Source organism: Pinus tabuliformis, chromosome J (genome assembly GCF_031772625.1).
Source record: "Pinus tabuliformis cultivar Carrire ecotype Pingquan chromosome J, CPIR1, whole genome shotgun sequence".
Classification (NCBI taxonomy): Eukaryota; Viridiplantae; Streptophyta; class Pinopsida; order Pinales; family Pinaceae; genus Pinus; species Pinus tabuliformis.
In genome coordinates, this window is record NC_142295.1 from 1,205,777,731 (window position 1) to 1,205,849,819 (window position 72,089).

The 72,089-nt window shown below is 40.7% G+C and overlaps 1 protein-coding gene across 1 annotated transcript; it reads right to left on the reverse strand.

Moving 5' to 3' along the window:
- Positions 1 to 41,134: 41,134 nt before the first annotated feature.
- On the reverse strand, positions 41,135 to 47,996 carry LOC149231463 (putative beta-D-xylosidase 7). Its single transcript, XM_089379198.1, has 8 exons — positions 47,728 to 47,996; positions 47,242 to 47,634; positions 46,762 to 47,076; positions 45,850 to 46,019; positions 45,668 to 45,765; positions 44,595 to 44,945; positions 44,008 to 44,424; positions 41,135 to 42,000 (listed from the first exon to the last, which is right to left on the reverse strand). The coding sequence occupies exons 2-8, from the start codon at positions 47,629 to 47,631 to the stop codon at positions 41,399 to 41,401; spliced, it is 2,343 nt and encodes a 780-aa protein (XP_089235324.1). The 5' UTR covers positions 47,632 to 47,634; positions 47,728 to 47,996; the 3' UTR covers positions 41,135 to 41,398.
- Between the last annotated feature and the right edge of the window lie 24,093 nt (positions 47,997 to 72,089).

A 72,089-nucleotide genomic window follows, 5' to 3' on the forward strand; every position in this document is an offset into this window, starting at 1 on the left:
GCTACAAATGGCTCTCCAGAGCAGGAAGATTGACTTTAATCAAATCTGTGTTACTAGCCATGCCAGTCTATTGGGTAGCATTAACATGGGTCCCAAAAGGGATTCTGGATAAGATAAGAAGAATTTGCAGCAGATTTCTCTGGGCGGGCTCAAAGGAGGACTCAGTACTTCCATGGGTAGCCTGGGAAAAAGTGGCAAGACCTAAAGAATGGGGAGGATGGGGGATAAAAAATCTCATTAATTTCAGTATCTCTTTGGCAGCAAAATCAGGATGGAGAATCATCAAAATGGAAAATTTATGGACAAGAGTGGTGAAGAGGAAATACATAGACCCTGTACCTTTAGAAGAATGGATCAAGAACCCAATCAAGTAGGGGAAAAATGCTTCGGTGGTTTGGAAAGCCACAGTGGAGGCTTTCAAGGTGATTGAACAAGGTCTGGCCTGGCAGATTGGTAATGGGGAAAAACTGAGGATAGGAAAAGACCCCTGGGTTGGATGCAATGAAAAATTCGCCCTTTCCCCTGGACTAATCAGACATCTAGAATCTAAAGGCATATTTTCCCTAATCCAGGTCGAGAAAATTGGCTTCTCTTCTATATGGGGGCAAGCTTGGAAATTCGGAGAAGAACTAGGTCTACGGCATGTCTGGTGGAATGAGTGGAAAGTATATACCGAAGAGCTAACTAGATCAAATGTAAGGATAAAAGACAGACAGGATCAGCTGGTTTGGGCACATACGGAAAATGGATCTTACTCCCCAAAATATGGGTACAAATTCCTAATGTCAAAAAAAGGCTGGGGAGATCCGGAATGGTGGGCCAAACTGATATGGAAACTCAAATGCCCAGCAAAAGCTAAACTATTCTTTTGGTGTATTCTAAAAAGGAAAATTCCTACATGGGATATTCTTCAAGCTAGGTATAAACAAGGTCCGGGGAGATGTCCATTATGCAAATCAGAATTTGAAACCATTAGACATTTGTTTCTAGTTTGTCCATCTGTTAAAAAAGTATGGGCGGAGGCCGGGAAACTCATTAATAAACAGGTTGTTTGGGAGGGGGAAAACTTTCATGAGGTATGGGACAAATGGTGGTGTCAATATCCTGAGGGGAAGATGCGGAATCTACCTCCCATCATCTGTTGGGGGGTTTGGATCGCAAGGAATAAGAGTATATTTTTGGATAAGGAAACCTCAGCTGAATCAATAGCGATTCAATGCTCTTCTATCCTTTCAAATATTCCTGAATCAGAGGAGGAAAGAACTCCCAGGCAGATAAGGGAGGAACAAATCAAAGAAGGAGTCCCATGGGCCTACTTTGACGGGGCTTCTCAAAACAACAAAGCAAGAGCGGGGATGATCATCCACCTAAATGAAAATCAGACCTTAAAAGCTTCAGTGGGTCTAGGCATGGGGACAAATAACTTTGCAAAACTATCAGCTCTAAAACTTCTTCTATGCTGGCTCATTCACAGGAACATCCTCACGGTTCAGAACTTCGGAGCTTCTTTAATTGTCACAAAATGGGTCAATGGTCAAAGTAGTTGTCAAAATTATATCCTGAGACTTTTATTAGAAGAAATAAGTTTTTAAAACTCTCTTTTAATGTGTTTTCAATATGCCATATATACAGGGAGTGAAATGTTGAAGCAGGCAAACTTTCTAAGGAAGGTTTGCAACAGGTTATGGGCAGCTGGAAAGTAGCAGAAGAGACTCATGGACAGATCAGTGTGTCGGATCAGCCTCCTCACACCTAGTGTTTTTTCTTTATCAATGTAGTATTAAAAACGTTTCTGAAATTCTCAATGCTTGCTATCATACTGGTATTATTGATATATATTGGAAACTAAGTTTCCATAGTTTTGACTAGTTTCTATTTTCGTTTTGGGTTGTTTTCCTCCTATGAGGAGACCCAGGAAATAGACAGAGAACTGACATCTCTTGATGGATAATGATTTTTGGACTGGTTACAATGTCTGTATGCTGAAAACATAAACTGTGTTTGAAGTTTACGTCATTAGAGGATACATTAGTCAGCTTTTTGTGCAGAAAAGACTGTCTTTTTTTGGCAGTAGCTTTATGAGATCATCATACAGCAAAAGGAATGCCCAGGCATATACTTGTAACTCTTTATTCTGCTTAATAAAAAGTTCGCTTTTTTCTTTGGAAAAAAAATAATATATACAAAATCGTTTTCAAAACATAGGAATTAACAACAAAGTTTTTGAACAAAATCAAAATTGTAATGCTGAGAATTATTTCGTTGTACACATAAAGGGTGTGCGAAAAAAACATAATTAATTAACTAACATGCATATGCATAATTAAACCGAATTTTAAAATCTCTAGAAGACATTATCATAAATTCGATATAGATTCAGATTGAGTAACGATAATTGTATCTGGATTCAAATGAAAATCAACATATAGATATAACGTAGATATATATCAGATCATATTCAAAACATAAGCATAAAAAACAAACTTCTTGTACATAATCAAAACTGTAATACCAAGATTATTTCATTATATGTAGAAAGGATGTGTGGAAAACATAATTCAACTAATAGTAATATGCATAATTAAACTGGGCTTTGATTGTGTGGAATACACTAGTGCAAACAAACTACAATGAAATATATTTCTGGACTTATGTATTCTGTATAATGAAATTTATTTAACCAACAATACAATATTACATATAATTCAAAGGCTCAAATCATATGTTCATAAACTTATAAAAAACATTATCATAAAATTAATACAGATTAAAATTCAGTAATAACTATATCAGAATTCAAATGATAATCTCCATAGCGATAATTCATATTTATACAAGGTCATATTCAAAAATTAGTCATAAAAAAACAACATTGCTAAGCAGAATCAAATCTGTATCATCAAGGATTGAAAATATTGAAACAAAAATGTAAAACTAAGTGCGCATGTTAGATTAGGAATTGGGATTTGGTTCCCATAAACCATAACGTGAAAATTTCATCTGCAACAAAAAACAAGGATTTGTACAAAATAATTAGCTAAGGTCATCATATCATAATCAAGAAAGAAAAATTATTTAATATTAGTTAATAGAAAATCAAATGTCCAAGAATTTGAGAACACCTATAGTATGCAAAAGCGTTCACCGTCACTGTATTTCTGTTCTCAGGTTCATGACTTCTTGAATAAATTTGTTCATCATAGATTTAATGAAATCTCTGTCAAGAGCAACTATAATTTCCATTTTGACATTCTTCTTGAATATCTCCTTTTCAATTTTTCTAGCTTCTCCTTGCAACTGCACAACCAAGACAAAGTTCTCCTTATTGACTTTAACAAAAGTAACTAGCCATCTAGTAACTTCGTACGTAGTAAAATTCGTTATGCCATCAAACTCCATTTCCCTTTTCTATTTTAGCTTGTCCAATTCAACTTTTAGTGTGTCCCTTAAAATTAATCCAGATTTGTGTAGAATGCATGGACGGTTTAGGCGCACTACAATTTCTACCATTGCCAGTTAAGCATCACCTCTTTTCTTACTTGGATTCTCACATTAAGAAATGATTTTCTCTAGTGTACTAATTCTCTCCATCCACCCAGCTTCCAGTTGCTTTATTCAATTAGCATCTGGAAGTCCTTTGTTTTTTTTCTCTATATCATTCAGTAATGCAAGCCTCTACTAAGAGTAAGTAACTCATTGTTAATGAATTTTCTATCTACATTAAGATTACTATGAACCATACTCACAAATGTGTTAATTTCCTCTTGCAAACATGTTAAATAGAAAACAACTTGCCATGCATGATCAATAGTTTCTAATCTTTGGCACATGGCATTAATGATATGTGTTTTGACTGCATTAAGAAAACTGACAACTTTATTAGATGCTTGTGGTGTTGTAGTGGAAGTGACTGACAATGATGGTGTTTGTGTTTCCAACTGGGTCATTAATAGAGGACCCATATTTAGACTCTCTTCGAGTTCTTTAAATATTTTCTTCACTCTCAAATTTTATGTAGTCAGTTCATGAATAGACTGTGTAACTGCATTACTAATAGATTGATGTAATACCATAAGCCTCTCCGCTCCAATGTCAGATAGATCAATATTTATTTGTTCTTCAGCAATAATATTTCTATTTTCAAGTTTTACCTTCTCAATTCTCAATGTTTGGTTGCCCTTGTCATATTTTCATTTTACAGTGTAGCAGGACATTCATAAAAAATAATGGTGTCTTCTATAAATTTCTCCATTATTTTCTCATCATCTGCTAAATAAGAAATAACCTAGTATGGTGGTACATGGTTGTCACTTTCCATGTCTATAACTTCTTGAATGTTTTCTCTATTTGCAGAAATTTTCGATTTCGATGTTTGAACCATGTGAAGTGTGACCAAAAAGAATTTCTAAAGAGATTATTCGTTATCTCAATGAGCTGATACATCACCATAGTCGAGATTTCCAGTGCCATAAGCTTTTCTCTTTCCTAGATTAGAGGATGACATTGTTATCATAGATGGAGATTGTTGTGTAGTATTGATGCCTCTTTGCTTTTGTTTTTCTTCCCTGTTAATGTTGGTTTCTTGAACATTTTTTTCAGCATCCATTACCAATATTTGATTTTCGACCCTCTGTATGCCTTGTAAATGATTTGTTGTGTTAATAATTTTTGAACTAGAAAGAGATTTAAACAAAATATTTTCTTACACATTATGCTATGCAAAAAATTATTGTAACAACCCTGGTCAAAATTCCATGTAAAAATATATATAAGGCCACATTGATGGGACATGTATTACAAGCTGAATGGTGGGAGAAACATCCTAGTGGGTGTTTTTTAGTTTATTATGGCTAAGGAAATTAGCAAAGGAAATGACAAAGGCCTTGGAAAGGCATGAGGAATATTTTGGCATTTTATTTATGAAAATAATGGAAATTAGTAGAAAAGGAAGGTGAACACACAACACCACACTTAATCCTTTATTCAATAAAATGTAAATTACAAAGTCTTGGCCCTCTCGACCCAATTACAACGGTTTCCTGGCCTCTGTTCTATCTCAAACCCTATCTTTGTCACTCAAAACTCTTGCTTACACATTCTGTTCTCAGTCATCTAATCCTTGTCATTACATTCTTTTTCTCTTTTATGAATCGAATCCTATCCTGACTGCATTAACAACTCGTTCCCTATTTTAACCAATCTAACAATTAAATCTCTATTCTCAAGCTCTGTTACACACCTATACTAACAACTTATCTCTTAGTCTAAAAATAATACAATATTCCAATTATTACAATAATGAAGTAAAGATCATTTTCGAGAGGTCCAACCCTCTCTACTAAAATTGACTTTGACCACTCAGTTCATTGGAATTCATCTCATTGTAGCTACAACATTTGAACATATAATCACATTGCTGGCTAAGTCCGGATGCTCCTACATCACTATGCTTACAAATAAAATGGAAATAAGATAGCTTGGGCGATTGTAGCTTAGCTCTGAGAAGAGATGTGGCATATACATGCCTTTGGACTATGTTACAATGAGGCTCAAGGGCCTATTTATTATTGGAAAAGATGATAAAACCCTAAACAACCAAAACCCTAACCCCAGGAGATGTAACACCAAGAGTTTGTAGGCCTCAATGGGGTTAGGTGGGTAGCCAACTTGCTGGGGTTGTAACTTGGTCATATTATCTTCGTTTGACGCGTACGATACCTTTTCTGAAATGTCCCTTTGAGTACTATAGGTTTCACCGCATGCCCTTGCCAATGGCTACGGGCCTACCGCGGACCCCAAAACATCACCATTTAGGGGGTCAAAACTGATTCGAAAGTTCATGACCCAAAAACTACTAAAACTAGTAAATGATAAAAAGAGAAAGGAAATCGATGAAACTGACAGGGGGTCTAGGTGGAATAGGCAGGTGGCCACCAATATCCACCTGGATCAATTCTTGCAGAGGAATGATTGCTTATGTAGGAGAATGGCATGGAGAGGTTCTCAGTTTATGAGGAATCAAGTGGAAGAGTAGTCATGCAAAACATATGAGGTCGGTATCATGTGGTTCTGAGTTGATATTATGTAATTATATTATGTCTATGTTATGGATAGGCTATATCGAGGGATACATTAGTGAAATGAAAGCAGTGTGGTCTGTGGCATGTTGGGACAAGCATGAATAAGACACTGGAAGCAAGGTTTCTTGGTAGAGGTAGTGTGGTTTCGAATGTGTGGTATTATTGTTGCGCATATGTCGTACATGTTGTACATGTTTCATCTATGATGATTGTGCACATGCAGTATTGTGCATATGTAGTGTGTGTACATGTTGTTTATGCAATATTATGTACAGGGTGTTAGTACAGATAGTGTTATATGAATGTTGCATATTTAGTGCTGGGTATTGCTCTGCGCATGTTGGATATACGGTGTTGTGTACATATTGTATTGTGTGCATGAGGGATATGTGGTGATGTGTACATATGGTGCTCTGAGCATGTTGGATATGCGATGTTGTGTACAGATGATGCTATGTGCATGTTAGATATGCAATGCTATGTACATGTTGTGTTGCATGCAATTTGTACATGTGGTGCTCTGTACATATTGTGTTGTGTGCATGATTGTACAATTCATGTTGTATCAATGTGGTGTTGTGTACATATTGTACAAGCGGCACTGTGTGAAGGTGGTGTTGTGTACATGACGTGCATGTGGCATTGTGTACAGGTGGTGTCGTGTATGTGGTACTATGTACATGTGGTATTGTGTACACATTCTACATGTGGTGCAATGTACATGTGGCGTTGTATACACGTTGTGCAGGTGGCTTCCTCAATTAGTGGAGCTCGGTTGTCCAACTAAAAGTAAACTGCTGTAAACTGTTGTTCCTGTAGAATCCGTTGGTTGCCTTTAAGCTCGGTGGGGATAGCTGTTGAAGCTCGGAGTTAGGGTGGAGATCATGAGGGAGGTCATTCAAGGCTGTAGACAACCTCCCTATAAACCTGCAATGCCACCTTTGTTGTCTCCTTGTCTCCTTCTGCATGGTCTTTGTTCCCTTTAATGCCAAAAAAACCTAAAATCATCATGTATTAGCCACATAGATATAATGCATGCCCTTCTTCCTACAAATAACACGAATATACTAAGAAATGAATGCATTAGTGATAAAAGATGACGGGTTGAGCAAGGTAAGTAGGCCAAATGAGCCCAAATTATTACCAAAAATTAGGGCTCATCATCACCCCCCAGCTAAAATATTTGCTCATCCTTGAGCAATTTTGCTCCAGCTCCTTGTCCTTGGCCGAGAACTAGGCTCCGGAATACGCTCTTTCTTTCCTACCTTTGGTGGCTCTGCCTGTTCTGCCCTTGGTGGTGATGAGGGTGTCGTTCCTTCCCTTTTCTCTGTTTTCTTGACCTTGGGCTGGGCTTTTGAAGCCGATTGGTCTAACCTTCCTTTCCAAGTAGTTGTTTTTGGGCTCCCCCTCTCGTAGGTGACCGATATCTTCGAGGGGGACTTCTCACTGGGTGAAGTAGGGGCATCCCCTGTAGTGATTTGGCTGCTGGATGGAGGCTGTGGCTTGCCCGTCTTTATTCTGTCACTTCTTCGAGCTTTAAAGTATAGAGGGGTCTCCCTCTTTCTCTTCTCTTTTGGCTTAGGTGGCGTGCTGAGGGCGGCCAGCACAGCTGCTGCCTCCCTTGCTAGAATGTCCGCCTTCTTCTCCTTGGGTTTCACTTTTTCAGGGCTTCCTGTAGAAGACCCTGTTTTAGTCAATTTCGGGCTTCCTGTAGAAGACCCTTTTTCTGTTTTCGGGCTTCCTGTAGAAGCCTGTTTCTGCTTTCCTGTAGACACAGGTGTCACCACCTTGGCTTGCTTTGCTGACTGGGTTTTGCTTTTTGGCTTGGCTGCGGGTGCTAATGCGGTACTTTTGCTGATGTGGACCTTCTCAGCTTTGTCCGTTCTGCTCTGCAACCTTTTCTCTCTTGCTGACAAGATGGGTGTGTCATCTTTCTCCTCAGCATCCTTTTTCTTTTGTTTCTTCTCTTGCTTTTTCTTCTGCTCCGTGTTCGGGGTCTTCTGGCCTGCTTCTTTCTTTCCTGTGGCCACTGATTCTTTTTCCTCACTACTAGAGGAACCACTTTCTTCAGTCAACATCCTGATGTCTCCATCTCTTGTCAAATTTCTGAATGCTTCCCATGAGAGGGGAACCTTGTATGAATGAAGTGCATCCTCCACAAGAAGTTTGATCAATCCATGGTGGGCTACCTGATCTGGTATGCCTTCTTTTAACTTTGTGGCACACTCAATTAGAGACTGTAGCAGGAAATAAGGGATGCTCAGTTTATTTTCTACAGGAAGATCAATCTGGTGCCTTAGTTCAGTGAGCAACCGAAAGTGATACCCGTACACAATGCTAAAACGACCTTCACAGGTTATATACTTCATGATCTGCAGGCTAACTTCATTCCATGGTGGCAGCAAACTGGTTCTACGCACCCCATTTTTGTCCTCCGAGAATTCCTCCTCAGGTGGAAAGAATTCTTTCTTGGCCTGCTGGCTCAACTTCCTTTCTTCCTTATCCCATGGCAAACCCATTGGAAGTTCAGTAATTCGACTGATATATTGCGGGGTGAGCTTGAGGCTTAGGCCCCTGAAGTTCACGGTGGCCAATGTTTTGGATTTCGGCCTCAAAGCTTGTAAAAATTCTTCTGCCACTTCGTCGTCATAACCCTGCAACTTGTCACAAAAGGATATCCATTGCACCCGTGTGAAGAGCTCCACCACCTCCTGGTTTTCCCTTAACTTTGATGAATCAGTGGGTTCCCGTCTAATAAACCCACCCAGCATGATAAAAATTGTTGCTTTAATTAGAGGTGGCAAATGCAGAAGAAATTTGGTCTACTGAGACAGAGCGTAGAATTACGCTTCTGTCATGCACATAATCCACGAAACTTATCCCTGAGGACCTTAACACAGTTTAATTACACTGACATCCTGTAGAACGACAGTCTATGCACAGCAGACAACACTTGCAACAACTTTCTACGACCAGACTGTAGACGACGATTCTGCCACCTTTAAAAACCAATTGCATGGAGAGTTCAGGGTTACCTTTTTAATCTGCCACCTTTTGACGTGAGGAACCCGCCTTCCTGTAGAAACATCTTTCCTGTAGGAGCAGCGCGTGATTTCTGGGAAAGACTGTAGTTGGTCTGCGCTCTCGGTGTTGCTTCACAGGCGTTCTGATGGCAAAAGGCTCGGAGTTTCGAACTGCAGAGGGATCCGGATGTTCACTCGAGTTTCAAACGGTGAATGATAAATGCATGCGGGCAATCTAGCCGATTAGATTTGAATCGGAGGAATCTGTGGCGCGGGGGTGAGTTGTCCCCACCGGACCGTTGGATGACGTCGTTCCATCATTTGTCAGCGAGTTCACTTACTGCCCCATCATCCCTCCGCAGATCCGCTGCCGTCTCTTCTGCTGAATACGTTTTTCCCGACGGGGATTGCTCTCACGTGTGTGCTGCCCATTCCTTTTGTCACGGCCGCCACCCAAACATCCAACTGGACCATTAACCAGTCGACGTGGCCAGTCAACTGGCCATACAGCCGCTCAACCCATTCACTTCACACTTTGCAAACAATTCAAAGTAAAATTCATGCAATCTGACGGAAGAAAGGGTCGAGACACTTACCTGCGCGGCTGCAACACGATTTTTCGGTTTTTGGACGATGATGAGTGGATCTATCTGCCGCTGATGAATTTGCACAGGCCCGGAGGTTCATGTTTACAGGCTGCCGACGATGGATTGGATGCTTTGGCTGCATGCGTCCGCGTTTTCATTGCATATGGCCAGCGCTGTGAATAGTGTACACTCTAGCGGGCTTAACTGTTACAGGACTCCCGCGGGATGTCTTGTAACAGTTCTTCCTCCTTGGGTGCATGCTGCACGACGAAGGATCTGGCCTCACGATCACGCTCCCAGAGCTTCTGGATGACTGGGATGGATATGGTATGAGATCTCAACATTTTTTTTCCATTTAAAAAATTGCTTTTTCTTGATAACTCAACGATCTGCTTTGCTGGTGCAGGTAACTTCATTGCATGTCGGCAAGGATGGTAGGACGAGGTGACAACAGTGTGCAAGAGTGACAACAACAGCTTGCATGCGTCCAAACCGATCCTTAGTCGTTAGATCTCTTCATAAAATGGATTCTGGGCCGTCCTGAACTTCTACAGGAAGTTTCCTGTAGAAATACAGAGCTTCCTGTAGAAAGTTTGCGTTTCCTGTAGAAAGTCTGCACCTTCCTGTAGAAAATCTGCATCTTCCTGTAGAAAACTCAAGCCGTGATAAAATGGTGCACATACCTTGGAGAAAAGGAGTATTCTTGGAGGAGGTGCTGGTGAGGTCTCCTGACAACATGATAAGGATCCTTAGCTTTGAGTTGAGAGGCTTCCTCTCCTCTATAGAACACCTGCAACCTGCATGCACTTTCACATGATGAACTTGTTGTCCTTGTCTTTTTTTTTTTTGCTTATTGTTTTTTTTCTTTTTTCTTTTTTTTCTCTTTTTTTTTTAAAGATAACAGGGGCGCCTCAATGAGGTTTTCACCCTTGTCATCTGCCTTAAGCGCCTCAGAGAGGTTTTCACTCAAGGATCTTTTTCAAATCTCTTTTTTTTTTTTTTTTTTTTGAAAGACAATAGGGGCGCCTCAATGAGGTTTTCACCCCTACCACCTGCCTTGGGCGCCTCAGAAAGGTTTTCACCCAAGGATCTTTATTATTTATTTATTTTTTTTATTTTTTTTTTATTTTTTAGATCTTTCAGGGTATGCCCAAAGGAGAGGCAGAACCCTTCTCTATGACCAACACTGATTTCTCCATAGTTTTGATGAACTCTTGTCTTGAGAGAGGTTTCCTGTAGATCTTCAATCGATGCCCATTGACAAGCATGGGGATGGCTTCCTCATCAATGGTCCGAATAAGGACAAATCCATTGTCATGACATTTTTCCACTGCATATGGTCCCAGCCATCTGGTTCTCAGCTTTCCCTTGAAATCTTTGTATCTGGAGTCATACAACAGTGCCCAATCTCCTGGCTGGAATTGCTTGTCATTGAGGTGTTGGTCATACCACTCCTTTCTCTGAAGTTGAACCACTTCCGAGTGAAGGAGGGCCTGCATTCGGTGCTCGTCCAGTCCATTCAGCTGCAATAGCCTTTCTTGTTGTGCACGGCTGAGATCTAGGTCCAGCTGAGCTGCCATCCTCAAAGTGTTGTATTCAAATTCAATGGACAGCAAAGCTTTCTTCCCATAGACCAGCTCATAAGGTGTGAAGCTGGTGGTGGTCTTCCAGGTGGTGTTGTAAGCCCATGTGGCCTCAACCAGACGATCTGCCCAGTCCTTTCTGCTGTTGCTCACCACCTTAGTCAAGATCCCTTCTAATGCTCTATTGGTGACTTCCACCTGCCCATTTGCTTGAGGGTGATAGGGGGTGGAAGTCCTATGCTTGATCTTGTGATGAACTAGTAAGTCTTCAACTAGGTTGGATGTGAACTGGCTTCCTTGATCGGTGACTAGCTCTCTTGGGTAGCCAAACTTGTAGAAGATGTTTTCTCTTAAGAACTCGGCCACCTTTTCTTCTGTTGCTGCTTTGATTGCTTTAGTCTCTGCCCACTTTGTCAGGTAGTCAGTACACACAATGATGTAAGACCTCTGCCTCGAAGGAGGGTTGATTGGACCCACAAAGTCCATACCCCACTTCTCAAATGGCTCGAGATTCACTTGAGGTTGGAGAGGCATTTCATCCCTTTGAGTCGGTTTCCCCATTCTTTGGCATTGGTCACATTGGCTGATATATCTTCTGACATCTTGATGAAGTGTGGGCCAATAGTAGCCTGCCTGCAGGATTTTGAAGGGAGTTCTCTTTGCTGCAAAATGTCCTCCACAAGGCCCATCATGACAGGTGAGGAGGATATCAAAGACTTCCTCCTCCCTTACACAACGCCTTAAGATCTGATCGGGGCCAAGCTTGAACAGATTGCCCCCGATCCAAGTAAATGAAGCACTTTTTCTGATGATTCTGCTCTTCTCTCTTGAAGATAGGTGCGGAGGGAACTGTGCTGAAACAAGGTAGTTTGCTATATCAGCAAACCATGGAGAGAGTGCTGAGATAGCAAACAGATGTTCATCGGGCATCTGATCATCCACTGTTCCATCCTCATCTGCAGACAAATCCAATCTAGATAAAAAGTCAGCAACAACATTTTCTTTACCTGGTTTGTCAACAATGGTCAAATCAAACTGCTGCAACAAAAGTAACCATCTAATAATACGAGCATTCACATCTGGTTTATTCATTAAATATCTAATTGCAGCATGGTTTGTATGTACAAATGTTTGATAGCCAGTGATATAATGTCGGAACTTGTTTAGTGCATTGACCACAGCCAAAAACTCTTTCTCAGTTACAGTGTAGTTTAGTTCAGCTTTGGACAAGTTTTTACTAACAAAGTAAATGGCATATGGAAGTTTTTGTTCAACTTGTCCTAAAGCTGCACCTATGGCTTTGTTCGAGGCATCCGTGTGGATGTGGAAAGGTAGGGCCCAGTTTGGACCTCTCAAGATTGGGGCTGACACCAACTTGTCCTTTAATTCATTCAAAGCCCTCTGACAATCGTCAGTCCATTTAAACTCCACATCTTTTTCCAAGAGGCCAAACAATGGTGAGGCTAGCTTGGTGAAGTCTTTAATGAATCTCCTGTAATACCCTGCTAATCCTAAGAAACTCCTAACATCCCTTACCTTTTGAGGAGGTGGAACCTTCTTGATGAGAGCAATTTTGTTAGGATCCACCTGTAACCCTTGGCAAGAAATAGTATGGCCTAGTACGGTCCCTTCAGTCATCAGGAATTCACATTTTTCGGGACTGAGGGACAGGTTCATTTCAATGCATTTGGTTAGGACTTTTCCCAGATTGGACAATGCTTCCTGGAAGTTGGCCCCATAAGGAGTGAAGTCATCCATATAGATTTCCACTGCATCATGGACCAGCTCCGAGAAGATGCTCAAGACAGCTCTCTAGAAGGTAGCAGGAGCATTGCATAGCCCAAAGGGAAGAACTCGGTAGGTAAAGGTACCCCAAGGACAAGTGAAGGTGGTCTTATCTTGGTCTTCCGGGCTGATTTGGATCTGGTTGTACCCGCTAAACCCATCCAGGAAAGAGAAGAACTTCTTTCCTGCCAATCCATCCAACACTTGATCTATGAAAGGTAGAGGGAAATGGTCTTTCTTGGTAGCTTTGTTCAGTTCTCCACACAGATTCTCCACTTCCCATTTTTCTTGGGAACCAACACCAGAGGGGACACTCATTCACTATCTGAGATGGGGTAAATGAATCCGGCATCCAACAGTTTTTGCAACTCTTCCTTGACAATGTCCTTAAGGGCTAGATTCATTCTCCTCTGAGGTTGTCTAACCGGTTTGCAATCCTCTTTGATGTATATGTGATGAGTACAAACCGAAGGATGGACTCCTTTCATCTCCTTATAGCTCCAAGAAAAAGCATCTAGATGGTTGGCCAACAGGCTACACAGCTCCTTTTCCTGGGAAGGAGATAGGGAGGAGCTGATCTTTAACGTTCTTTCAGGGCCGAACTCCACATTCTTGACTCTGGGAGTGACAGGGTCGGTGGTACAAAGACCCACTAAGGTGCTGGCTTGGGCATCCTCCACCAATTTCTCTAGGGATAGTGCACTGGAAGGTGGATTCTGGATCAAGGTCTCAATCAATTCATCCTTGGTTGGGGGGTCTCTTCTAGTGGTATCTAGGGTGCACAAAGGTGCTGAGTACACCTCATCCTCTTCTCATTCCTCCAACCAAAGTGGTAAGTCATGCTCTAAGGAAGGTTGGGCAGGAGGGTATAGGACTAGCTGTTTGGACATAGGACCATTTTTTATGGTCATATTTCTTGCACGACAACTTATGTAAGCATCGGCAGTGGCTAACCAAGGCCTTCCCAAAATAAGAGGATATCCAGTAAGCTTTGCCTTGGGTTGCAGAACCAAGAAGTCTGTAGGGTATTCCCAAGAGTCGACAGAGACCAAGACATCCTCCACAATCCCTTTGGGAGTCATAGTGGAGCGATCTGCAAGTTGCAGAACTGTCGAGGTCTTCCTCAAGGAACCCTGAAGATTGAGTTTGAGCATGGTATCCCTGGTCATCACATTAATGGCAGCCCCCAAATCAATCAAGGTGTGAGGTATGATGGTGCCATTGATGTGGACATCTACTACAGGACTCCCAGGATCTAGATATTTTGGGTAGATGACTTGTCCTAACATAAGGTCAGACAGTTGTCCTAAGACATTGATGGTTGAAGCATCTCTCTTTCGCCTGCCTGGGTGTTTGAAACACTTTTCCTTAACCAGTTTGTTGTATATTGGCACATCCTTGATGGCTTGGAGAAGTGGTATTTTCACACACAACTGGTTGAGCTCACCCAGAAGCTCATCCTCCTCTGGGTTGGGTTGTGTGGTTGCTGTTAGTCTCTCAGGAAAGGGTGGAATAGCCTTTGGTTCACTTTCCTGTTTATCTTCCTCATCCTCTAGGGGAGGAGGTTGGCGATCCGGAAGAGTCTTTCCAGATCGAAGATTGATCTCCTGGATCTCCACACCATAAGTAGGGCATGATGTTTCCCCAGTGTATACCTGCTGGGCCTGTCTATTATTGGGGTTTGGGTTCGGTTGAGCAGGTATTTGAGGTTGCCTTGGAGGAGCAGGAGGTAATGGTTGAGGTTGAACTGGTGGTGGAGGAAAAATGGCGGGAGGAGTGTTGTACTGGGGCCTCCACCCCGACTGAGGTGCATTCCACTGAGGCTGTGACTGGGCATGTGAGTGATATGAATGAGTAGTGGGTTGAGTAGGGTACTGAGGTGGGTAAGACCATGGAGGAGGCATGGACCAAGAAGGATGAGCAGGGGGACCCCAGGAAGGCATAGGAGTCGATTGGTTGGGGTTGTAATAAGCTTGGGGTGCCCCTTGCATCCCCTGCTGGTAAGGTCTAGGTCCTTGTGGCCTTCTTTGGTTGAGGAAATAGAGAGGTTCAGTGGGAGCTTCTGTCCCTTGGTACATGGCTTTAAATCCAGGTAAGGTTGGACATTGGCTTGTGGGATGGTCCTCCTCACAAACGAAACACACTTCAACCGAATGCAATGGACATTCGTTCTTAGGGTGTCTCCTTGTACATCTAGGGCAGAAGATAGCCAAGGCTCTCTCAGCTTCTTCCTTCTTCTGCTGGATCCTGAATGTGTCCAGCTGCATGGCAATGGTCTGTCTCACCTCACTCTTAAGATCTTCTAATTGATTTGCAAACTCATGTTTGGAGAAAGGGACACCAGCTGAGAGGAGGTTTCCTCTACCTCGTTTCCGAGCTGCCCTAGAGTGGTTTCTAAACACAGTCTTGATGTCCTCATAAGGCAGTTGGTAAATATCCCCCCCAGCTAACATGTGAAGGGTATCTAAGAGGTCTTCAGGGACTCCTCGGAGCAGGACCAACTTGAGGGATTCAGGGTCAAGTGTGCACCTGGCCCGCTTATAGCTAAGTTGGAACCTCTCCTCATAATCCTCTAAGGACTCATCATTTCCCATGGTCATCCGAAAGATTTCTCCCTTGGTTTCCTTGGACCTACAGTAATCCCGGTACTTGGTATTGAAAGCTTGCTGCATCTGAGCCCAAGTAGTGATAGTATTCCCAGGTAAGCCCATGAACCAGCGTAATGCTGCATCCTTAAGAGTGGAAGGGAAGAGTTTCAGCTTCTGCTCATCTTCAGTATAGTCATAGGTTCTACAAAGGACAGCAAACTCAAACATGAAGGTATCAGGATCTTCAGTAGTCAGTCCATGGAAGTGAGGTAGGGCGGAGGGACTAATGTTTTTCATTTTCATGTCCCCATTGGTCTCTCGGATGGGGAAGGCACCTTCTATTCTCTCATCTTCTCCTCTATTGTCAGCCATAGCTTCAGATGGGATGGTCTCTAATTCTTCTTCTGCTATAGGATCTTCGTATATCTCAAGAGGTTCACCTATAGGTTCTTCGGGATCACTGTCACCGAAGAAGAGAGAAGGGTGACTCAGCGATGTGGTGGGGGTGTTGGGTAAGAATTTGCCTGTTTTATCTCGATTCCTACGAGGCATGAAATGGAAAGACTTTTTTGATTGCTTTTGTTTTTTTCTTTGGTACTTGCAAAACTGAAACAGATTGATCTACAACTAACTATCTTACTGAAATAAAGATGCAGAGCTGAATTGAAAGCAGGAAAGAACTAATCTACTTTGCTCAAATGAAATTGCAGGAATGGAAATGCTAGTCTACGCTTGCAGAATTGAAAATACTATTCTACGCTTGCAAAATTGAAATACTAATCTACGCTTGCAAAATTGAAATTGCGGAATTGAAAGGCTAATCTATGAAAGCAGGAAATGTCTATGCTACTTTTGCAGAATGAAAATGAAATAAACTACTTAGCAGAAAGAAAGAGGAGGAAAGTAGAAGAAAAGAAACAATTACTAATACTCTGACGCTTCCCCAGCAACGGCGCCAAAAAGATGGCAGGCTCCAGTATTATAGCAATAATGCTACAACTCCTGGAGCTTCCTTCTCTAATTTTATCAACCCGGTTGTTCGTAACAAACTTGGAAGCGACGGTGCTGTATGCACAAGTACTAGCTCTTGTCGCAGCTGTCACTTGGTCAGCTGGCACAAGTCCGCTAGGGCTCAAGCCAACTTCTATATGTTCTCAGAAGAAGCTTTCTAAATGATGAACGAAGACTATCTCAAAGGAAATTAACCTACTTTGCAAGAATGAACTGAAAGCCAACCAAACATGGAAACCCTAGTAAACCCTAATCTGACTAGCTTAATCCTTACAATGCAACGATGGGAATGTAACTCCTAAAAATGATGCCATTACTTCTAGTGATATGAGATGCATGAATTTAAACTACTTCCATTGAAGAGAACATTGTTTTTATATTTTTGCTTAAGTGGTTGGAGTTATTATGATTTTGTTTCTTATTAGGTTTTGATTGTGCAGGGGTAGTGCGAAGGGAAGGAAAGCTTGGGAAAGGTCAGGAGGGCTAGGAGAGGTTCCAGGGGGTCCCTAACATCATTCCACAGAAGTCCACAACTTTCAGGTGCTCAGCAACCGAGTTTGCAGGCTTCTACAAGATGTCTGCAGGGGATCCTACAAGAAGCTCGGGATTTCTACAGGAAGTCTGCTAACTTCTACAGGATGTTCTGCAAGTGGAGTTTTGGGTGATGGAGGAGTGGAAGAGTTGTATGGGTGGATAGGTAGGATGGAAAGGAAGGTTGTGATGGTTCAGGGACAGAGAGATGAGATGGAGAGAGAGTGCATGCAGTTGGTTGGTGGATGGAAGGTTGGAAGCAATGGAAAGTCAAAAAGATGGAGCTACGTGAACAGTAGAAGTGTTGGAAGGCAAACGAGCTGAACAGAGGTTGGGTAGGTGACTTGGGCGCGGTTGAGAAGAAGAAGAAGATAACAGAGTGATGCAACGCAGTGTAAAGGAAACAAATCTGCACAAAACCGAGAATTCATCAACCTATCCTAACTGTGTTATTAAACCAACGAACAACAATGTGAATCTTGGAGAGAAAACGTGCATGGTGTTGGAACGAAAAAGTATTGCTTAAGATCAGAATGCATGGATGGATCTACAATTGAAATGACTGTGTTGCAGCTTGCATGAAAGTATAAGACTGCGTTTTTTTTGGTGGTTGGTACGGTCTACACCCCCAATCTCTAAACAGAGATGGCAGTGAGTGCACTGTCAACCTTTTCTTGGAGCTCTAATGAATGCTAATCCTCCTACTCTAATCTAAGCAACTGAAAGCACTTGAACCATAAACTAATCCTACTCAATCACATAAAAGAAATTAAATCAGCAGACTGTGTTTTCCAAATGCATGACAAAACAGAGAAACGAAGTGCTGAAAGGAAAGACAAATAACAATACAAGGAAAAGGAGGTCTATTGCTCTCAGGTTGGGCCCTAACCTGAGAGCTATAGCTCCTCTTAAGAACTCAGGATTAGATCCAAATCTGCCTGCCTTTATTAAATAATCATGAGTCTAACAACATGCCAAAACTGGCTTACAAAAAGCAAAAACCGAGCTGTAGCTCGTGCTTAGAAATTGCAACAGTAGTTCAAAGGTTCAAAAAGCTTCTGTCAAAGGCTATGGCCTCAATATTTATACATGATGAGGATCAAGCTGGCTTCCTCAATTAGTGGAGCTCGGCTGTCCAACTAAAAGTAAACTGTTGTTCCTGTAGAATTCGTTGGCTGCCTTTAAGCTCGGTGGGGATAGCTGTTGAAGCTCGGAGTTAGGGTGGAGATCACGAGGGAGGTCATTCAAGGCTGTAGACAACCTCCCTATAAACCTGCAATGCCACCTTTGTTGTCTCCTTCTGCGTGGTCTTTGTTCCCTTTAATGCCAAAAAAAACTGAAATCATCATGTATTAGCCACATAGATATAATGTCTGCCCTTCTTCTTACAAATAACACGAATATACTAAGAAATGAATGCATTAGTGATAAAAGATGACGGGTTGAGCAAGGTAAGTAGGCCAAATGAGCCCAAATTGTTACCAAAAATTGGGGCTCATCAATTTTCTCTAACCAAGGCTCCACAACTAGTAACTCAACCCACAGCTTATATTGGGATCCAGAGCGTTTGTCCAACCAAGGCTCCATGACTAGTAACTCCTACCCCTATAGGGCCTTCAAAGCATTTTTCCAACCAAGGCTATAGGGCTAGTAACTCAACCCAAGTTGTTACAGGGCTCTAGAGCGTTTGTCCAACCAAGGCTCCAGGAACTAGTAACTCAACCCAAGCTGAAGAAACATGAGAACCAATCAAAACAAAACAAGGAAATAAACCCACAATCTCCATGGCTATCTAGAAAATCGAAAGGCTGGGCAAATCCACTATCAATCCAGGCAATCCTCCATACTAATGATAGATCATGACCAATAAACCACTTGCATATGCCATGCATGCCAAAACTAGTGAAGAAAACGTACATGCAACTCAGTACATACAAGAAAAACTCGTTATAGTTGTTGATCCCAGTGTCCTCTTGCGCTTTCTTGCTCTTCCTTTACCTTCTTGCTCCAAATTTCCAAGTATGCCACACCCTCCAAGAGTACTCCAATAAATTTTTAAGTGAGAGAGAGAGAGAATAATGAGAGATATCCAAAATTGCACTAACAAAAGGTTACCAACTGATCCTTATAAGCTTTTTTATCAATTAGACCTCTATTTTCTTCATTTTCCATTATTTTCCTTCAATTTCCTCCTCACATGCAATCTGTGACCTTTCACCTCCCTTTTCTCCTAATTTCCATTATTTTCATAAATAAATATGCCAAAAATGTCATTTGTCTTTCCAAAGCCTTAGTCATTGCCTTTGTCAATTTCCTTAAGGATTAATAAACCAATGAACACCCACCAAGATGTTTTTTTCCCACCATTGAGCTTGGAATAAGTGCCCCATCAATTGTGGTTATTATTTTAACTTTATTAACTTTTATTACATGGAATTTTCACCAGGGTTGTTACACCCTTATTTCATGGGTGCCCGAGACCTCTATTTAGATCAGTGGAACCCAACTTTTAAACTAGAATGTGATGTTCATTCAACAATTATATTATGGGTTAAACTCCTCTTCCTTCCTTTGCATTGTTGGAACAATGCCTGTTACACAGTAATTTGTCACTGCCTTCCTGTCAGTCACCCTGCTGTGTCAATCACTAAGCTTCATGCCTTCTGAACTAGCCTTAAACCCCCTTTTTCCAAAGTTTTATGCATCAGCGCGTCTGTTATAAAAATACCCGCGATGACTGGCGCTCCATAGTGTATTCCGCGCGCTGCCAGCGCGGAAGAACATCCCTTTCCCGCGCTGGTGAACATCGCAGCTTTCCCGTGTGCTTCCGCGCTGACAAGACTGTCCCAGTTATTGAGATGCGCCGACAGCGCGACAGTTTCCTCATTATCCGCGCTGATCCAGTTTGGGCGAATTCGTTCAAACAACCAGCCTTCTAGATAACTCCAGGCTTGGTTGTTAGCTTTGTGAATATCGACTCCCTTCTATGGCATGATTGTTCGACCTTTTGCAACCATTTCCCTCAAAGATAAGCTCATCCTTCCACCCTTTTAGGAGACTCCTTCTCCTATATAAACTTCCACCATTACCATGAGCAGCTAGTTAGACTTAGCTTGGAATAGCTTGGATTGTGCAGAGCTTGTAGTGCTCAGATTGCTGCTATAGGTGTGGTGTGCTAAGTGTGGAAGTGATTGATTGCTTAGGGAAGGTTGTTTCATGTTATTTGTGTGATAGAGAGAGTTGTTTGACTTGGGAGAATCATCCTCAAAGGTGAATGCTTGAGATACATGCTGACTGGCCCCTCCTGAGAAGGTTACCGACGTCAGAACATTTGGTTGTACTCTTCTCTATTCTGATTAATAATAGATGACTGCTATTATTGTTCCATTCTCATTTGTCTATGCAATGGTTAAATGTGAATTACATCTTTTCTGACTGATGTATGGTTGCTTTTACTAGATTTTACGCTTGTGTTTGCTTCCCTTTCGTGTGTGCAGGTATCCATTCGCGGAGATTGCGGAGGATTGTGACCAGCCGAAGCGGAGGAGCGAAGGCAACATCTCTTCGCCAAACGACAAGCGCAGGAATCCAAGTAGGTGCTCTTTACCTCTTGTTTAATTGTAACTAGGAACATGCGTAGCAGCATTGTGTGATTGTTGCTAGACCCTTGCTGGGCTAGTAGGGATCGCCTCTATCCGTAGAGGGGATTTACCTCTCCAACAATTTGGCGACTCCGCTGGGGACCAGCCTTTTTGTCTCTTGAGTCCACTTTTGTGTTTGGCTTTGATTGATCTCTTTTCGAGTTTTTGGGATTGTCTTTTTGCTTATGAACTTTCTGGGCGTTTCTGGGAAGCATCTTTATTGTTAAGAAGCTCTTGATTTGGTTTGGGAAGTTTTTAGTTTGGCCTTGCTTGTTTTTTGCACTCAGCGCGTTTTAATTCCAAACAGTCGCGCTGACATCGCGTTCCTGTCCTTTGGTTTTCTTTCCATCGCGCCTGTACGTCTAACAGTCGCGCTAACCTCGTTTTCAGAGACAGCGCGCTTTATTCGTGTCCTTCCGCGCTGGCATCGCGCCCCCTCTTCTTTGTGATTTCGGTCATCGCGTCTGTGTGCTTTATATCCGCGCTGACCTCGTTTTTTTGAGACAGCGCGCTTTTTCCCTGTCTTTCCGCGCTGACGTCGCAAAGTTGCTGAAGGTCTCCCCCTGTCAGCGCCGAGTTGCTGAAGGCTACCCGCGCTGAGCCTGAAAAACTCATTTTTGACCAAATCGGCCTCCTGAACCTCTTGCTGTGACTTTCCCTTCTTCTCTCCACCTGTCTAATGACTTGTTTTTCACTGTCTGAACTTTGAACTGTTTGATTACGAAGCTTAGCCTCATAGGGTTTCGTTTTGCTCGGTTTTGAGTTTGCAAATACCTTCCCTTTTTGCTTTCGCTGCTTGGTTCGTGTTCCCACCATCACTTTTGCGATTGCTGGATTGTGTTGTGTCTTTAGTTGACTGGTTGTGACTTTCGTCCTTCGGGTGTTTGCCTTTTTCTATTGATTTCGCGCTCTAACTCTAGGACATCTAGAGGTTGCGTGTGTGTCAAGCCTACCGTAGGGAGTTTGTTTGTTTGTTCGACCAGCCAAGTTCAGATCTGTTCAAGCACTTGTTCAGTGATTGTTGGAGTGCTTTGGATCGTGTTTCCAAGTGTTTTCTTTTCGCTTCCTCCTCGCTTGCAATCCTTGCTTGTCTTACAGAGCTTAGATTACATAGCTCGTGCAGACCTTTGTTTTCCTTTGATTTGGAAGCCTTGGTTGAATGTTTTGGGAACTTTGTGTGCTTTCATTAAGTAGTTTACTTGGTGTTCCGGTTCCTCCAAATTATTTTAGATGCTTTGTGTCACTGAAAGAAAATCAAACTGGTAGCTTTGCTTTTGAAAATTGAAAAGGAAAAGAACATTTCATTGATTTGCATCTTCAAAAGAAAAGTTTCCTTTCCTCCCTTTAGCTGCATTAAGTTGCTTGTTTGCTTGTACTTGTTTTGTTTGATAGAAAATTTCTTGCCCTCTCGTAGCTAGAATTCATCGAATAAAACGGAATTCTTTGGCATATAGATTGCATCTAGGTAATTGTGAGCGAACATACGATAGAGCTTGAAATCGAAACTTAATCTCAAGATCAACTATAAAATGAACCAAATGAATCTAAAAACGCATTGGAACTAAACGCATATATCTAGAGGTCTAGGTTAGAGACGTGTTCCGGCGTCTTTAAACATAGTCACTGTTGTTTCACATTAGGTTGGGTGATTCCTCCTTCTGTGACTCGATAGTGGTCTAACACGGACTGCGCTCCCACGTACCGTCGCGTATATAGGGAGACCCCACTAGGCTTTTATCCTTTATCCATAGGAAGCCGAGTCAGCCGCCCTACGATTCGCAATGCAGTGAACACAGCATTCACGAAGATTGACCACCCGTACCCTAAAAAGTATTCTGTGGTTTTGCGAAAAGTTTGGCACACCCTCTACCTAGAATTCCAGAGCAGTCACTTTTGATCCTTTTCGGACTCCCTGAACGAAAAGGTGCCTGTGAGCGTCTTGTCACTTCGTGCTCATAAAACATTCGAAGGAGACTGGAGTCATCTTTTCGTCCTTTTCTCGACTCCTGAAATATGAAAAGGTCAAGTTTGGTTCTTGTGTCTTAAAATTAATTTGGCCACGATAACATCACCCATTTTAGGTCTTGTGTGCGATAGTTTTTGAGTAGAGTTTTATCGTTAGTTTCCTTTAGGTTTTCTAAGGGGTCTGGTCATCCTGGCTGACCCATCAACTCCCAGTCCAAGCGATCAAGGTTCTCCGTCCTCTGTTGCTCCAGAGGTACCAGTTGTAAGCGGTACTCTTCCCATTGTTCCGAGTATCCGGCCTATCAACGTACGTGCCCCAGGCGACGAAGATTACATAGAGGATTGGAATCCTATTTGGGAACCCGATTATACCCCCCGTACCCCTCGTACCCCTCTCGGTATGTCGTCTCCAATGTCTTCTTCCCACATGGATGAGGCAGCTTCTAGCACCGGTGAGACGCCCGTGGTCACAGACATCGAGACCCCGATCCCGGCTTCCTCTCCCCTCCCTCCGCGATACCAATCAGTGAGGGATAGGTACGCCGCTAGAACGACTTCTACGACTATATGGGATCCTAGTCTCGCTGCTTCCACTGGGCCTTTTGTTTCGCAGCCCCTTAGTACACCCCTTACATCAGGGCTTAACACGCCCGTCACCTCAGTTCCCACTCAACCTACTGTCTGTGTAGCACGTTCGACTCCGGTCGTCAGTGCTGTACCGGTTTCCTCGTCTGGAATCCCTCAAGTTGGTTCCTTTGTTGGCGGAATTCCAGGATCAGGGCCATATGATGCTTATGGAGAACCCATAACGGACCCGGATTACGAAGGTCCCTTCTTTTTCTATGATGAAAATGGTGAGTTCCTTGAAAGCATCTCGGGCCTCCCTCATCGCCCTTTCGAAGAAAACGAGGAACCCTTGAATATCACGTACGATTACGCTACTCATATGTTCAAAGGGAACCGGGATCCTCCCAGGCAGCCCATAGGACCACCCAATCAAGGCCAGCCGTTCTACGGGCAAACCCCCCAGGGGCAACCACTTTACGGCCTGCCTGACCCAGGACAATCTGGGGGCCCACAAGGTCAACCTTACCAGGAACAACCCATGGGCATTGGAGGTCCGCCGTATGCATATCAAAATCAACCCACTGGACAACCAGAGCAACCTTTTCAACAAGGCCAACTCGGTTTCCAGCAAGGGTACCCCTCTGGACAAACTGGCTCAGTTTACAATCCTCCAAATCAACCAGCGGTCCAGCAAGGGTATCCTCTTGGGCAGGGTGGACAACCCTATGTACAACAGGGCCAACCTACCGCCCAGTCTGGTCAATTCCCTGGGCAGGGTGGACAACCCTATGTTCAACAGGGCCAACCCACCCCTCAAATCCCAAATCTTTCTGGGCAAGGGGGGCAACCTGCTATACAGCAAGGCCAACCCTCTGCTCAGCCCTTACACCAAGGAGGGCAGCCTGCCATGCAGCAAGCCCAGCCCTCTTCTCAATTTGGTCATACTGGGGGACAAACGGGCCAACCGTCTATACAGCCAAATCAACCCGGTGTCCACCCTTATCGTCAAACTGGACAAGCTGGCCAACCTCGGCGTCAACCAGCTATCCAGCCAATTCGACCATCCGTTCCGCAAAGACAACCCTTGGCGGCACATGGACAACCTGGCGCCCAGCAAGGCTACCCTGCTGGCCAACCAGGTCCATCTCGAATCCGACCAAGTCAACCTTCGGGACATATGGTTCAACCCCAGCCGGTTCAAGGACATTACTCTGGGCCTCAAACTCAAACAGGTTATCAACCTCCATACCAAACGCAGCCTGCCTACCAGGCTCCGTATGGGACCCAGCAGTCATCTGGCTACCAGCTACCCCAGGGGCAAAATCAGTATGCTCCTTATCAAAATTATCAGCAACCACAGGCTACTCCTTATCAAAATTATCAATACGGTCAACCTGTCGGGCAAGCTGCTAACACTTGGGGAGCTGGGGGGCAGACACAGGGACAGCCGTCCGCATATGGCCAAAATCCATACGGACAAAACTCCTACGGACAAACTCCCTATGTGCCAGGCCCTTTTGGACCAGGTCCGTCGGGACAAAATTCCTACGCGTCAGGTCCTTTTGGGCCGGGCCCGTCTGGACAAAGTTCGTGGGGGCAACCCCAATCTGGGTGGAACCCTAATGTCGCCTCGAATCCGCAGCCACAGATGTCTTTTAACCCGCAGCTACCATTTCTGGCAACGTTGGAACTACCTGATGTGTCCAAGTTAACAAACGATCCTATTTTGCATAATCCATATTGGCCACCGGTTCCAACCAAGATACCAGGTGACTGTCCAAAGTTCGACGGCAAAGCCGGAGAGGATCCTCAGGCCCATGTAATGACTTATCACCTTTGGTGCTCATCTAACTCATGGCTTGATGATTCTATCCGACTTCGCCTCTTCCAAAGGACCCTCACTGGTTCAGCTGCTAAATGGTACATCGAACTCAATCGCGGCATGTTTTCCGATTTTAACTCGTTGGCTATGGCCTTTTTAACTCATTTTCAGTTACCCATTCGGTACGAGACTGGGACCCATCTTCTCACGTCTCTAAAACAGGACACGGCAACACACATCTCCGATCATATACATGAATGGAGAAGGCGTCGTCGTTTGATTAAATTTTGGATCCCTGATCAACTCCTGACCGACTGGTTTACCACGTTCTTTGTCCCTAAAATTGCCAAAGATATCGCAATGGGGGCGTGTGTAACTGAGGAGCAAGCAATCGCGCGAGCTCAGTACCTGGATTTAGTGTATTCTCAGTCAGGTACCTTGTATGAGTATTTGCCGGATGCCCCGAGACACGGACAACCCAAAGCTCCACCAAAGCCTTCTGTTGATGGAGTTATCGGTTCCGTAAATTCACCATCTAAGAAATCGGCCGCGAATTCTGGGAAGCAGAAACCAAATGCATCTAGCGAGAATGCTTCTCAGAGCCAATCCATTCCTGGGAATACCTCCGAGGTAAATGCCGTTCAGTCCACCGCGGCAGACAAATCCTCGAAAGGAAAAAAGAAAGGGAAGGCCAAAGATAAATCTGGACAGCCTAAGCAGAACCCTCCTAAACCTCCCTCCGAGGAAGGAGCCAAACGAAAGCCTAAGTATCCTTGTCTCATTTGCGAAGAGGATCACTACACCAAAGATTGCCCCAGGCGGTCCGAGGTTAGTCGGCTTTTGAAAGGTGCTCCAGGGTCCCCTGCTGTGCTTAAAGAGCCTTTCCCGTCCCAGCAGACGCATCAGGTGGCAGATCCTTCTCAATCCTCTTCCTCGTTCGGTTCTCAGGTGTTCATGGCTGGAACCATCCCCATCCATGTTACAACTCGAGCGAAAGATTATCCATCTTCAGCCGGGAAGGAGCCGGAAGTCCCCTCCAGCGCTCCTCCGTCTAGTTCTGGTCCCCTTCACATCGAAAGGCCCAGCACTGAGACGATCCCCCGACCCCCTCCCAAAGGTGTACTCAGGAAGTCATCTTATAATCCCAATGCTCGTGCTGCACAGCATTATAGCATTGTCGAGGACTTAGCGCAGGCTCCGTCTGCTATGTCCGCATTAGAAGTCCTCCAGAGCTGCCCCTCTCAGAGGAAGTCCCTGCTATCAGCAATTGGTGGCATAGACCCGGCAGATTCGGATTTAATCTCTTTTGATCTCGAAGGTTTCACGCCGAGATTGCCTCACCAGGTGGCCTTCCTTATACAGGTTCTCATCAACGGCAAAACGATTCATCGTACGGTCATTGATGAAGGTGCCTCAACCTGCATTATGTCGGTTGCTTGTTGGAAAGCTATTGGTTCTCCTGCTCTGAGCCAGTCTCCAACCACCCTAGAGGCTTTCGACGGAAGAGAATCTCGTCCATATGGTATCCTCCCGCGATTGCCTATCTCTTTAGAAGGGAAAACGGTAGAGGTCGAGGTTGAAGTCGTTGACGCTAATCTCACTTACAACCTCCTCCTTGGACGAAGTTGGACGTATGCCATGCAGGCCGTGGCTTCCTCTTTGTTCCGTGTCGTTCGCTTTCCTCACCAAGGAAAAATCGTCACTGTGGACCAGCTGTCCTTTTTCGCTTCCTCTTCTGAAGGGAATGTACCATTCGTAGAGCATACCTCTAAATCGCTAGTGAGTGTGGGTGCTGGATTATTTAAATATCCCTCTCTAATGGGAGTCTTTCCCCTCCCACCTCCGAATCTCGCCTCCGTTAACATGATCACGGTACGTTCCGATCCATGGGTTCTCCCTCCCTTGAATCAGGAAGACTCTTGGGGCGAGATGATGCCGTTGAGTCCCGCCGAGCTCAACTACATCGAGATAGTCGCTGCATCGGCTCCACCTCCTGAACCTGCTTCTTCAAGCAGCGTTCCCGATTCATATGACCACTTCCCTTGGATGGGAGGAGAGGCCACTTCGGATCCCCTGAAGGAATCATTTCCCTCCGACGAGGCTATCATTGAGACAATGTCTCCCGAGGAGCTCCCTTGGTCAGATTACCACCATCGCTCTTCGTTTCTCCCTCCTCATTCAGAAATGGCCGCATGTCTCGAGCAGTTTGCCTCACATGTCCCATCTATCCCTCTCCAAACACCTGTTCAGTTGTATCAAGTGTCTTCGGAGGGAAACATGGGTAACATTACGCAAACTCTGGCTATCGACATCTCTGTCAAAACGGGGGTGGTCGAAAATATTCATATTGGAGTCACATGCACTCCTGAGGAAATTCAACTTTACACTGATTTATTTCGTGAATTTCGTGACGTTTTCGCATGGTCTTACGAGGAAATGCCCGGCATTGACCCCAGTATCGTGGAGCACGAAATCCCTACTTATCCCGGCGCTAAGCCTGTTCGTCAGCGTTTACGCCCAGTGCACCCTCGAAAGGCTGCAGCCATCAAGGCCGAAGTTGAAAAGCTTCTTCGAGCTGGTTTCATCTATGCCATTCCTCTCACGGAATGGGTCTCGAACATAGTCCCTGTGAATAAAAAACAGGGTACTATTCGGGTTTGTGTTGATTATCGCGACATCAATCGCGCTTGTCCAAAAGATAACTTTCCTACGCCTTTTATTGATCAGCTTATCGACGATTGCGCAGGAAGCGAAATTTATTCATTTATGGACGGCTTCTCTGGTTACAACCAGATCAACATAGCCCCCGCAGACCAGCACAAGACTGCTTTCATTTGTCCTTGGGGCACCTTCGCTTACAAGAAGCTACCTTTCGGTCTCAAAAATGCCGGTGCCACTTTCCAGCGTGCGATGTCGTATGCTTTTCATGATATCCGACACATCGTACAGCCTTACCTGGATGACCTACCAGCTCATTCAGCTAAACGTCAAGACCATCCATCTCATTTACGCGAAATCTTTCTCCGCTGTCGACACTACCGTATTCGACTTAATCCGCATAAGTGTGTCTTCTGCGTAGAATCTGGCCGACTGCTCGGGTTTATCGTCTCCCGGGAAGGCATCCGCTTGGATCCCCTTAAAGTCGAGGCCATTTTGAATCTTCCTCCCCCTGCCTCCCTACAGCAGTTACAGAGCTTGTAGGGGAAAGCCAATTTTCTCAGACGATTCATCCCAAATTATGCCGAGGTGGCTAAGGGTTTCACGCGATTATTGAAGCGAGACACGCCCTTTGACTGGGACGCTATCGCTCAGCAATCTTTTGAGCGTCTTAAAGACCTTCTGGTCTCAGCTCCGCTCCTAAGACCTCCAAATTACCACCGTGACTACACCCTTTACTTGGCCGCCGCCGATACCACCATCGGCATGGTTTTAGTGCAAGACGACGATGATGGCACCGAGCATGTTGTATATTATCTTAGCCGCAACCTTATGGATACGGAAACTCGCTATGCATACGTCGAGAAGTTGGCATTGGCAGCTGTCTGTGCCGTCCAACATTTCCGTCATTACATCCTGTTGCGCACGACGACCGTGATCTCTGATTGCAACCCCATGACCTATATTCTGTCACGTCAGTTGCTGGGGGGCAAATACTCAAAGTGGATCGTAATCCTCCAAGAGTTCGACTTGGAGTTCACTGCAGCCAAGTCCAAGAAATCACTGGTCTTCGCCGAACTACTCTGCTCCTTACCATCTCAGTCTACACCATCTCGTTCAGAGGAACATATTCCGGATGAAACGCTATTTCTCATCAGCACTCTCGACCCATGGTACGGGGACATTATCGTATATTTACAAACGTCCTCATTTCGTCCCAATACATCGAAAGAGGCTCGACGACGGATTCGTCACCAAGCTCAACCATACCGCATTTTGGGCGATACCCTGTACCGCCTCGGCGTCGATTCTGTTCTTCGCCGATGCTTAACCCTCGAGGAGGCTAAGCGAGTTTTGAATGACTGCCACTCCGGCGCTTGTGGCGGCCATATGTCCGGATATGCTACCGCTCAGAAGATCCTCCGCGCTGGTTATTTCTGGCCTTCTATCTTCAAGGATTACATCCTTGCTGTACGTGCATGTCACGAATGCCAGGTTTACCACCGGAAGATGCGTGCACCTGCTGCACCACTGCACCCAGTCGTAACCGTAGGTCCATTTGCAAAATGGGGCATCGATTATACGTCCTGTAACCCTCATTCGGCCGGGGGGCATGGGTACATTATCGTTGCTGTGGACTATTTCACCAAGTGGGCCGAAGCAATGCCTACATTAAACGAAGACGGTTACACCGCGGCGCAGTTTTTATTCAATCATATTATCACTCGTTTCGGAGTCCCTCAGGCTATTGTTACAGATCATGGAAAGCATTTCCGAAATCATATGATGACGGAGCTGACAACCCAACTAGGCTTGCGCCAAGATAGTTCGACACCGTACTATCCGCAATCCAACGGTCAAGTCGAGGCCGTGAACAAAGTTTTGATCACCATGCTTCAACGCACCGTCAATACACACAAGTCTAATTGGCACCTTATGCTTTTCCCAGCCTTGTGGGCCTACCGGACTTCGGTGAAGGATGCCACCGGTTTTACCCCATTTCAGTTAGTTTACGGACTGGAGGCTACCCTTCCCGTCGAATGCGAAATTCCTTCATTAAAATTAGCTGTCGAGTTGCTCCCCAACACCACTCCGGTGGAGGAACGGCTTCTTTACTTAGAACGGTTAGACGAGACTCGTCGTTTGGCTTCTCTGGCTATCGAAGCACAGAAGAAGAGAGTCAAAGCTCACTTCGATCAGAATATTCATCCTCGTTCCTTTGTTGAAGGAGATTTAGTACTGCTCTACGATCAAGCTAAGGATAAGCTGGGGGCAGGAAAACTCGAATCCATGTGGTTAGGTCCCTACATCGTGAAAAGAGTTTTACAAAAGGGCGCATATGAGTTGATTGATTATGAAGGAAACCCTCTGGACAAGCCCCGCAACGGGCTGTATCTGAAGAAATATTATGCATAACTTCGCGCATTCACTTTGTATATACGTGTGTTTTGTGTGTTGTGCATGTTTTCGTTTTTGCCTTGGTGTGAAAGCGTGTTTGCCTCTTATTGTGTTTTCTTCTTCTTGTGCAGATGTCTAGTGCACCTTATGTCGGTTTCGCTGATGGCGCCTGCCGTAGTACTTGCAATTTGTCATCTGCGGCGTGGGTGATCTACGATCCTCACGGAGAATTGGTAGACCTTCAGGGTGTCTGCCTAGGTCGTACCACTAACAACGTTGCCGAATACAGCGCTGTAATTGAATTACTTGCCGAAGCAGTTGACCTCGGCATCCGAGAATTGGTAGTGAACCTGGACTCCCAGTTGGTCGTCCATCAACTTAACGGGCGATATTCCGTCAGAGACCAACGCATACTAAGGTTGTACCTACGTGCAAGATTGTTGGAACGGAATTTCGATTATATTACATATCAGCATATTCCGAGACGACTAAACACGTTGACTGATGCATTGGCAAATCATGTGTTAGATAGACATTTGCGGAACAGATAACATCATACAAGAAGACATAGGAAGCATAATAAAGTAAAGCATATGTAAATAAATCATTTCAAGCATAGTTGGCATATGGGTGCTTTCAAGCTTGCATTAAAAAACATAAAAATCATGGGTCATGTGTCATGCAAATTCATACATAAGATCACAATTGTACTGAACAATTGCATAACATAAACAAAACACTATCACATGTAACAATGATCCATCCAAAACCGGTATGTATATATATATATATCGTGTGGCGCACTAAGGCGCTCAAAAATAAGTGTATATGTCCAAAAATCAGTATGTCTGAGTCATGAGTCTCAAAATGACAGTGGAAATAAAGCCTAGGCGACTAGTCAGCTGGATGGTGCTCTCTGTAGTACACAGCTGCTCGTGCCACCCGCCTCAGAAGGCGGTGCACTCTAGGTTCCACCCCCACTGTGTGAATCTGATGCTCCACGGGGACCTCCTCGACCCCCTGGTAGTCTGGCACCCCCTCCAGCAACCCCTCAAGGTTGCGAGCCACAGTCTCCGATGTGTTGGCCCCTGGAGGGGCTAAGGCCAAAGCTCCGGCTCCCGGGCCCTCTCTCCGTGCCGTGGCAGCCAGGCCAATCGGTCTAGTAGGCCCCACATCTGCATGACAAGACATTTATTAAGACATGTACATGAAAATTAAAAAACAATACAAAACTCAAAAAGACAAAAAATGTCATACCTGCATCGTCCCACTGTTCACCCGGAGGCAGTACCAAATCAGGATCATTGCGGAAATCCATCCCCGCATATGGCCAATCCTGCACGAAGATCTCCTGCTGATCCAGCCAGTCTCTGAAAAATGCCCCCCAGCTATGTGGCCGGCCGCCACCCCCACGTGGCATGATACGAGCCCATCGTGAGGCCCTCGTCTCTCGAGGATCCCTGGGGGCATCCACAGCCATAGACTGCAGCCGCATGGCTGGTACTCGCTCCAGAATGAGCGGGACCAGGATCGATCCATAGCCGAACTGCTTCGTCTCCCCACGACGGCAGTTGCTCAATTGCCTCTTCATGTTGTTGGCCACTGCCGTGCACCAATCAAACACGGTAGGCTCAAGGCACTCGAGAGCTAGTAGGAGATGGGTCTTGGACGCCTCGTGATTCGCCATGCTACCTGCCGCCCGGGTCACCATGAACAGGATGGTGCGCAGCACTATGTCTCTCACTGTGGGGATCGAGCACTTCCCACTCCGCGTTTTCACCGCCCCCGGGCAAACCTCAGCCATCAGGTCATCCAGAGTACCGCCGCTAGGTCGCTGCCCCTCCAAGATGGGCCTCGCACCTCGGCGCGACAACCCAGTCAAGAAAAAGATGTCCATGTGGTCAAACTCAATGTCGTGACCACGGATGGTGAATTTCTGGTCTACAGGGTTCCATGCTCTGATCAGCAGCTCCAGAAGATCATGTTGGGCCCTCAAACGCGGCGTAAGGAAGAATTTCATGAATCCGCAAGCCCGCATGGCGTTGCAGCAATTCACATCTCCCCAAGCAGCTACATCTTCTACATCGTGAACTCTCTCTTGCCATTGAAAGGCCATGATGCCCTGCACAAACCATAAGAACAAATTAGAAGTGCTTCCATGTAAAAATTCACGTTCATTTTCAAAAACAAAAATTTTTCCGCGCCAGCGCGGCTGTTTTAGAAACAGCCGCGCTGACAATGGCAGCTCTTTGTAAAAAATTCGAGGTCAGCGCGGAAGAACACGGCTTTTCCGCGCTGACCCGAAGTTGGCTACGTTTGTTATTTTTCGGTCAGCGCGACCCCGTGGGCGATATCCGCGCTGACCGAGGGCGCATCCATGCAAATAAAAAATGCCCAATTGGGCCAATTCGACCGTTAAAAACCTACTAAAATGAACCAGAATGCAGGGCAAGGGAACGAGAACCTACCTGGAAGGAGCAGATCTGAAAATGGTCTCCGTACGGGCTGGAAATCACTCCGTCAACTTTTTGGCTCCTCCACGTTCCAGAATAGTGAAATGGTACAGGTGTAGCAGCTTGGTCATGCCGGTCCACCATTTATGTGATCCCTAAAAAGTGTCGTCTCTAAGCTCTTTCCCGACGTTAAACAAGAGAAGATAGCCGAGCTTCCCTTCGGCTCGTTAAAAGGAATGAAAGGCGGTCGTTTTTAAGCTCTTTTTCCGGCCGTTGAACCAAAAAAGATTGCCGGGCGTTTGTCGTTTCGCGCTCGATATCGGCTCTAAAACGACGTGTTTTCGACCGCTTTTTTACTTTTTCAGGTCGGAGACACTATTCACGAAAAGTACTCCTCGGTCTTAATGACCGGGCGGTTCTTTCGGGCATAGTTTTATACTTTTTCGGGCTCGAGAGACACAACTGTACGAAAAAGGACCCCCCTGGAGTCTTCTTTTTGCTGTCTTTTCAGGCTCCCTAAACAAGAAAAGACGCCGAGTTTTTTCCTTTGTCAGGCTCGTTAAACGTTTGATGACATCGGGTATTGTCGAAATGACACTCCTCAAGCATATGCTATCCCCGTCAAGCTTGTCATCCAAAAATAATCGGGGTACCTGCCAGAAATGGTGGGGAAAATGGAACTGTAACCGTAGTCGTGTCGGCAGTATGTCGCTCTTGAACATGGCACTCTTTTGCTTCGTGTCTGGGTGGGACCATCTCATCTTATCTTTCACTGGCCTCCGTGGGTTTGGGTTATCCTATTTGACCTCTCATCTGCTTATTGCCCTGTCACCATGACCCTTACTCATTTGATGTCAAATACTGCCAAGCCCGCCACAGTGCCGCCGATATGTTCAAGAGAAGTTGACTTCTGTAATAATACAACCTCATCTGCTATCTCACACAAATCATTTTTTCCTCTGTCTCGCGTCGATGATGTGGGAAACATTATGGCCCACCTTCGATCAAGGTCACTTCCTGTCGACTTCAGCTCATTATCCGGGAAGGCGACTTAGAGACTCCCTTCAGGTGCCTTAGAGCCTGCATGCCTCAATGGCAGGTTCTTCGTGTTCGACGAGAGGTTTTCATCATTGGCCTCCGATCGGATGATTCCGTGGATGTTCGACACCAGCTCATTGATTCACATACCGCGGATTGTACCTATAGTACCTTGAGGGCCATTGTCATTATTGGTGGTACCTCTCGCGTCTGTTAATAGTTTTCATCATTGACTGGTAATCAGACGATGTTCATGCATGTTCGACTTCAACCCATGTATTCACATGCTTGAACTTGTACTTTGTTCGGATCGGGACGGAGCACAAGACCCTGGATCCCTGTCTGTTATGGTCCAGGTTGCGATTTTGTGGATAATCATTACATGACTCATTGATGGATGGCTGCGCCCATACCTGAGTCTTTATGGATGGCTGCGACCATACCTTATCATCATTCTGGTCTCTTTAGCTGGGTGGCTGCGTCCATACCATAGACCATTCTCGCATGTCTTTTGGATGGCTGCGCCCATGCCTAGACTGCATGTATTTGATTGTCAGAGATTGTCGGTACTTCCTGGTGGTGTTCCAGTTCGGCGTGTGTTATAAAGCATTTCACCCCTCCCACTCTCTCGGACTTCATGCTTTAGGGGGCATCTGTTACACAGTAATTTGTCACTGCCTTCCTGTCAGTCACCCTGCTGTGTCAATCACTAAGCTTCATGCCTTCTGAACTAGCCTTAAACCCCCTTTTTCCAAAGTTTTATGCATCAGCGCGTCTGTTATAAAAATACCCGCGATGACTGGCGCTCCATAGTGTATTCCGCGCGCTGCCAGCGCGGAAGAACATCCCTTTCCCGCGCTGGTGAACATCGCAGCTTTCCCGTGTGCTTCCGCGCTGACAAGACTGTCCCAGTTATTGAGATGCGCCGACAGCGCGACAGTTTCCTCATTATCCGCGCTGATCCAGTTTGGGCGAATTCGTTCAAACAACCAGCCTTCCAGATAACTCCAGGCTTGGTTGTTAGCTTTGTGAATATCGACTCCCTTCTATGGCATGACTGTTCGACCTTTTGCAACCATTTCCCTCAAAGATAAGCTCATCCTTCCACCCTTTTAGGAGACTCCTTCTCCTATATAAACTTCCACCATTACCATGAGCAGCTAGTTAGACTTAGCTTGGAATAGCTTGGATTGTGCAGAGCTTGTAGTGCTCAGATTGCTGCTATAGGTGTGGTGTGCTAGGTGTGGAAGTGATTGATTGCTTAGGGAAGGTTGTTTCATGTTATTTGTGTGATAGAGAGAGTTGTTTGACTTGGGAGAATCATCCTCAAAGGTGAATGCTTGAGATACATGCTGACTGGCCCCTCCTGAGAAGGTTACCGACGTCAGAACATTTGGTTGTACTCTTCTCTATTCTGATTAATAATAGATGACTGCTATTATTGTTCCATTCTCATTTGTCTATGCAATGGTTAAATGTGAATTACATCTTTTCTGACTGATGTATGGTTGCTTTTACTAGATTTTACGCTTGTGTTTGCTTCCCTTTCGTGTGTGCAGGTATCCATTCGCGGAGATTGCGGAGGATTGTGACCAGCCGAAGCGGAGGAGCGAAGGCAACATCTCTTCGCCAAACGACAAGCGCAGGAATCCAAGTAGGTGCTCTTTACCTCTTGTTTAATTGTAACTAGGAACATGCATAGCAGCATTGTGTGATTGTTGCTAGACCCTTGCTGGGCTAGTAGGGATCGCCTCTATCCGTAGAGGGGATTTACCTCTCCAACAATGCCCCTTTTAAAAGTATTGGAAATGCCTTGGGTAAGTATATTGATTTTGTCAAGTCACAAGAGGGTTTGTCTTCCTGTGCCATGATCTGCGTGGAAATAGATCTAGACAAAGGGCTTATGGTCGCAATAAATCTCAACCTAGATAATTGGTCACATATCCAAGAGGTGGATTATGACCAGTTTCCTTTTAGTGCAAGGTTTATCATGAGGACAAACACTTTGCCAGAAGCCACACAAAAAAAGATTGAGAAGAAATAGAATCAAGTGGACGAATAGATCAATGGAAATAGCCCAAAAGGCAAAGAGGACCTGTAAAATTCTCTCGTGGATAGGACCCAAAAATAGCATTGTGTTTCTTTGAATATAATGGAATTTCTCACTGAAGAGTTTTATCAAACATTTTGATTATAGACTACTATAGATGCGAATTTTTATTTGTTTGTTTAAAAAAAATGTACCATAGTACAAGTATGTAACCATGCTTCTATCAGCTACCAATAAATCATGCAACACTTAGAAATAATGTCATTCACTAATAGCAAGTGAGTTCTTTAACAAGTTGGCAATAATAGAGATGTTATATAAACTCAGTGAAAGAGATTCATAACAATAGATATGGTAGAGGGACCTAGTAACCCACGTATAAAAATAATCTCCCAATTTAATGTTTAGCCCATTAAGGAAAAATCAACAAGGATGATCACGGAAATTAAAACTCTTAAATTTGTTGTCTTTTAACCCCTGCTACAGTCAAGGGCACACTACAGGAGTCCCTTATTTGACTAATTTGAATGCACATCACCCATATATATGTATCAGCCATTGAGAATGATCAACGCAACCAATATATGGAAGATATCTTTACCCAAAATGAGGATGATACGTCCTCTCAATCAGTGAGCGAGCACTACCCACAATGTAAATAACCCAACCGTGGAAATAAGGAGAAACTAGGCCCAAGTATGCACAGAACTTGACTTTCTAAGATGAAAAACTTTGTCAAGCAACCACTCATTCCTCCAACCAATATATGTTGTCCTCCTTTCTTCAAATCTTCAACCCAATAAATAAAGGATTCAACTAGCTCACAAGGAGAATAAATCTTGTTCCCTTTAGCAAAGAAACTCACCCAGTGTGAGTTCAGTTATAGTAGCTTCAACCCACTAACTCTATGGTAGAATGAGGCCCCTCTTTAAAGGAAATATTGTCTTCAGATTTGATTTGGGCCTCCACCTGAAAGAAGATATATAGAAAACACAATTTCAAAAGATAAAATCAACTGATAAGACTTATTTACCTCAACATTTTCTACAAATTTTTACTCCATGATAGTGCAATGGTGAATCTGAGTGATTTCACTCTCAGGACCAACTAGGGTGTTTAGTTTCAACATCGAAACTAGCTATGGTGGCTAGGGTTTCTCAAACCTCAGGATTCTCTCTAAAAAACTCTCTGAGAGCTCCTTTTCTCAAAATGCAAGTGTTAGAATGACGAGAGACTACTCACTTTTCTATTTTATAATTGAAAGGTCACTTTTGCCATCATCTTACCCTTTTAATTTTTTATTAAGTCACTTTAAGAGACTTTCACTTTATAAAATTAAAATGACTTTTCACTAGTCTAGGATATGCTCCCATTTTCACCCCTTAGGAAATTATAAAGTTTTCATAGGCAAAACATATCCCCTTATTAAAAAAAATCCCCGCCATAGCCTAGGAAACTTATTAGGATAGCGGAACCCACCTTATTTCTCTTAAGCAATCAGGGACATTAAAGGAACATCCAAACAAACTAACAACCGACTATGGTAGAGAGGTCCAATAGGGAACAAAGGCAAGGGCCTAACCTTTCCAAACCAAGCGAAATCAATTCTAAGAGAAGGTACTAGCAATCAAGATGCAACGAAGGCTAATAGAAATAGTTTCAAAGTGCTCAACCTAGTTGAAGAGGAAGGCAAGTTTCCCTCAAGCATCGTCTCTTCCTCTCCTGGGAAGGTCTCCAAAACCTATCCTAGTCTTCCTGAGGATAGAATTCCACCCCTTAAGGATGCCCCTATCGATGTGACAAACATAATCGACTCTTCGTCAAATGAGGGCGAGTTCCACTCTCCTAGGGCACTCAAACTGACGCCTTCATTGCCAGTTTAGCTAATGAAAAAGAAAAGATAGAGAAAGAGAAGGAACAAGATTGCATTCATCATAAGGTGGAAAGAAAAAGAACGTAGATTTTTGAATCAAAAAAGTTGAAAAGGACACAAAATTGGGAAGACAATGTATTCTAGACAAACACATAACAAGGAGACAAAATACAAGGAAAAGAAGCAGTTCATGCCCCAAACAAGAGGTCGCAAAATCTAATAGCAAATGATGAAACTAATCTCCTGGAATTGCAAGGGGTTGGGGTCGGATTAAGAATTTCAGAGGTTAAATCATTAGTTCAAAAAGGAAAACCCCATACTCTCCTGCTTTGGGAGACTAAATTGAGATCTTTGGTCAATAGTTTAGTCTTAAATATGAAATATTAGTCAATTCCAACAACTCTAATGTTAAGTGTTTAGAGCTTAATGATCCAATGGATCTACGGAAATATGTTGTAATAAAAATTATATTTTGAAGTAGGCTATATGTACTATAATTTTTCTTAAATTTTGGGGCTCTATTGGAAGGTATTCACCTCCAAAGACCCATATATGCTTAGTGTCAGTTATGATTCATCTTTAGAGGATAATTTTGGTTCAAGAGTTTGTATATGATATTGAAGATGAAAGAAAATCATAATGTAACTCCTAACTACAACTATGATATAAGCACAAAATTTTCAATTAATGCAAATATTTTCATTACTTTTAATATTGCCATTACAAGTTATTCACAAGGAACTTATTTTTATATATTTTCAAGTTAGTGATGAATGGCAATAGGTACTTGAGGGTATTGAATTAACTTATTCTTAGAATTTAGGCATCACCATTAATAATTGAGTTAAAGCTTATGCTCTGCTTCAAGGTGTCAAACTTGCTTCCTCCTTCAATCCACTAAACCTCATCATTATTGGTGATTCCAAAAATACCATTTACCATCTCCACCTTGGCACCAATCCTTCAAATGGCACAACAAGTTCTATTCTTCTCCAACATTGTTCCATCCTCCCCACCAAACCTAAGGTTGACTTGTATCATATCCTACACTCTCAACAATTCATATGCAAACCTACAAGCCCACAAGGCTCTCCTTGAAAACATGGTGTAATTGTGATCAATGATCAACGTCACCCCCTTCCAAGTCCATGATTATCCCCTTCTTAAATTCGATCCGTTCACCCACAACCTGTGTCAAGCCCTTGATGTCATAGCCTCATGTGAGTGATTTATATTTCGTCAACTTTCGTCTCTCCATCATTCAACAACCCCTCCCTTATAACGTTTCCATGCACTCAACTAGACCAAGATGGAAATTCCCAACAATTGGAGATTTTGAGGGTCTAAAGGTTTCATTATATCTCAACATGGGTTCTTTCCTAGATCGAAAAGGTCATCATAAACAATCGCTTTTTTAGCCCTTTGGAATGGTATGATGACTTTTGAAGCTCTATGTGTTCATATTGTTGCCTTTGATTCCTTGCATTCTATATTCCCTTGTTTTATTGCCATGGACCACTAGGGCCTTGTCACTATCATAGTAGCTTTGGGTTAGCACGACAGTGCAATAGATTATCTTGACTCTTCCCTCCATTCTCTTCAAATCCAATTGGCCAATTTGGAAGTTCAATTTGAGACATCAATGGAGTTGCTAAATCTAGCATAGGGATTGAATCCATTAGGTGTAGGATGAAATTGATGCACTCTGGACTCCGTTTATGGATTTCCAATGTGGCCGCCCACCTATATTATAGTCTTCCTCCTCACTTCACTCAATCACAATGTCTTCTCCAACAATAGAATTCACTCTCCCAAATCTCAACATACCAACCCTGAATACAACTCAAAATAACAATGAACCCAGAGGATCTCCTACTACAAATTTATTTGACGCAATGGTTTTTAATCTTTATACTAGGAATCTTTCTATGAGCTTACTTTGTAAACATATTTTTTGAATAGTTAGTCTTCTTCTTTGAATCTTCCCAGTGTCACTCAAATCCCATTGTTTTGAAATGGTTCCTAGTAAGCGATACTCATTTTCTATGAAATGATAGAGAATGAGTATCACTTACTAAGATGTGGTCCAATGGTTAGGTAGGAGATTTAGTCCCCACTAGTCTAGTGGTCCAATCCTAGGCAAGGCTATATATGCCTCAGAGCTACTCCAAGCATGATTTCTTTAGTTGAAAAACAAAACGATATTCATTCTCTATGTACTATTGTTGCATTCATCTCAATGTAAACTTTGTTATTATAATACAAAATCTCCTAATTTCTATATTATCCAATTTCTCATTAAACTTTTTTTTTCATGATTAAAATATTTTTAATTTATATTACTAAAACATTGAAATGCATTCATCTCAATATAAACTTTGTTATTATAAATACAAAATCTCCTAATGTCCATATTAGCCAATTTCTCATCAATTTTAAAGAATGTGAATCATTTAATATGATCCAAAACACCATTCACAAATAATCATCTCTTTAAAAAGTTAGCATTCACTAATATCAATAGCCTTCCCTCTAAAAACTTCATATTTTTCACAAAGACCATCCATCCAAACTTGCCCTCTTTGATTTGCATCACCTATAAAACTTTGAAAAGTATTATTTTTATTTTTCATGATTAAAATATTTTTAATTTATATTACTAAAACATTGAAATGGATTGTTTCCATTTTCAAAATGAAATTAGCACACTAAAAAAATTATTTTATATATCTTATTATAAAGTAAATGTTTAATTGTGTTATAAAATGAATTTACCATTAAAATAATTTTTAAAAATTAAATTATATTTTTTTATGTAATGATATTACATATGTTTATATTGATATTTATAATTAGTCTCAAAAGAAAACTCAATTAGTGATCACCATATTATAAAGTATTATATTAATCATAAATTAGTTTAAATCCCCACAAATCAAACCAACCAAAATATAGACATAATTAATATTTATATTTATAATTTACTTCATAAAAATAAATTAAAATAACTTAATTAAACCTAAAAGCTTTCATTATAAACATGTATTAATAAAAAAGTAATTATATAGTAATTATATATATAGATATAGATATATATATAATTCATATTAATTTTAAACTATAAACGAGTTAAAATAATTAGAATACCTAAAATGATTTTAATTTTAATTTTTAGTCAGAGATTTTATTTGTATGCCGTTATAACCAAGGAATCCATTGTAAACTTTTATAGTAATAATAATAACTAATTTAAACATTGATGATTAAATATAACCTCACCTATATAATGACATGTACTTGATTTTCTTGTCACATTTTTCCTCCTTCCATGTCACATGTTCCTCGATACAAAGGAGGAATAGAAATAGAAATAGAAAGCTTAATCGAATAATAACTTGGGTTCACAATGACAGAAATGGAAATACAAAGCATCTAATCAAATAACAATTTAGGAATCACAACAATGGCAGCAGATGGAGTCGTTAAAACCATAAAAAGCTTAATCGAATAATAACTTGGGTTCACAATGACAGAAATGGAAATACAAAGCATGTAATCAAATAACAATTTAGGAATCACAACAATGGCAGCAGATGGAGTCGTTAAAACCATAAACACCACTGTTATTTTACTTCCCAGATGACAATGCGAATATTGTCATGAAGCCATTTTACTTCCAGAGATCAAAGACAATGCGATTATTGTCCTGAAGCCAACCGGATTATCACTATAGCTGGTACTAAGTACTATGGATTTCTGTTCAAGTGTTTGGTAACAAGTGAAACTGAATACTGGGTATCACCAACTATTAGAGAATGGGAACCAATAGCCAAAAGTCTTTGCCCATTCTCTTCAACAGTACTGAAGTGATCACAAGGCTTAACCACAAACGTAATTTTGGCTGTCTGTTTACCCGGGACATGAACACTGCGAAATCCAATTAGCTGCTTTTGTGGGGCTCCTTTGTGGGTTGCAGGGGACTTGGAATACAACAACACTGCATGCCTCCCATCCATGTTATCATGGTTCCACACAAGTATGGAGGATCTGAATTTTAACTTCCTGCAAGGGGTGTTCTCCACTCTGACATGAGCTTTTCCTGTGTCACCAAGGGCTTCAACATGCTCCATTGTCACATTCAGATCAATCTTCTTGATGGTTGTGGAAGAGAACTCATATGAGTATGCTGAGTAACTCAGTCCCTGACCAAAGTCAAACACTTTCTTCCCTGTGTAAAATCTGTATGTACGGCCCGGATAGCCTGTATGATGATTTGGACGCATGTTCATGTCCGTCATTGGTATCTTCACGAAGTCTTGAGGGTACCATGTCATAGGAAATCTCCCACCTAAACAGTACAAACATACACATCTCATCCAAGTACTTCAATTTTTCTGCAGTATGTTTTGCCTTTCATCAAAAGAAACTGATAGTATACAAATCCCAAATTCACAAAAAAGATAACAACAAAAATACAGGCCAGTGCCAAAGGGACAAGAGAATTCTGATGCTTTGTTCCATATTACCATTGGTAGTATAATTCATTTTACACCAGTTTTTTCTTTACTTGGCTTCGGAACTAAAATATAATCAACAAAATAAACTGATAAAAAAAAAAAGATCAGCATGCTAACAAGGAGATGTGCGGTTATGAGGAGACCCTGGATTTCAAGAACATTAGAGATATAGAAAATAGTTATTATTCAAACAATTTTTCTACATATTTTCTTACAAACTTGCAATTAACACTAAAAGATCCTAATATAAACTTCCTTCAATTGCTGTAACAGCTCATAATTTTGTTGTAAAAGATGCATTTGACTCTGCATTTAAAATTAATATCGAATTAATCGCTTTAAATGTTTGAGTAGCCCACATTCTCCATATATTGTATTCACAAGGAAACCAAACAAATTCTAATATAGCCGACAATTGCTACTTAAATGAACTAAACAGTTCTTAAAATCGTTAAAAAAAATCACTAACATTGCCTATAAACTAAGCAAAAAAATACTACAATTGCCTGTAAAGTTTAAACTAAGTATAATCGTTGTCATTGCCTATAAACTAAGTAAAATAAATCACACTCGAATTTTAAAACAAAATTGGATAAGCACTACTAAATAGCAGAAAACAGCATGTCAAGAACGAAAATCCTACATGAAACGGCTTACCTTAGAGACATTCAAAATTTCCAAGCCGGGCTATAACTTGAGAAATTCAAAGGGGCAACTCCACAAGGAGAAAGGTGGTACCAGAAACTGGTCAAGGGCAAGGAGAGAAGGGATGGAATTCTAGCCTTCGAGAGCCTTCCAATTCTAGCATCAATCTCTGGATGGCCAAAAGGCCAAGACAGAATCGTTGGTTAACTCCCAGAAGATCTGATGGATTCTGGAATGATGTTTTCCAAAATTAAGGAACAGCTCATAATCACTTCGAATGGCATCTTCAGAAACAGTGCAGCCATCGCCAATGTGGAGGGCAAATGGAACCGATAGCTTAGTCTTTCTGTTGGAAGATACGGTCAGGCCTTGGTCCTATTGAAGAAGAGCACCAAGCACAAGAAGAAGCAGTCCATGATGAAGCAAATCGAAATACCAATTGTAGGATATTGGGTCAGAATTTTTTGTTACTTTACTCTTCTCTGATGCCAATTGTAGGATATTGGATCAGAATTTTTTGTTGCAATTGTTAACCATGGCAGGATGTCACTAGCATTTTAGTTATCTTTTTGTTTAAATTTCAGAAAAAGAACAAGGTTTGGCCAGTAAGACCATAGGAAAAAATAGTATAATGGCTACTGTAACAAAGCCCATGAGGGCCTAAATCTATGTTTTTAAAGTTTATCGACTCTTCTTGCCAAGAAATTTAGACAATTTAACAGAAGGTTATAGTCTCATCAAATTTTATGGAAAACCTGGATTGCACGTGGTAAATGAAATGGCTACTATTTAGATGGGTTTCCAAAAATATAAGAGAACCCTAATTTCCACTAGCAGGAACCTGTGAGTACGTGTAGCATTGTTTTGTAAAAATAGCATCCCTTAGCACACAGATCAGCAAACCACTCTAATTAAAACCGCAAAAAATGGGGAGGACTAAATTTAAGAACTTAGAGACCCTTTGGAGAGCTACTTTCTGATAGAAATGAAAACTAAACGCTTTCATTGCTGCCATGGCCTTCTCTGTTTATGTATGATGATGTCTCTCATAACAAATTTCACTTATCAAACCAAAGATATAACAGAAAATAATAGCTGAACCATGTGAATGATGGGAAAAGGAATAGCGTTGAAGTATAAAATCCCAATAGTATGCTTTGAAACAACAATAAATGGATGGGATGATAAAATACCTGGATTGTAGTCACCAAAAATAATCTCTGCAAGTGCCTGACCACCAGCCTGACCAGGGTAGCCTGCCCAAATAATGCTAGAGATTTGAGGATCATTTACTGCAAACGACACATCCACTGGCCCGCCAGAGAGGATGACAAGCACCACAGGTCTTTTGGCAGCATGGGAAACTTGATACACTAATTTCTCTTGTTGGCCTGGTAGAGTCAATTTTATTCGGTCTCGTTCCTCCTTTTCTTGGGTTTGGTCTAAGCCAACGACTACAACCACTTCATCCACTTTCTTTGCAATCTCTACAGCTTCACCGAACAAATTGTTAGAAATGCATGCCAGGTCCTCACACCCGGAGTAATACAGAGTGTCCCTAACATATCTCTGCAGGCCTTGAAGCGGTGTTATGGTGTGACATGGAAGACCTGGACATTCACAAGCAGTAGGAGAGAGGATAAGTACTTTTCACTACCTACACATACGGTCACACGTGTGTAGATTGCAGAATGAAATAGCTATTTATGAATGATTCACGTGTGTAGATTGCAGAATGAAACAGGTATTTATGAACGATTTTTTGTCTAGGGAGACTGACCATAGTAGTTTCCTAGGAGAGTAGTTGCATTGTTGGCATTAGGCCCAATGACAGCCAATGACTTGGTCCGTGTTTTCGACAAGGGCAGATGTTTTCTGCTGTTCTTGAGAAGCACAATACCCTGCCTTGCAGCTTGCAATGCCAATCTTTGATGTTCAGCAGAGCACACAACCTGCATTTTAAGTTTTCCCTCCAGTTGATGGTTGAGATCACCATCAAAAAGCCCAAGACGCATGCGCACAGAGAACAAATTGCGAAGGGCTCTGTCGATATCTGATTCATTCACTTTTCCTTTCGCTATTGCTGACATTGTGTATTTTCGCAAATAATTTCCACAGTCGACATCCATTCCTGACAAAAGACATGTGGTAATACTACTATCAGAAGCAGAAGCAGTCATCTTATCAATAACCGCATGGTACTCCTAATATAGAGAAAACAAATCTACTGAAGACAAGGCTTTTTAAAATAAAATTGATGGATGATTGCAACTAGAGATAGGTTCTTTACCACTGTTTTTTGGGCTTATAGAGGTGCATTGTTTTAAATGCTTATTGGGTGTATTGAAATATGGCCACCACATAAACCCAAGTGCGATATGCAGCATGAGGTTTGGAAGCTCAAAGATGCGTATCTTGAGTTGACAGAAAAAGCTTATTAAATCAGTGTGGCCCATGGGGTTGTATATATGCAAGTTTTAGCTTCACAAACTCGAAGTGCATATCAAACCTGAGTTAAAATGGGTCCGTCCTGATGCATATGCACTTCCCTGTTTTCTGTAATTTCATGTATATTGCTGGAGGCTGTGAAGCTCAAGGGTGCATACCTTGAGTTACACAAACGCTCTTTAAAACAGAGTGGTCATCTATCGGGATTGACAATATGCAACCTCTAACTTCAGAATCTCAAAATGTATATCAAATCTGAGTTAAGATATATCTGCCCTGATGCTTTCAGAATATAAGATTGACGTCTATTAAACTAACTTGTATGTATTTGCCTGCTTTCAGAATAAAAACGAGTCTGTTAGTTTATATGCATTTGTATGCTTCAACGTTTATATGGGTAGTTACCTGCTTTCAGAACGTCCGCTACAGCATCTTCTGCAGTCGGTGTATACCGATGAGAAGTGTAAATAGTGGCAACAGCGTCACAGTCTGCTGTGATGTAACTGAAAGACAAAATTCATATCAAAGAGGAGTTATTCACCCCAAACAATTATACTCTGCATCTAACACATCTGAGGAAACATTACCCTTGAAATCCCCAGTCACGTCTCGCAGTGCTGGTGAGAAGGTTGAAATCACCACACGTCGGGACTCCATTAACACTGTTGTAAGAGCACATGATACCACTGGCACGCCCTTGCTCCACACAGCTCTTGAACGGCGGTTGATATGTATCCAACAAGTCTTGTTTGCTCACCTGCTCAAAAACATTAAATTAAAAAACTCTCTTGAATTAGCACAAACCCATTCAAATCCAACTTCCAGTTGCTAACATTAGCAATTTCTGTGAACCCAGATATGCATAGTGGAACTTTACCATTAAACCTGGTTGCATATAGAGAAGCAAGTATCTGGGGAGATTTTCAACACTGGGCAAAGCTAAACATTGTAGTTTGCAATCTGTATTTTTATCCCCACCGTCACTTAATAGGAGGATTTTACAGTGGTAAAAATAATTCCAGTGGACTGTTTAAAAGCATCTGGTAAAGATACTGTCAAGGGTTTGATTGTTGTAGGTCCAAGGCCAGCAAACAAGGTCGTTAGCTCCTTAATATATGCTAAATTTAGAGGGGGCGGTGCTGGTGTTTCCCAGTGAATGCACTTAATTTGAAAACTATAACAAATAAACCATTATGTCCGTAAAAGGTTAAGGAGGATAAATATAGTCCTCCATACCACTGAACATGCGGAGGTGTAAACAATGGAGGTGCAGTCCACAGTGAGAGAGATGTATGCCTGCGTGTGGAGGACTGTAATGCCTGATCACAGTACGACTGGCCTAAGTGGGTAATGGTGCACACCAGGTGTACTGATCGACATAAAACCCTGCAGCTTGGAGGCCATCGGAGACTATATTTATCCTCGCCCTGAAGGCTACTACCTCCTTAAATGAAAAACAGAGCAAATATGGAAATGCAGAGTTGGTAATAGAGTTTTACCATAGCATCGAAAGAGAAGCGAGTATGGCCCTCCCAGTTATCCATGTCGTAAGCTGTGAAATGCTTGCAGCAAGCAGAAGCTCTCAAATGAGTAGAAGAGCGGACATTTGTCTTAGAAGAGGAAGAAAGGGGATCGCCCTGTAATCCCCTAACGTAGGCAACAGAGTACCTGCTAGATAGCAGGGGATCTTCTCCCGGAGTTTCTTGACCCCGGCCCCATCGAGGATCTCTGAATATATTGATATTGGGCGTCCAGAATGTAAGCCCTGACGCCTGCCCTGCATTGTATATCGCTCTCGCTTCAATGCCAATTGCCTGCACAACCACAAGGCATATTCACTTCTTTAACCGAGATGAGTTATAGATATTCATAACATTATAGAATACAGTAGCAATGGCAAGGGTTCCTTCCTTTACTGGTAATTGAGATGAGATCTAGGCATTCATTACATTATAGAAATAAAATGGCAAGATTCAAACCTGGGCAATGTGATACCAGAGTTTGACATCAAAGGACGCAGCCGTTAGTATGACTTGAGGAAAACTGGTTGCTGTATGAATGGGACCATTAAAGTGAATGCCGCGACCCCACTGGGAAACTCCGTGCAGAGCTTCCGACCACCATTCGTATTTGGGTATTCCCAGGCGTTGTACGGCCGATGCGTTATTCGTTAGCTGTTCAACTTTCTCCACCAGGCTCAGCCGCGATATTAGATCTTCCACGCGCACTGTTATGGGTTTTGAAGAATCACAGAACGCGTAAGATCGTGTCGCTGGATTACTGCTATCGCACGCAAATGGAGGCTCCCCTGCTATCGCTCCTAATACCATCATCATAACTATATTCACCAACCAGCATAACGACTTCATCCTCTAATGAACAAAGAAGGATCAAATTTGATGCTCAGTTAAGACTGCAAGCAATGGACTTGGCTTCACATATACAGCATTCAAATGGCTACTCACAACTTTTTAGCAGTAGCTTTTCCGCGGCCTTTACTGTTTCTGTTTTTTCGATAACTGTGCCCCTGCTTTTACTGCAACACTGCGCTCTTCCGCTGCATTTACTGTTTCTGTTTTTCCGATAACTGTGCCCCTGCTTATCCTGCAACTCTGCACACTAAAACCTTCAATGGTCCCTACTAAAGTGGACGCTCTCTATTATCTTCCGACAAATGAAGCACATTTCAGATGGAGCATTTTAATGGGTTGATCACGCAGAAAGCATAGATCAGTCCGCCTCTTTATTCTTGAATATTTTTAAGTGAGATCCATGCCTTCAACTAAAATGTCTCAATTCCCACCGCTTTCTTCGGAAATTCGGCGCGTAAGTGACTTTTTGTTGATAAATTGGGGCGATTCCGATTCCTCAAAAGCATATTTGAAATATTCAGTTATAAGATGATGGTGAAATGAGCAATGCAGATGTGTTATTGAAACTAGTTTTTTTTGTGCGTATATATGGATGTAACACCTTAAAAAATAAATTTGTGATTTCAATAAATTTATGTAGTATTTTATAGAAATTAGATAAAAAAAATCTATCGAAAAAACTTCAAAAAATCGTTATAAACACAATTCCATAAAGAATAGCAATTAAAAAATTTGTAAAAAAACTATAAAATAAAACACTTCACAATTAAAAAATTTGTAAAAAAACTATAAAATAAAACACTTCATTTCAACTTGTCATGACGATGAACCACACTGGTTGGTTCGAAACGCGTCGAGAAAAGATTGATTATGTGATTTTGCCGAAAATTACTAAACTTCATTTCAATTTTGACATTTCCAAGTATTTAAATGTTTTTATTTAGTTAAATATACAAATTCAATTGTATGGTTCAATTGTGTTGAAGGGGCAATTATAATTCAATTTAAGGGTTATGTTGATAGTTATTTTATATTTAAAAATAATAAAATGATATTATATTAAAAAATTAAAATATAATGATAATAAAAAGTTTAATATTAATTATAAATAAAATATATAGATTTTTATCTTAATTTTTATATTGCTTTTATTTAAAAATAAAATAATGAGAAGGGGGAAATAAGTAATTTAATTTTTAGTATTAGATAAATATGTAATATCTTCGTAATTTAATATGGAGTTGACACGTAACTTGTAAAAATAATATTATTGATATTACACAATGTTTAATTCATTTTGTATTCAATTGATATTTAATATGGAGTTGACACGTAACTTGTAAAACTAATATTATTGATATTACATGATGTTTAATTCATTTTGTATTCAATTGATATGTAATATTTAAAACAAAAAAATAATAATAAATTAATTAATTAAAAAAAAATTATTGCTAGTCATAAATAAAATATTTCAATGTTCATATTAAATAACATCATTTTATATTAATTTTATTTTTTAAATTTAAAAAATATTAAAAAAAATTAATAACAAAAAATAGAGTTTAGTATGAGTTTATATAGAGATAGTGTCCTTGAAGTATGCCCTAAAATTGCTCATGTTTGGCTAAGAGTTCTTTTTTTGGGAGGTAAGGAAGAGGCTAACATCCCAAGACCTTAAGGCATCTAGCAAAGTGAAAGTCTATATACCACCAATAGGTAATTCCAAGTGACATGGTTTCCCTTGAAACAGGTAATCAGTGAACCTGCATTCACATATACTAGCCTATGGTTATCTTCATTGTTGGTTTGATCACTAAGTCATGATAATCTATATATATATAAAAAGAGATATCTTATTTCATTAAAAGGTTCTTTCTAATTTAACATATGAGGTAGATTTGCAATTAATTCATTATTTAATATGGAGTTCAGGTAACATCTTAAAAAATATTAATAACAAATCTCTTTCTCTCTCTCTAACAAAATTTCAATTGTGGTTATCTCTCGTGGTTGGGCAGAATGTGTGTTATCTTCCCCACCTAAGTTCAAAATTTTCTCTCGTGACATGATGAGCATTCTTGTATGGCTTCATGCCTATGAATATTGTTGTATTGGCTTCCTACCTTGTGAACTCTTAAGTGGGTATATTTGTGGGCTAACCTAGTACCAACAATCTCACTCTAGCCGTTGGGCGGTTGGGCAAAATGGTTGTTATCACTTCCCTGTGAGTGACAAGATGTTGTGAAATATTGTTAATAACATTTTATTAGTGTGTTCAAAACCAACGTAGATCCATCTTAACTCCTAGTCTATTAAGAGTCAAAAGGAAAAAAGATAAAACGAATTTGATGTGATGAATTTCAACGCTAAAAATAACAAAACTAGTATGGATAAAATCCGATTGAAGTGAGGACTACTTGGTCCAGGAGGAAATCGAAAATCGAGTAAAGATTAGTAAGATTGATATATCTCTACGCTTTTTAAGGAAAGTGAGGTCAACAACTCTTTTAACCATTTTAAAAATATTCAATTAGATGCCGATTTAGAGTATGATAAATGTTTAATGGTAATATAATTTATAATGTTACTTTGAATGTTTATATAAAAAATATCTTCTTTAAATAAAAAGAATTTAATATTTAAATAAGAAGTTAATATTTAAATAATATTTTATTAATGTAGGATTTAAGTTATAAGTTATTAAAGAGATGTTGTTACTTAATGTTATATTAAAAAATATGAGGGAGATGTTGTCACATAACTTAACTTTATATTAAAAAAATATGAGGGAAATGTTGTCACTTAACATAACATTACATTAAAAAAAATATTAAAAAAATATGAAGGAGATGTTGTCACACCACCCTAGATCCATCTTAACACTGGCACTGAGAGGGATCAAATCTCTTGAGGTGCAAACCTATTTTTTGAGTGAAAAACTTGAGAAAAGGTTTACACCTCGAGATATTTTTTTGGGTTGACTGATCAGTTAATTGGTTGATCATTGAGTGTGGTTGAAGTTACACTTCCACAACTTGACCTCCAGTTCTTTTGACACTTAGAACTAGTTTAAAAAAAAAACAACAACAACAACAACAACAACTGAAATAGGTTGCTATAAATTAGTAATCAATCATGTAGAACTGAACTCAAGTGTCTCCAACTTGAATTTATTGAGTTAACTGAGTGACAAGAGCCATGTCACCTCAATTAACTACCTCCAAGTATTCTGTTGAAATAGAAATTTTAATTTTAATCTAGTTTGACCAAGGCAAAGTCAAAACTAGATTTTCTTGTTGCATTTTCAACACTCCCTCTCAGCAAGAAAGGGATTATCAGATACCCCAATCTTGCTTCTATGGAACTCGAATTTGTCTCTTGATAAGACCTTTGTCAAAATATCTACATCTTGTTCCTTTGTCGGAATGTACTATAACAACATAATCTGTCTCTGCACACAATCTCATAGATGGTGATACCAGATGTCAATATGCTTGGATCGATCATGAAATACATGATTCTCAGAGAGTTTGATACAACTCTGATTATCGCAACAAATCACAGTAGGATCCATCATCTGACCAAATAACCCAACAAGATTTTTTCTCATCCAAATAGCCTCACATATTGCTTGACTTGTAGCCATGTACTCTACTTCTGTTGAGTTGAGTGTGACAGATATTCGCTTCCTACTGTACCAAGAAATCGTTGTTGACCCAGCAACCCAACACTAAAAAGTCCTCCTGGTGTTCTCTTCATGTCTTATGGACTCCTCGCCCAATTTGCATCTGTGAGCCTTGTGGCTTCGCTCCCTCTGTCTGTTTGTACCAAAAAACAAACTGAGTAGTGCCTATGAGGTATCTCAACACATGCTTTGTTGTCTCCTAATATTGTTTGGTTGGCTTAACTATTGCTTGACTGTGCTAGTTACCTGCATAACACATGTCTAGTTGTGTGTTCACCAAATACATAAGTGAACCCACAAGCTTCTTGTAAATGATAGCCTCCACTACTTCACTTGAAGTAGCATCCTCTTTCCCCCAATTCCTACTAGAGGAGTCTCCATGAGTTTGCACCTGTCCATGTGAAACCTCTGAAATATCTTGTTGGCATACTTTCCTTGAGAGACAAATAGTTCCCCATCACCTTACCATATTGTAATATCCTTGGTTAAAAATTCATGTAAAATTTATAGAAGACCACGGTTATGGGACATGTATTCCAAGTTGAATGGTGGGAAAAACATCCTAGTGGGTGTTCATTCCGGTTATTATGGCTAGAGGAAATTGGCAAAAGCAATGGCAGAGGCTTTGGAAAGGAAAAATGGCATTTTGGCACATTTATTTATGAAAATAATGGAAATTAGGAGAAAAATAAGGTGAAAGGCCACATGTTGCATGTGAAAATGAAAATGAAGGAAAATAATGGAAAATGAAGAAAATAGAAGCCTCATTGATAAAAAAGCTTCTCAGGATTAGTGGGTAGACTTGGTCAGTGTAAGATTTTAACAGGTTTTGGTGGAGCTCTCTTCTATTCTCTCTCTCTCTCACATACTCTTAGATACTTAGAGTTTATTAGAGCACTCTTGGAGAGTGTGGCATACTTGGAATTTTGGAGCAAGAAGGCAAAGGAAGAGTAGGAAAGCACAAGAAGACATTAGGATTAATATCTATAATGGGTTTTGCCTGCAGGTAGTGAGTTGCATGTATGATTTCCTCACTATTTTTGGCATGCATGGAATATGCATGTGGTTTATTGGTTATGATATGTCACTGGAATAGAGGATTGCCTGGATTGACAATGGATTTGCCTAGCCTTGCCATTTCCTAGATAGCCATGATGTTGTAGGTTCATTTCTTTGTTTTTCTAGTTGGTTCTCATGTTTGTTTTAACTTGGGTAGAGTTACTAGTTCCTGGAAGCCCTAGTTGGACAAACACTCTAAAAGCCCTGTAACAGCTTGGGTTGATTTACTAGTCCTGAACCCTTGGTTGGAAAAACACTCTTGAAGCCCTTGGTGGGTTGAGTTACTATTCCTGGAAACTCTGGTTGGACAAACACTTTGGAAGCTTGACGCCACTTGTGGGTTGAGTTATTAATCCTGGAAGCCTTGATTGGAACAAATGCTCTGGAGCCCTAGAAGGTTTAGGTAGAGACCTTTTTGATGATGGTTTTGTGACATCTGACCTTGAGGTGGAATCATTGTTTCATGGGTTGAGGTGGTTTGCCTCCAGAAGCCCTGGATGGTTTTGGATTGTTGGGTTTTATGATATCCCACATTCATGCTTGGAATATGGCACGGGGGTGAATAGCTAAAGAGAGTATTGAATCAGCTATTCTATGGTCGAGTGGAATGTGGTAGTCCCATACTGGGTTGGATTTTTCATAATTAATATGAGGTTATTTCTCCTTGTTATTTAATGAGTATTATACTGGTGTATATGTGGATTCTATGGTCGTTGTATCCTTGATAGTTTTGTTGTTATTATGTTGGTTATAAGCATGTGTTATGATAGTGATGATGTATGGTTCTCCTCGTGTTTTGATTTGTAAATGAATGCATAATGCATCTATGACCTAATAGATGATAATGCAGCTAATGATATGAGGAAATGATGCTTCTTGGCGATTCTTAGACAAATATGAGACCCTATGCTTAGATCTGTTGTTTACTCCTGTAGATTACATATTTGTGATATGTTTAACGAAATTCCTGTCATGGTTAGTAGGGGTCCATTCAAAGGCTTGTTCAAGTAATTGCATTTGTAGCATCATTCCTTTGTTATATTTCTATTCTGAAGATGTCATTTAGTTATTGGCAGTGACTTTGGGCCTGAAAAAGTGACTCAAATCCCGAGGACACTAGCACAACATTGAGAAAAATAGTCCTTGGACATTGGCATACCATGTTGTGGGAGCATCCAGATCCTTCTGAATGCATGCATGCCCATTTCATGGAAATTTCCATGGGTTAATTGATCTAAAAACTCAGTGGGACCCAGGGGCTAGTTACCTGAGAGGTTGGGATGGTTCCTGGGAGTCTTGTTGCTGATGTAGAAGGTATGTAGGTTGTGTTTCTATCGATTCCACTTCCTTAAGGTCACATAGGAGGTTGAATCCCATCATAGTAGCATCTTGACATATTTTTACCCCATTTGGATCGTTACTTAGGTAGATGAGGGAGGAGGGAGGAGAGAATGAACCGTCGGATCACCACATATCATGGTCGTTGGATTGTAAGTTACAAAATGTACATAGTAAAGAAACACACTTTACCTAACTCTATACTAGACCAAGTTGTACTTAACTATTTCCTATGTGTCGGAATATCCTAACATCCCCCCTTAAGAACAACTTGGGATAGGATTGAAGGATTTACAAATATGACACAATAGGAGAAGGAAGGAGGCACTAGAGCCTATCCCCCCTTAGTGACAACTTCCTGAACTCCAACCATAAATCGAAGTTTAGTGAACTTCGCCTCTGTGAGAGCCTTTGTAAAGATGTCTGCAACTTGATCATCTGTTGAACAATATTGCACTTCAAGAACATGGTCGTGAATGAGCTTTCTGATGAAGTGCATGTGCAGTTCAATGTGTTTGCTGCGCTGATGTTGGATTGGATCTTTCCATAGCTGAATGGCACTTTGATTATCACACCAAAGTTTAGTCGGATGCTGCTGCTGAAAGCCAAACTCTGACAGGACCTGACGAAGCCACAAGGCTTCCTTACTAGCTTCTACGACACCACGATATTCTGCTTCTGCTAAAGAAAGAGAAATGGCACCTTGTTTCTTGCAAGCCCATGTAATAGGTCCTGAACCAAGAGTGAACACATAACCTGGCTTTGATACCATGTAGGAATTTACAGGGTAAGTTCCTCAGACAGAACACCAAAGGACACCACTCACAAACAGATCACAGATCAATACACCAGTATTTTGACGTGGTTAAAACCCTCAAAGAGGGAAACAGTCCATGGCCTGAGCCAACGCGGCCACTTCAGGCAATTTATTAATAAAAGAATGAAAATTTACATATGCTTCTCTCATAGACGGATTACCCTACAAATGACCCTCCATGCTCTTTAAATAGAGATCATGGACCAATCGAGTGTTAAGCCACGGATCAAGTGTCGGTAATACCGAGGAGAGAATGAACCGTCGGATCACTACATATCGTGACCGTCAGATTGTAAGTTACAAAATGTACATAGTAAAGAAACACACTTTACCTAACTCTATACTAGACCAAGTTGTACTTAACTATTTCCTATGTGTCGGAATATCCTAACATTACAAAGTGGTATCAGAGCATGGTTCACCCCTTGGACTGAATGCGCAGTTTGTTCGTCATGCATTCATGTCAGTTGCATATGTGGTCCTTATGCTTATAGTCCATGTGCTTGTTGCATTCGCATGGTGTTGATCGTGGTTGTAGTGATGTCGCAATGTGAAGGTTGATGGTGTTGTTTTGGGATGTGTTGTCATGAGGGTATGGTTATATATGCGTTTTCTATGCATGTCAGTGTCCATATGATATTATGCAAGCATTGTCATGGTTATAGTTATGCATGTATAGTAGGTCAAACATGCATTGTGAGGTCATTGTATGCATTTTAGGTCATCATGATGTTGTTGGTTATTATAATGCTGATGTGTTGGTTAAGATAGAGTAGGAGATGCAGACCATCAAAGTGAAGTTGTAGCATTAGGCCTCGAGGCAAGAGCATGTATTCATACAAGTTTGTATGTTGGGCATGCAGGTATGCTGGTTAATGTTTGTTATATGCATTAGGTTATATACATGTTTGTCATTTATTGTTGTTATGGTTACATGCATGATAGATGCTAGTTGATTAGTATAGTCATATGCACATGTGTCAGGTAGTCATGAATGATAGTAACATGTGGTTGTATGCATTGTTGTTGTTGTTTTATGTTAGTTAACTTTATGATTATGTTATATGTCGTTGATGAATATGTTATATGTTAACTTGTAGTTAGCTCAATGATTAGGTTATACGTTGTTGATGAGCATGATATATAACTTGTTGTTATTATATGTTAGTTAACTTGATAATTAGGGTTATAATATTAATATCTTGATGTTACATGTATCATGCTAACCTAGATTGGTCTATGCAGATTATTATGGTTATGGTATTCAGGTATGAGTCGACTTATTTGTGATAGTGTGTTGTACTGATCTAGATTGACTATGCATATGTGATAGTTAGACATAAATGACAATTGTTTGTGAGTTTATGATGTGAACATGTTAGCTAGTTACTATTATGGACATCATGACCTTATTTATGTTTGAGTTGATATGTTGTGAAGTTATATCATACTAATCTAGCTTGATTGTGCAGACAAGATAGCCTCCCCTGAGATACATTAAGGTATGAGTTTGCTTATGTCGTATATTTGGTGCTTGACTATTTGATTATGTCGTCTATTTGGTGTTTGAGTGTTTGGTGTCTATTACGTCGTCTAGTTTATTTATCTAACATGGTATGTTTATAGTTTGTTTGAATGTTTGATTAATTGCATGATATGAGTATGTGTTTGTAAGATTGCATGAAGAAATGATATTGTTTTAAGATGATTGTACTAACACATATGTGTTGAGACAACTGATATGTACTTGAGTGTAAGTAGGTGATAGTTTTAGCATTATGTATAATGACTATGAGTTGACTATGGATTATGACATGATTGTTAGTCTTGGTAAAGGTTGATTTCAAATTGATAAATATGATTGTCTTGATATTTAGAACATGTGGTTGACATGTGTAAACAGTTGCAGGAAACATACTTGGTATTAGTGTGACAAGGTAACAATTGATGTGTTTATATAACTAACAGTTGGGTGATGTGACAATATATAGTAAGCATTGATTGCAACAAGGTAAAAGCGTAAAAGAGAGGAATTGGGCAAGAATTTCTTTGGCTATGTTTAGAAACCCTAATTCAAAACGAATGAATGCTTTGCATATCAAAAGTCTCCTTAACCTTTATTTCATTTGGCATTATGTGGGTTTGTGTTATATTCATGGACATGTATTTGACAGGTATATCAAATGGTGTCTAGCTATAGCTAGATTTTTCAAATGATTTGGAATCCCTTGAGAGATGATGTTGATGTGTTTAGTTGCAAGACAACATGTTTGGCACAATAAGGTAAGGTAACTAGTGTATTGTTATGTTTATTTATGCACTTACAGTTATGTGTTGATGGCAGTATGATGCAAGGGATTACATGGAAAAGAGGCTACCATGAAATCGTGAAGAAGGCTCAGGTTGAGCTTTCCCTTGGAAGCACTGGGAACCATGGGGATTGATTAATGGTGTCTATTTTCAATCTTTTGATTTTGGTCTTCTGGTGATTTGTTGTGCTTGATTGCAGTTTTATTTGTGTCTTGTGCATGGCCATGCCACTTTGTTTGTGGTGTCGTATTGTTGTTTGTTTTCCATGGTTTTCTTTTTGTTGCTTCTCAGTCTTTCCTTTATTGTTTTGAGAGTATTGGGAATTGGTTTGGGAAGGAGGAAGTTAATGGAGCTCGAGGAGAGCTATGTGGTACCCGACAGGTAAGGTAAGACCTAGATGAAGCTTGATGCATGTATAAGGGAAGTTGAAGGTAAGAGTATGACAACCAGTTGGATTGGTTGGGTCCATTGGTGTAAATGGATGACAGCAATACAATCATGAGAAAGGTAAATAGGAAAGGTAAAGTAAATGGACTTGATGTGTCATATGCCTTGGCTATGTTGGGAACTATTATTCTCAATGTTGTGCATGTGTTGCATGCATAAAGGGAGTTCTCTTAACCTTGACTTTATGATATTTAGTTTATGTTGATGTCTATATGTGTATACATGTATGTATGTCATGTCTGACAGGTTCATCATGGATCATGATTGTTTTATGCTAATGTTTATGTATATGTATGTATCTATGTATCTATGTCACTGTCCGACAAGGTTGTCAGGGATCATTCTTGTAGAAGAATGATTGCTTATTCAAGTGAATGGCATGAACAGGTTCCCAGTCTTATGAGGAATCAAGTGGGAAGAGTAGACCTGACAAATTTATGAGGCCATTATCATGTGGATATGAGTTTATATTATGTGCTTATACTATGCCTATGTTTATGTTATGACATATAACATTGAAGGATACACCAGCGGAATGAAAGTAGCATGATTTGTGGCATGGTAGGACAAGCATGGATAATACACTGGAAACAAGGTTGCTTGGTAGAGACAATGTGATTTTGGATGTGTGGTACTATTGTTGTGCATATGTTGTACATGTTACATATGTGATGTTGTGTGCATGCGGTGTTATGTATATATAGTGTGTGTACATGTTGTTTATGCAATGTTATGTACAGGGTGGTACAAATATTGTTTTGTGAATATTGCATATGCAGTGCTAGATATAGAAGGTGCTATGTACATGTCAGATATGTGATGTTGTGTACATATTGTACTGTGCACATGATGGATATGCATTGTTGTGTGAAATGATGTTGTACACATGTTGGATATGAAGTGTTGTGTACACATGGTGCTATGTGCATGTTGTATATGCAGTGCTATGTACATATGGTGTTGTGTGCATGTTGTACATGTGGTGCTATGTACATATGGTGTTGTGAGCATGTGGTGTCGTGTACATGTCGTATATGTGGTGTTGTGTACATGTCATGCATATGGTGTTGTGTGCATTTGGTTTCATGTACTTGTGCATGTGGTGTTGTGTACGTTTGGCGTTGTCTACATGTTGTACAAGTGGTACAATGTACATGTGGCATTGTGTACATCTTGTGCAGGTGGTCTCATGTACATGTGATGTTGTGTATGTTGTGCATGTGGTGCTTTGTACAAGTGGCACTCTGTACATGTTGTACATATGGTACTGGTGTACATGCAATATTGTGTGCATGTCGTACATGTGTTGCGGGCATGCGGTACCATGTATGTGCATTGTGTAGATGTGGTATTGTGACATGTGTAGTCATTGTGTTGTATTGTGTAGTAAATGTATTGTGTTACATGTATTGTGTGGTGTTGTACATTGGGTATATATGTATCGTGTTGTGTTGTACACCGAATGTAGGTGTATGTGTCGTGTTGTACACCAGGTGTAGGTGTATGTATTGTGTTGTGGTATACACCAGATGTAGGAGTATGTATTGTGTCGTTTGTACACTGGCTGTAGGTGTATGTGTGGTATGTTAGGTGTAGGTGCATGTATTGCATGGTGTTGTATGTGTGTGATGCACACTATGTATATGTGCACACGGTTGAGGAGATGGCACTAGATGTTTTTCGGGTGTGGTAACCGATCCAAAGTGCTTACATAATAAGAACAAAGGTAGAAGCTAAGGAGTGATTAAAGGATAACTATCAATATTTTATTTCATTTTTATTATGCATGTGATTTATGATTTTGGTTTATGATGCTTGCATGTGATTCATGATTTTGATTTATGATGGTTGTGTTTTGAGCTAACCTGATGTGATATGTTTATACATAATGATTTGGTCAAAGATGTTAGATTGACTTATTGTGACAGGAAGCGAACATAATTGCAAGTATACCTTATTGACAAGCCACCAATGAGGTATGATTTGAAGTTATTTCAATTTATTTTGAATATAATGGAAATTATGTGCTTGGTATAGGAAAGCATGAAATTCTTGGTTGGGTGGTTGAAATTGACTACAAGAATTAGCAACAACAACAAAAGAAATTAGAACAAGTAGCAGTATGTTGGTAAATAACTTCAGGAGCAGAGCCATTGTGGGACATTGGTACCCAATAATGTCCATTGATTTCCATGAGCATGTTATGACCAATATGATGATTTGAGGCAAGTATATGCTTTGGTTTTGTATCTTTAGATGCAAGGAAGCCTTGCCAAGGGATGGACTATTTGAGATGGTGGTGCCAATAGAACTTGGAAGGTGTGTCACTGCATGGAAGGAAATGGCCATATTGACTGAGGGATTGTGTCGTAGAGAAAGGAAGATTGGGCATGGATTTTTTTTGGTCATTAACATTGTCAGATGGAATCAGATGCACATTGGGGGTGTGCTCTGGAATAATGAGTAGGTAGTAGTTCACTGAGAGGACAAGTGGCACTGGATTGCAGCACTAAACATCGGACGTAGATTTGACCTTACAATGGGTTCTGGACTTCCTGGGAAGGAGGTGAATCCTGGTATTACTTTGAGGGTGGAGATGTGAGCCTCTGGATTCCCTTGTTGCGGATGCAGACATCGTATCCTTTTATTTGCTGGTTGAGAAAATGTGCATATGTGTATATGTGTGTATTACTGTAAATATTGTATCAAGATGGATTTCTAAATCTCCATAGACAATATGATTATTTGTTGGGTGAAGCAAAGGTGTATGTGTGTATATGTGGTTATTATTGTAAATATCGTGATGAGATGTGTTATAAAGCTCCAATAAGTTATATGTTTGTCATGTTTTAGCAGATGGTCATTGCAAATACTGAAACGAGCTATGTTATAAAGCTCCATGGGAAGTATGTTTTGTTTTCAACGTTCTTTATGGCTATAGTGTCATTGAACACCGAGGACAATGTTCCCCCAAGGGGGGAGGGGTGGGGGTTCTGTAACAACCCTAGTTAACAATTCATGTAAAATATATATAAGACCACAACCATGGGACACATATTCTAAGCTAAATGGTGTGAAAAGCATGCTAGTGGGTGTTCATTTCAGTTATTATGGCTAAAGGAAATCTGCAAAGGCAAGGGCAGAGGCTTTAGAAAGGAAAAATGGTATTTTGACACATTTATTTATGAAAATAATGGAAATTAGGAGAAAAGGAAGGTGAAAGGTCACAAGTTGCATGTGAGGATGAAAATGAAGGAAAATAATGGAAAGTGAATAAAATAGAGACCTCATTGATAAAAAGGCCTCTGAGGATCAGTGGGCAGGCTTGGTCAGTGTAAGATTTTGTCAGGTTTTGGTGGAGCTCTCTTAAATTCTCTCTCTCTCTCTCATACTCTTGGACACTTAGAGTTCTCTTGGAGCACTCTTGGAGAGTGTGGCATACTTGGAGTTTTAGAGCAAGGAGGCAAAGGAAGAGCAAGAAAGCACAAGAGAACATTAGGGTCACCAGCTACAATAAATTTTTCTTGCAGGTACCGAGTTCCATGTATGTTTTCCTCACTAGTTTTGACATGCATGACATATGCACGTGGTTTATTGGTTATGATCTGTCACTGGCATGGAGGGTTTTCTGGATTGACATTGGATTTTCTCAACCTTGCCATTTCATGGATAGCCATGGTGTTATGGGTTCATTTCTTTGTTTTTCTGGTTGGTTCTCATGTTTCCTTTAGCTTGGGTGGAGTTACTAGTTCTTGGAAGCCTTGGTTGGACAAATGCTATGGAAATCCTGTAACAACTTGGGTTGAGTTACTAGTCCCGAAAGCCTTGGATGGAAAAACACCATGCAATCCCTTGGTGGGTTGAGTAACTAATCCTGGAAGCCTTGGTTGGAAAAACGCTCTGGAAGGTCGGCAACAACTGTGGGTTTAGTTACTAGTCCCGGAAGCCTTGGTTGGAACAAACGTTCTAGAGCCATGGAAGCCTTGGTTAGAGACTAATTTGATAATGGTTTTGTGATGTCCAACAATGAGGTGGAATCATTGTGTGATGGGTTGAGGTGGTTGGCCTCTATGTAACACCTTCCTCCCACATCTACCCAAGCAACCAGCCAGCCAGGGTAAACGTGCGACGAGAGGCCACTATAACATGATTCAACCTCCTAGGTAACATTAAGGAAATGAAATTGATGGAAACACAACACATAGACCTCCCTCAGGTGCTTTAGGACCCTCAAGAGCTAATCCACCACTCCAAGTGCCCAACCCCTGAGTTAACCTAACATTCAGATGAATTAAACCCAAAGTATCTCCCATGACAAGGTATGCATGCGACTGTAACCCTATAGGCGCTCTCACTAGCTTGCCTGCCAGCTACCAGAGACCCAATTTGGTAGTGCCATGCCAATGAATCTGGGATTTTAGCCAATTTTTTAGGCCTAGAGCCCAGGTCACTGCCCAAAATTGAACCATCTCTTCAAATCAATAAAATAAAATTTCAGTGATAGTACTAAAGAAAATACGTGTTCAAGACCTTGACTAGACCCCTACTTGCCATGGCAGGAATTTTGTTAAACACTTAGTAAATATGCAACCTACAGGTGTAAATAATAGATATGATCAATTTACTTCACCAAGTTGGATCTTCGTTCAAGATATCATCAAATCATGATGATGACTGAAAAAATTACGAAAACAACATTTAGAACTCATGAGAGTCATTATGAATTTTTGGTCATGCCTTTTGGCCTTACTAATGCACCGTCTACATTTAAAGGTTTGATGAATTTCATTTTCAAACCCTTCCTTAGAAAATTTGTGTTAGTATTTTTTGATGATATACTAATCTACAACAAGTCTTGGAAGGATCATGTTCAACATGTTCACAGGGTGCTCAAACTATTGGAGGAGAAACAATTATATGCAAAAGCATCCAAATGTTTCTTTGGAGTACAAGAGGTGGAATATATGGGTCATATTGTATCTCCTAAAGGTGTTAAGGTAGACCCTAGCAAAATAAAATCCATTAAGGAATGGAAAATCCCCACATCCATAAAGCATCTACGAAGGCCTTTGAACATCTTAAAGAGGGAATGTGCCAAGCACTGGTCTTAGCTACACCAAAATTCACAAAAACTGTTATTGTGGAATGTGATGCCTCAGGAAATGGAATTGGTGTTGTTTTAATGCAAGAAGAAATACCCATTGCTTTCGAAAGTTGTCCAATCAAAGGAAAGTATTTACATAAAGCTATTTACGAGAAGGAAATGTTGGCAATACTACATGCACTTAAGAAATCGTGACCTTAGCTAATGGGAAGACACTTCAAGGTAAAATCGGATCATGATAGTCTTAAATAGTTTTTAGAACAAAGATTATCTTCAGAAGAGCAGAAAAAATGGGTCACAAAGATGTAGGGTTATGAATTTGAAATCATCTACAAAAAAGGGAAGCAAAATGTTGTTGCAGATGCACTCTCAAGAAAGGATGAGGACATGGAAGCATTACTTTGCGCCATTTCTATTATCCAACCAAATTGGATAAACGAAGCAAGGGATGAATGGAAGAATGTCGAAGAAGTGAGTGCACTCATTCAAAATTTACAACAAGATCCCAGTACACCTGATACATTTAGCTGGACAAATGATTTGTTATAGTATAAAGATCGCTTATACCTTTGTAATAATTCCCAACTCAAACAAAATATTCTTATGGAATTGCACACCTCTCCCTTAGGAGGGAACTCAGGAGTTTTAAAAACTTACCACAGGGTTAAAAAGGAATTTTTTTGGGATGGACATAAATATGATATTCAAAATTTTGTGGCGAAATGTTTAGTTTGCCAACAAAATAAAGTTGAAACAATTAAGACCCCAGGTCTATTACAATCTTTATCCATTTCAAGTCAATGCTGGGAGGAGGTTTCAATGGATTTTATCATAGGTTTACCCAAGTTCGAAGGAAAGAGTGTCATCATGGTGGTATTTGATAGACTTACCAAGTATGCACACTTTTGTGCATTATCTCTTCCGTTTAAAGCCAATATAGTTGTTACTGCATTTATGGAAACAATTCAAAATCTACATGGAAACCCAAAGATTAGTGTAAGCGACATAGATCCCATTTTCATTGGATTTTTGGACATAATTATTTTCTTGTTTGGGTACTCAGTTAGCTTATAGCTCATCTTATCATCCTCAATCTGATGGGCAAACTGAGTTAGTAAACAAATGTTCAGAAGGATATCTTTGTTGCTTTGTATCTGATAAACATATACAATGGGTCAAATGGTTACCTTTGGTTGAATGGTGGTATTACACTTCCTTCGATACTGCATCAAACATGACCCTATTTATGGAACTTTATGGATATCATCCACCGTCCATCACATCATATGTAAGAGAAAATTCTAAGGTTCAAGCAGTGGAAGATCACATCGAGCATCAACAACAAGTTCTCCAACTCTTAAATGATAACCTCACCTTGGTGTACAATAGAATGAAACAACAGGCAGATCAACATCGCAGTGAAAGAAGTTTTGATGTAGGTGACTGGGTATTTCTACGACTACAACCATACAAAAAAATGTCCCTCAAGTAAGCTAAGAAGGATAATAAATTATAACCAAAGTATTATGGTCCATACAAGGAGTTGCAAAATATTGGTACTATGGCATACAAATTGGAGCTTTCTGCAGCTTCCCGAGTGCACCTAGTTTTCCATGTTAAATGCTTAAAGAAGGTTATCGATGACAAGCTCCCAGTTCAATCAATACTGCCAGAAATTGATGAGGAAGGAAAAATCATATTAGAACCTGAAGGAGTCATAGAAACAAGAACTTGACAGCTATGAAATCGATCATTTTCAAAGTATCTCATAAAGTGGAAGAACTTACCCGATGAAGATTCCACATGGGAGGATAAGAATTTTATACAGAAGCATCCAAAACTACTCAAGCATTGAGGACAACACTTTTCTAAAGGAGAGGGGCATGTTAGGTCCCTATAATACTAGTGTATTCCCTTATTAGTATTGTCATTGCAGCCCCTTATTGTTATTGTTGTTCCCTTACATTATTATTATTAGGTCGGCTCTAATTATATTGTGACCCCTTAAACTCCTATATATATATAAAGGAGGTATTGTCATTTGTATCATCCAATAATTGTTCATTTGTGTAATGTAAAGGAGGTTTCCCCCTTGAAGAGGCTGATTTTGAAGTCGTTGATCTATCTTTTCTTCTATTTTGTGAGCTGATTACATAACATTGCAATATTTAAAATGACCATTGCTGAAATATAACATACATATCGTTTATTAGAGCTTTATAACACAGCTCATTACGACATTTACAACAACTACATATACACATACATATTTGCTTCAACCACTAAATAAACATATTGTTTATGTAGCTTTATAAATCCAACTCAATACAATATTTACAATAATACACACATATGCACATTTTCTCAACCAGTAAATAAAAAGGATATGATGCTTGCATCTGCAACAAGGGAATCCAAAGGCTCACACCTCCACCCTGAAGTAATATCAAGATTTACCTCCTTCCCAGGAAGTTCAAAATCCACTGCCATGGTAAAACTACATCTAATGTCTAGCGCTATAATCCTGCACCACTTGTCCTCTTCAGTGAACAATTATCGACCCATTGTTCCAGAGCGCATTCTCAATGTGCATATGATTCCATCTGACAATGCTAATGACCAAAAAAAATCCATCCTCGGTCTTCCCTATCTCTTTTACATGGTCCCTTGGGCGATCTGGTCAACCCCTTCCGTGCAGTCACTCACCTTCCAAGTTCCACTGGCACCCCCATCTCGGGTAGTCCATCCCTTGGCAAGGCTTCCTCACATCGGAAGATACAAAAACCAAGGCATTTCCTTGCCTCAAAACTATCATACTAGTCACATCATGTTCATGGCAATCAATGGACACTATTAGGTATTGGTGTCCCATAATGGCCCTGTTCCTGAATGCCTTACTAGCATACTGCTACATTTTCCAATTCCTTTTGTTGTTGCAAATTCTTGCAGTCGATTTCAATCGCCCAACCGGGCATTTCATGTATTCCTATACCAAGCACATAACTTCCATTAGATTTACAATAAACTGAAATAAATTCACAACATACCTCATTGGTGCGCATAAAAAAGGTACATTTGCAAACCTGATCGCTTCTTGTCACAAGAAGTCAAACTATCATCTTTGACCAAATCATCATGTATAAAAATATCATATCATGTTAGCGTAAAACATAACCATCATAGATCAAAATCATAAATCACATGTAACGATCATAAACCAGAATCATAAGTCACATGTAATCATCATATACCAGAACCATAAATCATATGCATATTAAAACAGAAATAGTATACATATACTTATCATTTAATCAATCCTTACTTCTGCCTTTGTTCTTATTTTGTATGCACACTGGATCGGTTTCCACACCCGACAAACACCCACTTCCTTCTCTTCAACTAGGTGCACATATACATAGTGTGCATCACACACATACGACTACACACGACATACAACTCCATGAAATACATGCACCTGCACCTGACATACAACACATACACCTACACCCATTGTATACAATACAATACATATGCCTACATCCAATGCATAACATACTACATACACCTACACCTGGTGTACAACACAACACAATACATCTATACCCGATGCACAACACCACACAATACATGCACCTACACAATGCACATACCTAGTACCACATGCCCTCAACACAACATGTATGGCATGCACACAATACCAGACGTGCACCAGTACCATATGTACACAGTACCACCTGTACACCGCACCACCTACACAACATCACATGTACACGTCGCCACCTACACAATGTGTACACATCGATACATGTACACTACACCAGTTGTACAACATGTACACAATACCACATGTACATAGCACCACATGCATGACATGTACGTGACGCCTCATGTACACAGCGCCGCATGCATGACATGTACACAATACCACTTGCATGCAACACCACTTGCACAACATGTACACAACACCACATGCACACAACACCACTTGTACAATCATGCACATCACACCATATATACATAGCAACACATGTACAACATGCATGCAAGACCACATGTACATAGCATTGCATATCCAACATGTACATATCATCATCTCTAAACAACACCGCATATCCAACATGCGTAGAGCACCATATGAATACAACACCGCATATCCATCATGCACACAATACAATATGTACACAACACCATATATCCAACATGTACATATCACCATCTATACCCAACATTGAATATGCAACATTCATACAACACTATTTGTACTAACACCCTGTACATAATATTGCATAAACAACATGTACACACACTACATATGCACAATACTGCATGTGCACAATCATCACAGATGCAACATGTACAACATGTATGACATATGCACAACAAATACCACACATCCGAAACCACACTACCTCTACCAAGCAACCTTGCTTCCAGCGTCTTATCCATGCTTGTCCTAGCATGCCGTAGACCACACTGCTTTCATTTCACTGATGTATCCCTTGGTATAACCTGTCCATAACATAGACATAATATAATCACATAATATCAACATAGAACCACATGATATTGGCCTCATATATTTTTCATGACTACTCTTCCCAATTGATTCCTCGTAAGACCAGGAACCTATTCATGTCATTTGCATGTGTAAGCAATCATTCCTCCACAAGAATGATTCTTGATGACCCTGTTAGAGAGTGACATAGATACATAGACACATACATACATATACATAAACATTAGCATAAAACAATCATGATCCATGATGACCTTGTTAGATAACAATGTACATACATACATATATGCATATAATCATTAGCATAAAGAAATCATGATCACAACATAAATACTAGATATCACGGTCAAGGTTAAGAGAACTTCCTTTATTCATGCATAAAATTGAGAACCACTGTTCCAAAATTATTCAAGCCATCTAACATCTCAGGTCCATTTACTTTACCTTTTTTGGTTAATTTTCTCTTACCTATCCTACCATCGTCCATTTACACCATTGGACCCAACCAATCCAATTGGTTGTCATAGTCTTATCCTTCACCACGCTTACTCATGCACATAGCTATATCTGAATCTTACATTACCTTTCGGGTACCACAAAGCTCTCCTAAGATCCATCAAATTTCCTCTTTCCCAAACAATTCTCAAGACTCAAAACAAAAAAGGCAAGACCCGAAACAACTAAGAAGAAAACCATGAAAGTCAATAACAGTATGACATTACAACAAAGTGGCAAGGCCTTGCACCAGACGTAAACAAAACCATAATCAAGCTCAACAATTCATAAAATCCCAAAAACACAAGACTAGTAACGGACACCATGAATCAATGCCCATGGTTCCCAAGGAAATCTCAACCTGAGCCTTCTTCAAATTTTCATGGAAAATTCTTTTACCATGCAATCCCCTACATCATACTTCCATAAAAACATATTTGTTAGTGTATATATAACATAAGAATACACCAATTACCTTATCCTGTTATACCAAGCATGTTTCCTTGTAGCTGAACACATCTATACCATGTCTCAAGGGACTCCAATTCCCTTGATAGATATACATGTAACTAGAAACTAACTGATATACCTGTCAAATACATGTCCATGAATATAACACATATCCACATAATGTCAGACGAGATTAAGGTTAAGAAGAATTCTTGTACACAAAGTGCTCATTCATTTGGAATTAGGGTTTCCAAACATAACCAAAGGAATTCTTGCTCAATGCCTTCTCTTCTACATGTACCTTATGATCAAAATCTCAATTAGGGGCAAAAATTTGCTAAAAAAATAAACGTGCTCAGGATAAGTCAAAACCTGAACAATTGAATCCGTCTCGGTGATATGATCCCAATGCAACTTATTTCACTCAAAACGGATTTCATATGAGAAAGTTAGAGCCTGCTATCCATTTTGTCAAACAGGCAAAATTTTGTGACTGGGATGTTGACTAGGCATCGGTACAACCCAGTCAACAAATAGTATATTCTAGGGAATATTCATTGGAATATTCCTGAAATATTCCCACATGTGGCTTAATCGGATTTTGACACTTTTCGGCATCGGATTGGTCAACAAAACATTGGGTGGACCAATGAGAGGCTGACACATAGCAAGCCCAGAGGCCACCACGTGCCCTCTCAAAGGTCAATCAAAAGATTGTTTGGCAGGCCAGGGAGTCGAACCCGTGACCTCGCCCGCACAAGCCATATGTGCTACCACTACACCACAACCATGTGTCTTAACATATGGTGGGTGCAATGTGTATTTGAAGTTTAAACCACGACAGTTTGGGGGACTAACTGCTAACATCAAACTTTAACATTTGACCAAACCATAACTCGGAGCCAACAGTTAGCACTAACCGCATGGATTATGCGCTAACCAGAGATTAGCATTAATTAAATCATTCTTAACGGTTAATTAAATTCAAATTTAGTTGGCGGTTATTTTGGCGGATCCGACAAATCCAGAATTCCTCCACATTTGGTGGAGTTAACTGGAGTTCCTCTAGTTTTGTTGGAGTTTTCTTAGGGAAAATTGAAGAGGCCATAACTTTGGCTAATTTCGACCAATTTTAGCTTAGAAAGAGTCATTCCTAGATGATTTGGATGCTCTGAAGACAATGGAATAGGTCACAAAGGTAGAAAGGCACTTCTGTACATGATTTTACTACATTTAATTTTAAGGAAGCCTAGGGCCACCAGGAGAGGAGGTCAAGCCTAGATTAGCTGAAGTCCAATTACCGAGCTTGGAGAGTCATTTTTGGGGTTCTTGAGTCTTCTGAACCCAATGGAGTAGGCTTCAAAGCCATTGGAGCACTGCAGGTGCATGTAATCAAAGAATTGACCATTAATGCAAAGAGGGCCTAGCCATTGAAGCAAGTCCAAGGAGATGTAGCCTAGGAGGGGTGAACTCCTTTATCGTCTTTGTGTTATGAGTTTCTTGTGTTTTACTTCTATGCATTTTACTTGTTGTATATGTGTTTTAAACAACTATTTAATATCATGAATTTCTGATAAAAGACAATCAATACTTGACACATGATCCTTCACATTTTGGTTAATATGAGACGATCCTAAAGACATTTTTAATACTGATGAGGGAGCTAGCATAGAATTAACAAATTTTCCCAAAATTTCAGATCATGTTGGTATCAAAGCACTATTAGCTCATTTTAACCCTGAGATGGTTTGCCAAGCTTAGCTAGAAAATTAGTTATTGGTTTTGTATTTGTGCAAGGAGAATTTAACTGTGTGCAAGTTGATGTGATGGCAACTTCAACAAGTTATGTTTCTAATCCATGTTCCTTAGCAAGACTCTTTGATGAAGAGATGTTGCAAGATCTTATCATCCTGAGAGATAGGGTGCAAGAGATGTATGAAGATAGGAAGGAGAACACTATACTTCAAGAGGAGTTGATGGCCATGAAGGAGGAGAAGCAAGAGCTTCTTGAAAAGATGCATGAGATGGAAATTCAACTCCATGATGCCAAGGAAACCCTAGCCAAGTATGTGCATGAAAATGAGGTATGAAATTCAAGTTTATCTTCAATTTCCTCTCAAAATGAATGTTTTGGTGCTTTTGAAAGACACACTAGAGGAATAGGGTCCAAATTATTGATGAAGATGGGTTATGAAGGTAAAGGGTTAGGCAAACATGCACAAGGCATAGTTGAGCCAATTGTTGTTGAGGAAAGGCCTAGGTATTTGGGTCTTTGTAATGGACAACATGATGGAGAATGCTCCAAATCCAAGGAGGAAAATGAAGTTGTTCCAAGAAGGACTTTCATTACATGTTCATTACCTCAAGCTTGTGAAGTTTGTGTTCATGAGGAATGCAAAAGTTTAATACCCACTTTGCAAGAAGATGCTCATAATCATGCATATAGTGTAAATGGAAAACAAGAGGATGTTGAAAGCTCTAAGGTCATTGAAACCATTGTTGGTATTCCGAAGAGAACCATTACCTCATCAAATTCACCTCTTCAAGAAGGCGAAAAAGGTGAATGTGCAAGGTATAAATATGCCTTTAATCAAGTTTCTTTTGATTATGATAAACATGTTAAATCTTCACATAAGATTTGGAGAAAATTTAGATGTTCCTTTTGTGGTTTGAATAAACATATTGTTTCAAGGTGTTGGAAGAGGATAGCCATACATAGGAAACTTTCAAAACAAAAGAGACAGAAAGGCAAAGGTCCATTGGATAATGGAAACCATGTTGAAAATAAGATGCAATTATTTTGCACTCATTGCCATAAGTAGTGTCATCTTGTAGACAAGTGTTGGACTTTGCATCCAACAAGTCATCCACGACATTTGAAGAAGGTGGAGAGATATTTTGGAAAGAATGGAAAATAGGATTCCACAATTGATGTGGGTCAGGATGGTACACATGATGAAGTGCAACTGAAAGAAGCACCATTGAAATGGTTTGGAAAGAGATGGTTATATTTCTTAACCAATTAAGGCCTTGCATTTTTTTATTTTATATAATTGATGCAAATCTTGCCTTATTGATGCGTTTCCTTGTTATTTGGATGCATTTCTTTTCTCCTGAAAGTATGATGCATATTGCATGAAGTAAGATGTTGGAAAAGTAGAGTTATGTTGATTCACTTAGATGCATCAAAGATGGAAATATGCAACTACAAATTTGCATGCATGTTGCATTCTTGAACTTGCATGTTTATGCTAGGAAGGTGTTCGAAAGTGGAGTATGTTGACTCACTTTATTGCAGCAAATTTGGTCAATTCATCTCTTTAAGTACTCAAACATACCAATGGAATTCTTGTCCTTATGATTGTACTTGTGAGAGAGTTGAGAATTGTTATACATGCATGAGATTTTGTGTGTGTGAACAGTGGATTTTTTAATAGTTTCATTGTGTTTGAACATGCATGAGTGATTGACTTGTGTTGGTTGATTGCTTTGTTAACATGTATGTTGTCAACTTGAGAATGTTTATCATTTGCACATGCATGAGTGTCAACTTGTATGGTCGATTGATTGTTATATGTATGTTATATCGACTTGGAAGAGTTGATTTTGTCTCCAAAGATGAAAGGGAGATGTGACGAATTGTTTCATGAGAATGTGGAATTCTTGTTATAAATCATCAAGTTGTTGTATATGATTTTGCTTGACTTGAAATTCAGTTGTTTGATGAAGCATTTTTTGTCAACTTGTGTTTAGTCGATGGTTTATACACCAAGATGTAAGAGTGCATGGTGATGTTCACATGATGTGACATTTGTTGCTTTGAGAAAGCAAATGGAAGAGGTCGTCAAGTGATATTCTTGCATGAGTGTTTTTCAAGGTTAATAGTGTTTCTTGTGACAAGATGTTGCAAGATTTTGGAAGGTCTATGCTTGAGAAAAAGGCTCATGATTAGACTTCATTCTCAAATCATGACACGAGCAACATATTTATACTAGAGAATGATGGAATCAAGAAACGAAAGTGGAAAAAATGCAAAAAAAAATTGCAGCCCTTGTAAAATATCAAATGGTCTACAATGCGATTTGATGTGTTGAGGCCAAGAAGTGAAAGAGATGGTGAATGCATTCTTCCATGTGTGTAATTTGGAACCGTGGAGGTAAAAGAATGGTCATTTCTTTTTTTGTTATTAATGATATTGGAACTCATTGTTGTAATTCACTCAGATGGGCTT

What these genes read in the sequence shown, in the direction of transcription:
- LOC149231463 (XM_089379198.1), bottom strand. Translation starts at nt 47,631, where the DNA reads ATGAAGTCGTTATGCTGGTTGGTGAATATAGTTATGATGATGGTATTA. An exon ending in CGTGACTGGGGATTTCAAGG is followed by an intron (nt 45,766 to 45,849) that starts GTAATGTTTCCT and finishes TTTGTCTTTCAG; the next exon opens with TTACATCACAGCAGACTGTG. An exon ending in AGCGGACGTTCTGAAAGCAG is followed by an intron (nt 44,946 to 45,667) that starts GTAACTACCCAT and finishes GTCTTTTGTCAG; the next exon opens with GAATGGATGTCGACTGTGGA.